The 72,089-nt window shown below is 39.3% G+C and overlaps 1 long non-coding RNA gene across 1 annotated transcript; it reads right to left on the bottom strand.

The window, feature by feature from the left end:
- Window positions 1-24,999: 24,999 nt before the first annotated feature.
- Window positions 25,000-41,555, bottom strand: LOC118927980 (uncharacterized). The gene is made up of 4 exons (XR_005031032.2): window positions 41,379-41,555; window positions 30,411-30,563; window positions 29,501-29,617; window positions 25,000-25,518 (listed from the first exon to the last, which is right to left on the bottom strand). It is a non-coding gene; the product is annotated as an uncharacterized LOC118927980 (long non-coding RNA).
- Between the last annotated feature and the right edge of the window lie 30,534 nt (window positions 41,556-72,089).

Raw genomic sequence — 72,089 nt, 5'->3', positions numbered from 1 at the left:
AAGAGAATGGCATGATATATTTAATGCAATGAAACAGAAGGGCCTTGAACCAAGAATACTGTATCCAGCACCATTATCATTTAAATATGAAAGAGGGACTTAAAAATTCCCAGACAAACAAAAGTTGAGGGAATTTACCTCCCACAAACCACCTCTACAGGGTATTCTAGAGGGACTGCTCTAGATGGAAGCACTCCTAAGGCCAAATAGATGTCACCAGAGAAAATAAAATCACAGCAAAGAAAGCAGACCAACCAAATACTAACTAAAGGCAAAAAATAAAATCAACTACCCACAAAAGCAGTCAAAGGAAACACAAAACAGTACAGAATAAAACACCTAACACATAAAGAATGGAGGAGGAGGAATAAGAAGGGAGAGAAATAAAGAATCATCAGACTGTGTTTACAATAGCTTAATAAGTGAGTTAAGTTAGATGGTTAGATAGTAAAGAAGCTACCCTTGAACCTTTGGTAACCACAAATCTAAAGGCTGCAATGGCAATAAGTACATATGTTTCAATAATCACCCTGAATGTAAATGGACTGAATGCACCAACCAAAAGACGCAGAGAAATAGAATGGATAAAAAAGCAAGACCCATATATATGCTGCTTACAAGAGTCTCATCTCAAACCCAAAGGCATGCACAGACTAAAAGTCAAGGGATGGAAAAAGATATTTCATGCAAACAATAGGGAGAAAAAAGCAGGTATAGCAGTACTTGTATCAGACAAAATAGACTTCAAAACGAAGAAAGGAACAAGAGATAAAGAAGGACATTACATAATGATAAAGGGGTCAGTCCAACAAGAGGATATAACCATTATAAATATATATGCACCCAGTACAGGAGCACCAACATATGTGAACCAATACTAACAGAATTATAGGAGGAAATAGAATGCAATGCATTCATTCTAGGTGACTTCAACACACCACTCACTCCAAAGGACAGATCCACCAGACAGAAAATAAGTAAGGACACAGAGGCACTGAACAACACTCTAGAACAGATGTACTTAACAGATATCTTCAGAACTCTACACCCAAAAGCAGCAGGATACACATTCTTCTCAAGTGCACATGGAACATTCTCCAGAATAGACCACATACTAGGCCACAAAAAGAGCCTCAGTAAATTCAAAAAGATTGAGATTCTACCAACCAACTTTTCAGACCACAAAACAAGAAATAAATTGTACAAAGAAAACAAAAAGGCTCACAAACACATGGAGGCTTAACAACATGCTTCTAAATAATCAATGGATCAATGACCAAATTAAAACAGAGATCAAGCAATACATGGAGACATACGACAATGACAGCATAAAGCCCCAACTTCTGTGGGATGCAGTGAAGGCAGTTCTAAGAGGAAAGTATATAGCAATCCAGGCATATTTAAAGAAGGAAGAACAATCCCAAATGAATAGTCTAAAGTCACAATTACTGAAATTGGAAAAAGAAGAACAAATGAGGCCCAAAGTCAGCAGAAGGAGGGACATAATAAAGATCAGAGAAAAAATAAATAAAATGGAGAATAATAAAACAGTAGAAAAAAATCAATGAAACCAAGAGCTGATTCTTTGAAAGAATAAACAAAATAGATAAGCCCCTAGCCAGAGTTATTAACAGAAAAAGAGAATCTACACACATCAACAGAATCAGAAATGAGAAAGGAAAAATCATGGAAGACCCCACAGAAATACAAAAAATTATTAGAGAATACTATGAAAATCTAAATGCTAACAAGCTGGAAAACCTAGAAGAAATGGACAACTTCCTAGAAAAATACAACCTTCCAAGACTGACCAATGAAGAAACAGAAAATCTAAACAGACCAATTACCAGCAAAGAAATTGAATCAGTTATCAAAAAGCTACCCAAGAACAAAACCCCCAGGCCAGATAGATTCACTGCTGAATTTTATCAGACATATAGAGAAGACATAATACCAATTCTCCTTAAAGTTTTCCAAAAAATAGAAGAGGAGGGAATATTCCCAAACTCATTCTATGAAGCCAGCATCACTCTAATATCAAAACCAGGCAAAGACCCCACCAAAAAAGAAAATTACAGACCAATATCCCTGATGAACATAGATGCAAAAATACTCAACAAAACATTAGCAAATCGAATTCAAAAATACATCAAGAGGATCATACACCATGATCAAGTAGGATTCATCTCAGGGATGCAAGGATGGTACAACATTTGAAAATTCATCAACATCATCCACCACATCAACAAAAGGAAGGACAGAAACCACATGATCAGTTGCATAGATGCTGAAAAAGCATTCAACAAAATTCAACATCCATTCATAATAAAAACTCTCAACAAAATGGGTATAGGGGGCAAGTGCCTCAACATAATAAAGGCCATATGTGACAAACCCACAGCCAACATCATACTGAACAGTGAGAAGCTGAAAGCTTTTCCTCTAAGATCGGGGACAAGACAGGGATGCCCACTCTCCCCACTGTTATTCAACATAGTACTGGAGGTCCTAGCCATGGCCCTCAGGCAAAACAAAGAAATACAAGGCATCCAGATTGGTAAAGAAGAAGTCAAACTGTCACTATTTGCAAATGACATGATATTGTACATAAAAAATCCTAAAGACTCCACTCCAGAACTTCTAGAACTAATATCAGAATTCAGCAAAGTTGCAGGATACAAAATTAATACACAGAAATCCTTTGCTTTCCTATACACTAATGATGAACTAATACAAAGAGAAATCAGGAAAACAATTCCATTCACAATTGCATCAAAAAGAATAAAATAACTAGGAATAAACCTAACCAAGGAAGTAAAAGACCTATACCCTGAAAACCACAAGACACTCTTAAGAGAAATTAAAGAGGACACTAACAAATGGAAACTCATCCCATGCTCCTGGCTAGGAAGAATTAATATTGTCAAAATGGCCATCCTGTCTAAAGCAATCTACAGATTCAAAGCAATGACTATCAAAATACCAACAACATTCTTCAACGAACTGGAACAAATAGTTTTAAAATTCATATGGAACCACCAATGACCCCGAATAGCCAAAGCAATCCTGAGAAGGAAGAATAAAGCAGGGGGCACCTGGCTTCCCAACTTCAGGTTCTACTACAAAGTCACAGTAATCAAGACAATTTGGTACTGGCACAAGAACAGACCTACAGACCAGTGGAACGGAATAGAGAGTCCAGATATTAACCCAAACATATACAGTCAATTAATATATGATAAAGGAGCCATGGATATACAGTGGGGAAATAACAGCCTCTTCAACAGCTGGTGTTAGTAAAACTGGACAGCTACATGTAAGAGAATGAAACTGGATCATTGTCTAACACCATACACAAAAGTAAATTCAAAATGGATCAGGGGGGTCATCAGGTGAGAAATTGAGGATCAACAGAGGTGAGGCTTAGAACCTCACCCCCGCTGTTCTGAGAGAAATCTTCTGCATACGTGGATGTTTTATTGCCCTTGTCTAGCTTGGATTAACACATAGTCTACAGGCACACACCTGATCATCTACATTTGCTCTCTTACAACACTAAACTATGTTTTCTACCTTTATGTTGTATCTACCTACCACTTCAGCATCTTATTAAAAATAATAAAGAGAGAAATGTGGTATCCACATATAAATCAAGTATAAAAATCAAATGTGTATTCATATTTGAACTGACTGTTTATAGTTCATAATGCATGAGCAAAACCAAAAGTTTCTGTTTTGACTGCCCTTGTACTGTTCACCATGTAATTTATTCACTATGTAAGAATTTGTTCTCCATGTAAGAACTTGTTCGTTATGCTTCAGAAGATTGGAGACTGACGAAAATTAGGCTTGGGGTGGATTAATGATTGTGCATTGAGCATTGACTCCCCTATACAGAATTTTATTGTTGTTAACAACCATTTGATCAATAAATATGAGAGATGCCCTAACAACAACAACCAAGAAAAAGTACACACTTCCAATTGTAAAATAAATAAGCAACCGGGATGTAATGTATAGCATAAGGAATATAGTCAAAATATTGTAACAACTTGGTATGGTGATAGCTGGTACTTAGAATTATCATGTATATAAATGTTGAATCACTGTGTTGTACACCTGAAACTAATGTAATGTAATACTGTGTGTCAACTACCCTTCAATAAAAAATAATTATCTAAAAAAAAAAAAAAAAAAAATGGATCAAAGACCTGAATGTAAGTCATGAAACCACAAAACTCTTAGAAAAAAACATAGGCAAAAATCTCTTGGACATAAACATGAGCAACTTCTTCATGCCCATCTCCCTGGGCATGGAAAACAAAAGCAAAAATGAACAAGTGGGACTATATCAAGATGAAAAGCTTCTGAACAACAAAGGACGCCACCAATAAAACAAAAAGACACCCTACAGTATGGGAGAATATATTCATAAATGACAGATCCGATAAAGGATTGACATCCAAAGAGCTCATGCACCTCAACAAACAAAAAGCAAATAATCCAATTAAAAAATGGGCAGAGGAGCTGAACAGACAGTTCTCCAAAGAAGAAATTCAGATGGCCAACAGACACATGAAAAGATGCTCCACATTGTTAGTCATCAGAGAAATGCAAATTAAAACCACAATGAGATATCACCTCACACCAGTAAAGATTGCCGCCATCCAAAAGACAAGCAACAACAAATGTTGGTGGGGTTGTGGGGAAAGGGGAACCCTCCTACACTGCTGGTGGGAATGTAAACTAGTTCAACCATTGTGGAAAGCAGTATGGAGGTTCCTCAGAATGCTTAAAATAGAAATACCATTTGACCCAGGAATTCCACTTCTAGGAATTTACCCTACGAATGCAGCAGCCCAGCTTGAAAAAGACAGATGCACCCCTATGTTTATCGCAGCACTATTTACAATAGTCAAGAAATGGAAGGAACCTAAGTGTCCATCAGTAGATGAATGGATAAAGAAGATGTGGTACATATACACAATGGAATATTATTCAGCCATAAGAAGAAAACAAATCCTACCATTTGCAACAACATGGATGGAGCTAGAGGGTATTATGCTCAGTGAAATAAGCCAGGCAGAGAAAGACAAGAACTAAATGTTTTAACTTATATGTGGAGTATAAGAACTAAGAAAAATACTGAAGGAACAAAACAGCATCAGAATCACAGAATCCAAGAATGGACTAACAGTTACCAAAGGGAAAGGGACTGAGGAGGATGGGTGGGAAGGGAGGGATAATGGGGGTGGGGGAGAGGGAAGAAAGGGGGCATTACGATTAGCATGTATAATGTGAGGGGGAGCATGGGGAGGGCTGTGCAACACAGAGAAGACAAGCAGTGATTCTACAGCATCTTACTACACTGATGGACAGTGACTGTAATGGGGTTTGTGGGGGGGACTTGGTGAAGGGGGGAGTCTAGTAAACATAATGTTCCTCATGTAATTGTAGGTTAATGATACCAAATTTAAAAAAAAGAGCTGCCTCACATTATTTGCCAAGTATCTTGTACCACGGGGATGCTTTCTCTATTACTTTATTCTGAATAGCAAATACCACTGGATGGAGATTTAATAGGCTGAAATGGCCTTGACCAGTGTTAGTTTTGGAAGCTTGTAGAAGTCATCTGATGAGCAGATTTTTAAAATGAAAAAAAATAACCACAGATTTAGTCATCATTCCTGGATATTTGACAGTTTGACATGTTGGATGTCATGTTATTGAGACTTTCAAGGCTCACTTCATTGGTTCTATTGTGGAGCCCACAAGGTGATTAAGAAAAAACTCTAATACTATGCAAATGTGTACATGTGGCTGGGATAAAATTTGCAGTGCAGTGTTACACACTCAGACTCAAAAAATGAAATAGCAGTGGTGGCAACAGGCTTAGGAAAACTGTATTAGGTCACTCGAAACACAGCTCTAGTGATCAGCTTCTCAGGTTCTAAGACTCAATGTGAAGGCTTCAAACAGAAATTACTATGTCAGATGTGAGCGCAAAAAAATTGGTTCTAAAAAATATATATGTATATATAAGATGTGATCATAAGTATATGTGAGATTAAATTAATAAATCAAGTACCATAAGTAAACATCTAATTTATCAATATCCATTACACTTATCACATTGAAGGAAGCCAAAAGGCTTGTTTGGGGATTTTATCATGAGAGAAATGGTGTCCCTCTATATGTTGAGGTTGGCCTTGCGTTTATGGGGTGCATGTGTGCATGTTATGTAGATGCTAGTGGACAGTTCGATGGACAGATAGCTGGCCAAGGGACTGGCACAGGAAAAAGAATAGTGGAAAATTTTCTTATTGTTTTACAGCAAGGTCGTGTGTCCTGTACTAAGAAAGATTGGGACTCTCTGGACCGAAGGACAAGAACGAATTCACTTTAGCTCATTTTGTTCTAGTCCCAGAACTGCAAGTGCTCACTGAAGATTATTCACTGACAGTTAGGATGTGCCATGAAGCTGTTCACTCCAGCATCTTTCTAATTTGTTATGTAACACAGAAGAATGGAATCTGAAAAAACACAAAAGGTGGAGAAATGCTCAGCATAATAAAATCACGTGTGATACATATTTAAACCCTGTCCATAAGTTCCTCCACCTATTTGTTTAAACCCTAGTGAAAAGGCCTTGTTTTGTTGAACAATTTCAATGTATAGTCACATTTTGAACTGTTGCCAGCCAAAATTCTTGCATTAGGCTCCACGGCCGTCTGTTCCACCAAGACAAATAAGAACTGGCCCAACCCCTCATTTGAGTGCATTGTTCATGGTGCTGAGCAGTGATTTTCCATATCTGCCTGTCTTTGCATTCACCCCAGGAGGAAGGGTGAGCCTGGTTTATTGAGTTCTCATTTCTCACAAAGCAGCAACATCTGGAGGGCTGAGCAGTTTGCTGGCAGGTCCAGCCCGAAGGAATTCGGCCATGGTTCTGATTGGCTCTTATCAGTAGGTGTCACTAAAGACAGCTTCAGAGACAGAAAAGCAAATAGGCCAATTAAGCAATGCCAAGAACAGACTATTTTATAGTCATCTCTGCTCTTTTTATTGTTGTTCCAACTGCAGAAGTTTCAAGATTCAAATTATTCTCTGGCTTTTTTTTTCCCTGCTGCAAATGAACATTTTTCCATTTTCTAAGTGCCTTCCTTTAGAGTTAGAGAGTGGGATGTTTAATTAATAAATTTATTTTGTGGTGCCTTATGTAGTGGGTTAGCAAGATGAAAACAGATGAAGGAGATTAACACTTTACTGCAGTGAAGCTACAGCTGGCTGTTCATATGCACACAGGCTAATGACACTTCACCAGCTCCTTTCTCTCTGCAATATGAGACACTGAACACATGTAGAGAGCAGGACACCTCATCCACCCCAGCCATGCCTCTGTGTCCCCAGAGGATGCAAGCATGGGAACTCCGGTGTGGGACCACACATTTCTAGGAGGTCAGCAGGAGAACAACAGGCCTCTTCCTGGCAAGGGGCCAGGCCTGTTCACAGTGGCCACCATGTTCCTGGGCTTCACCCCTGAGGCTTTCCTGCCTGCAAAGATATAAGCCCAGCAGGGAACTCTAAATTCGATCTCCTAATCCAAGCAACACCATATATATGTAGAATAGTTTACTGATATTCTGAGTTAGCAGATACCTTATATATATTCATCCATGGTCATCTGAGAAAAACAAATTGAGAACCATTCAAATGAACTAATTTTGGTTGCAAAATGGACTGTGAACAAACCAGGGCATGGGTCCCTGTACCAACACAATGTCTAGCACATGTTAGGCACCAGGCAATGCGGGTTAGGTGAATGAGCCTCCATTCAATGAGGCTGATATGTGGCCTCTGCCACCCACTATGTATGCTAAATTTGCATGCATCTGGGTGGGTGCGTTCATTCTTCTAGTTTCAGGAACTCTGCAACTACACCAGGTAGGTAGATCCTTAGGTTTGAAGGATCCAATCCAATGACTTTTAATTCCAAACTACTTACAATTACAAATATAAAGATAAGTAACAACTAAGAGTAATAATAACAGCAGCTGTCACTTATTGAGTCCTTACTCTATGCCAAGTTCTATGTATTATTTCATGTAATCCCCCACTACTATGAGAGCTACGTGATTATTTTCCCCACTTTACATCTGAGTAAACTAGGACCTAATCTCACTAGGTTATTTGCTTAAGGGATGCAGAACATTGTGGAGCCAAGTTTAAAACAGGTTTGCCTGACTCTCAACTGTTCTCTTAACTGTGTATTTTACAACCTTCTCTTCTAACATGGAAATAGTAGCAGTAAATCTTAATAAAGGGAAAGGAAGGTATATTTAGGGAAGGGAAAAAAATAGAGAACAAAAGAAAATGAGTGAAGGTTAAATCTACCCTGTAGAATTTATTACTGGGATGTTGGTGTTTAATGTATGCTGGCCAAAAAGGTATCATTTGTTGTTTCCACAGCTGGGAATTAGTTGTACTCATTACACTCTCATCTCCAGGCTCAACAATGAATGGCTGGCCACCCTGATTTTTCACCATGACGGTCTTCCTTGGCATCTTTCTGCAATTTTAGACTCCCAAGTCCAAGTTACATGATGTTGTTTATATTTTATTTATTGGGTATAATTACTATATTATAGAGATCCTAAATCCACCTTGTCTTCTCCAAGAAAAATAGTTCTGTGAGTTGAAAATTACACACCAGAACTCAGAGCACACCGGGCCTACGTGCTCCCATGTCTGCAGCTCCTCCCCGTAGAGCCCACAGAGACCGCTATAAGAATGTCATAAGCCAACCTTATACTCCTATTTCAGATGAAAAGTTCCCAAATCTAAAGGAACACATCTAGCTTTAAAAAAAAGTCAAAGGTAGTACTTAATTATTTTAACAGCTTTCATTATTATAAACAGCAGGAATATTTAGTTTTTTAATGGGATTTTTCTTTCAGAAATATTTCATCCTTTACCAAAGCAAGTATGCCCACAGTCGATATATATATTCCATCACATTTCAAAGAATATTGCCTGCCTGTTATCCCACTAAGGAACATCCTTGTGGAATTTTATTAGTAACTGGCTTATGCTAGGAAAACTAGCTTTGGTAGGGAAGCCTCCCCAACCTTTAAGATTCATCCTGATGGCAAGTGAGCGAAGAGCATTCAGTGGGTGCTTAACATCCTTTTTGTCAAATCAGTAACATGTTTTATGCAGAGGAATCAAGATATAGGGGAGGATTCAGTAAGAGTACACTTTGTCAGTCAGAACCCAACAGTTTAGACCCCTGGTGCTAGGGCCCCTGATCCTTGAAGATTTGTTTAAAAAACTCAGATCTGCAAATATTGAAGACCTATTAGGAATAGACATTATCTAGTACTGCAGAGTCAATGAAAATGAATAACATTATTTTTGCCTTCCTGACTGACCCACAATTAAAATAAAAGGCAAGCTGAATAGGAATTGTCTTTGAAGGAATGAAAGATGACCTCCATTAGGAGAATCAGAAAAAGCTTTTTTAAAGAGGCTCTATTTGAAATGGGCTTTAAAGGATATATAGGATTCATTGTTGAAAAGTAAATAATATAGAATAGCATTGAGAAGGGGTCAAGCAGAAACCACAGAGTATATGGAATGTGAATTGTTCAGTAAGAATGTAGCTGGAGATTGGACTGAAAAAATAAACAGACATCATTTTACGGTGAGGCTTGAAGGCAAACTGAGGATTTTGTACATAAATCAATAGGCAGAGGGGAGCTACTGAAGTCTGTAGTGTAGAAGCATAGTAAGATCACTTGCAAACATTAGGATACATCTGGTATCAATGTCTCAGATAAGATGCAAGGAGAGAAGATATAGCTGTGGACTTGGTAGGATGCTATAGCAGCAATATGAATGTTAGGCTCTGAAAAAATGATAAACTTCAGAGACTATTGAAAGAAGGAAAGATAGACACAGGAAGAGAGGAGAAAAAGCATTTGAACTGCTGACAGAAAAGATGGTGGCTCCATTATTAGGAGTAATAGGAGAGATTGCTTTTTCATGGGTGGAAGTCACAGTTTGATTTGGGACATAGTGAGTTCAGCTGCCATTGGTACTTGCACAGACATTTTGAATAGGTCTAGAGTTTGGCCCAGAAGTTATAAATTTGGGATCCCCCACTCCAGTAGTAGCATTGGAAGTTATGGAAGATAGTTAATCACCAAAAAACAGGATATGGGGGAGATAACCTTTTGCAAGCAAGTGGGCAAAATGCTGGAGATGGTACCAGAGGGTAGGAGGAAAAAAGTATGTATATTTGAGTGACACAGATCCAGGTTCAAACCCAGAGTTCATCTCTTAATAGCTGTGAGAACTTCAGGAGTCTTTTATGAGAATTAAATGAGTTATGTATGTAAGGAAACTAATATAATGACTGCTACAGAGTATCATAAATGTGAATTTATTCTTAAAAACATTTATGGTACCACCACTCATTTCCTTTTGAGTATCTTCTGATTATATTTGAAAGTTCATATTTCCAGCAATTCAATTCCAGAATGAAAGGTAGACAGACCTTAATATCTACAGGAAAGAAATAACTGGCTTTAAAGAAAAGAGAATCAATTTGTCAGGAAGGCCTTTAATTCACAATCAACTATCATCTGAAAAGGCATAGCCTCAAATAACTCATGACAAATGGTGGGGCTCAGGGTTTCATTTTCCAGTAGCTCACCCTCTGTTCTAATTCTTTCTATGAAGGAACTAAAGTAAAACGCATTCTTGAGCAGTTACCTAAAAAGTATGAATCTACATAAAGCCACAAACGTGTCCCAGTCCTCTGTCACCTCAGTTCTATAATCAGAACCACAGGTTACTAGTGCTTATTCACTACAAGTTTAACTCGTCTGAAGCAAGTAGGCGAGTAGCTCTTGTAGGCACTGAGACTGGGAACTTGCCTACTAGAGTAATTTGTTCCTATCAATAAACGCTAGTGGTTTGTAAGAGGGATCGTTACTGGGTCAGAAATAAAGACATTCTCAGACAAAAGAAAACTGTGAGAATCTGTCACCAGCACACCTAACCTAAACCAATGCCTGAAGAAAATTCTTTAAACAAAAAATAAATGATTAAAAAATAGGAAACTTGAAACCCTAAAGAACATAGTAAGCAAAAATATGGATAAATGTAATTGACTTTCCTTTTCCTCTTGAGCTTTCTGAATTGTTTGATGATGAAAGCAAAAATTGTAACAATGGCTTATGTGGCTATAACTTTGTAAGAGGAAATATTTAAGGTAATTACATTATAAATGGCATAAGATAAAGCAATGTAAAGTGTGCTGATGTTTCTACACTTTATTTGAACTTGCAAAATATCAACAGCTGTAAACTATGGTAAGTATGTAAGGTATGCATACAATGATAAAATATACATATAAATTATGTATATAACTTATAAGTTATATAAACTATAACTCCATAAATTTTTTAACTTTTAGAAAAAATGGGAAAAATCTTCAGAACATAGGGCTAGGCAGAGAGTTCTTACACTTGACGCTAAAAGCATAACCTCTGAAAGGAAAAATAGATAAACTGAACATCATCAAAAACAAAAACTCTTGCTCTGCTTGAAACCTTGTTAAAAGAAGAAAAAGACAAGCTGCAAACTGGGAGACTATTTGCGGATCACATAGCAACAAAGGATTAGCTTCTAGAAAATCTAAAGAACTCTCAAAATTCCTGAGTCAAAAAAATCCAATTACAAAATGGATATAAGATATTAATAGACATTTTATTGAAGAGAATATACAGATGGCAAATAAGCACATGAAAAGGTATTCAACTTCATTAGCCATTAAGGAAACACAAATGAAAACCATAATAAGATTACACATCTATCAGAATGGCTAAAATAAGAAGTAGTGACAACACCAAATGCAGACAATTGTTGCATTTGCTGATGGGAATGGACAATGGTACAACTACTCTGCAAAACAGCTTGGCAGTTTCTTAAAAAACTAAACATGCAACCACCATATGACTTGGTAATTGTACTCCTGGGCATTTACCCCAGAGAAATGAAAACATGTTAACACAAAAACCTATACACAAATGCTGATAGCAGCTTTACTCATAATGGCCAAAAACTGGAAATAGCCCAGGTAACTTTCATCAGGTGAATGGTTAGACAAACTATGGTACATCCATACCATGGAATATTACTCAGCAATAAAAAGGAACAGACTACTAATACATGAAATAACTTGGATCAATGTCCAGAGATTTATGCTAAGTGAAAAAAGCTAGTCCTCTAAATTTACACACTTTACAATTCCATTTATATAAATTGTCAAAAGGACAAAACTGTAAAAATCAATTTAAAGTTATCATTAGTTAAGGAGGCAATTGAGGTGAGAGATAGTGAGTCATAGCTCCAAAATGGCAAAATGAGAGATTCCTGTGGTGATAAAAATGTCCTGTGTCTCCCCATTGAAATAATGTCAAAATCCACGTTGTGATACTGTACAATAGTTTTGCTTCCAATGTAGAAACTGGGCAAATTGTACAGGGGATGTCTGTGTATTGGTTCTTACAACTGCATTTGAATCTACAATTCTTTCTAAATAAAAAGTCTAATTAAAAAAAACTAGCCTCAGTTATTCTCCCATACTTAGAAGAGATTCGATGGGGAATCACTAAATATTAACAGGCTATTTAGAAGAGGGGAGGGAGAGAGAGAGGAAAGAAAGGAGGAGAGAGGAAGGAGGAGAGGCAAGGAAGACAGAGAAAGGGACAGGAGGCAGAAAAGAGGAAACAGAAGTAGTTCTGCACAAGAGCAGCTGACCATTGTTTGGAATACTCTGGGGAAAATGGAGGCAAGGAAGAACCGCTAGGAGATTCCAATCGCAGGTGAAACATGTTATCTTTGATAACAGAGGGAAAGCTATTTCCTTTTCCATAAAGACCATAGACTTATTCAGTGTGAGTAAGAATTCCTCTTGGCATGAAGTCCCTGGAGTGTCTAAGAAAAATCGATGGCCTACAGGGCATAATTTTGCAAATTTAAAAGTTAAAATGAAATCTCTCTATCTGTTCCAGCACATATGTGTCCTTGGAACATGATATTTATGATGTGAATTGGACTGATTAAATCCATTTTAGGGTTCAGGGATTTGCACAACCTAAATATCCTGGTTCTCAGGGAATGAAGAGCCTCATATTTCCTTTGCATATTTAGTCTTGCTGACATCAGTAGGAAGCTGTTAGTGATAGGGAGAACTTGGTATTAGGGTCTTGGGAGTGGGGGATTTGGCCATGCACAGTTGATGGTCAACCTGAATGCGGGACTTCTCAGCCATGTTTTCATGAAACATCTTTACAAGCCCCCACCTGGGACTTTCATACACAGATGAAAGTATGACATGAGAGGCTCTCAAAGTTAGCAAACAGAAGTGCCAGATGCCAGACATAGGGTAAAACTCATCATGGCATCTGGAGGAAGGCAACATTTCTGCTAGAGATTGAAGAAGAAATGGTAAATGAACCAGTGAATTAGAATTGATGCCGAAACCTAAGATCATTACATATGCCTGAATTCACAGCCCAATTTTACAAACTTAAACACAAGAGGAAAATTATTATTTTCCTACAAATTCAGCTCTGGTCGACCCTATATCACATAACAGCAAGAACCTAGTATCCCCTAAAAAAACGCAAACTGATTTTAAAAGAAGACAAAGAAAGGTCCATGCACTATTAGTTTTTGCATACTATACAACCTAGCAAATCTTCAGGTGAGGAATCTCCAACAAAGCCAGACTTGTCAGACCACTTACTCTTTATTCATATCAGACTGGAATTACAGTATCAGGCCAAATAATGATGTAAAAACTCACAAGGAGGAATGCTGCTAATTGTCAAATTTGTTAAGGAATTATCACATTTTCTGTTTCAGTGCTGAGCTCTGGGAGACTCACCAAATGGAAGTTCCAACCAAATCATAGATCACAAATTTTGTGGTAGAAAAAATTTCAGAAAACAAGCCTGTAAACTTGGGCATTAGATCCTTCAAAATCGACATCTTTGAGGAGGATAATCAATATAAGCATACTTGCTGTTGAGCATAATAACGAGCTAATTTCTGCATAGAAACTTGAAGGCATAATGGATAGAGATGGCAAAATCTGTTTCTTCTCCAAAGATTTGGGTAAGTCTTTTACTAAGATTCATTTCCATCTTGACCTTCAACCTGTCACTGCCTCCTTTCTGCCTTTCATGTTCTCTCACCTTGATGCAAGTCAAAACACTGTCCTGCTATATTGCTGATGTTTTATTTTAGGTAACTGTATAGTTTAACTTTGCACACTGCCATTCTTAACATATGGAAGCAATTAATTCATTTTCTTTGCCATCATTAGGACAAGAATCCCAGATATTCTAAATGTAACTTCATCATAGATTTCCCTTAACTAATTACATACTATCTATTCCATTTTCTTAAAAGTAAAACTGGCTAGTTAAGAAATAAAGAACGGCATTGCTTATAATAAACTCTGCATGCTACACTGTAATTTAAACTGTACTGTTATGTATGGTGAAGGACTGAAAGTTTAGAGTTACTCCCCTTGGCAAACATTTTTTTTAAGGATTGCTTAAATAAGCAGTACAGAAACCAGATGTCATTTGGTAAGAGTATCTGAATGACCAAAAATTTGCTGTCTGGGTATTTTTTTCCTTTATAAAAACAAGAAAAATTCTTTGGATTTATATCATATTTAGCAGCTGTGAAACAGTGCAAACATCTGTTTGTACCTATGGGGAGCTGACCCGCGGGGTCCTCATCTCTTAATCACCAAGCATCAAGCCAGTCTCACATGCACAGTTTATTGTTTTCTTTGCTGTTGCCTCCCGCACTTCAAAGTTTTCATATGCTCATGTTCTATTGGCAGAATCAAGGAACTAATCCATTCATTATAAGGCCAGATGATTAGAATTTTTTGAGACATGATCACAGCATTCTCTCCACCCAGCCTGTGCCCAGAAACACACTCACATTTGCTTCTAAATTCATTTTAGAGTGTCTACACTTACTCCAAATAATGCAAGATTTATGAGCCTCAAGCAAGATTACAGTAACACACACACTAGGTTGCCCAAGACCTGCACTCACCATTTGCGGTCACAACCTTTAGAATGTCATTTTAGAATAATTTGCTCCTTTTTAAAATATGTATACAGATACTCCACTAACTCTTATTTGGAGTTTTTCTATTAGAATTTTGCTACAGTTATTTAAAAAAGCAATAATAACAACAAAAGCCTTACCACACTTGCACACCCAGGGAATATCAGTTTCTAAAGGCCAACATTTTTACTGCACTTTATAAATAGGGAAAGTACGCTGAATTGGAATCAAAGCTTGCCAGGTCAGATCAGCTGCTTTATTTATACATTCTTTTTTTTAGTATTAAGTCTGCCAAATAAAGCATTCCTGTTGCAAAAAAAAAAAAGTAAGCATAAGCTTCATTTTTTTATATTAAAGAATACTAATTAGAACAAAGTATCATTACAATGACTTACATTGATATATTCTATATAAGTTATTTATGAGGCTGACCCATCATACAAATGCTCTATTAATAGGGTGATAATAAATTCTCTGTAACAATTGACTCCTGATCAGTGGCCTTTGGGGGCCCCTATTCCTGTAACAGACATTCTCTGCACTGTGTGCTATTTGCATTCTACTTTGGAAACAAAGAGGAGGCCCATGTTATAGCTGCACTCCATCCATGTGGAAATTATACTTTGTTGATTTCTCTGTTACAAACATTCCAACTGCCCCCACAGGGTGGAGTGGGAGAAGATGTACCCAACAAATTAAAGCCATAGGAATATCCAGGAACTTGAAGAAAGACACTAAGGTAAAAACCACATGCACAACACCTCCCTTTATATCCTGCTGGGTTCAAAGCACTTCTTGTAACTTGATGACACACTGGAGAAAGACTAGACCTTGGATTTGTCTCATCTTTATAAGCAATATGGGCTAATGTACATATTCTGAATCTGGGATCTATAAAACAGACTAATTCCCAAGATACCAGTAGGTGTTCCTGGGAAAAGAAGCTTCCATGGTCAATTAAATTTGGGAAATACAGAATGCCCCCTTTTTTGGATAAAGACAAGGACTTTAAGCAAATTAAAGTATCTGAGAACTATTGCAGTAAAGCCATCTTCTTTTGTTATTTGTAAAAACATTAGAAAAAAATTAGACACCAAAAGGTGTAAAGAATAATAAAATAAACCCAAATACCACCTAGCAGCTTAAGAAATGTTACAAATGCAATTGAAGATGCTGTGCCCTTCCCCCATCTTACCCCTTCCGTCTCTCAGAAGCAACAGAATTCTGAATGCTGTTTGTTTCTATGCATTTATTAATATTTTTATTACATTTCCATATGTTCCTAAACGATAAGTAGCTCTGCTTTTTATATTTTTAGCTTTTCTAAAAGTGATATAATATTCTAGGTATAATTTTGATCATTCTTTTAGGGAAGACTCAATATTCTATTCATGAGAGCTTAACATATGTAGTTCTAGTTCATTTATTCTCCCTGCTGAATAATATTCAATTGTATGAATATATCCCAATTTATTCATCTGTTGAACATTTAGATTGCTTCCTTTTTTTTACAGACCGTATTGGTATTAGTATATGGCTAGAACACAATGGAGGGGCCAGAAACAGATTCACACACATGTGGAAATTTCACACATGATGGAGGTGGTCCTTGAAGATCAGCTATCAAATGGTGCTGTGAAAAAAACTAGATTAGATCCTTACCTCACACCATATCCCAAAATCAGTTTCAGATATGTTATATTATCAGTTTCAGGTATATTATAGACCTAAATGTAGGAAACAGCACCTTGAATTTCTAGTAGAAAATATATGAGAATAGGGAGTAATTGCAAAAAACCAAACCTCAAGAGCTTAAATAATGACAAAAAGATTAATAAACTATTCTACAGTTTAATTAAAAATGTCTATTAATCAAAATATACTGTAAAAGAGCAAAAAGACAAGGCCCAGAATGAGGAAAGATACTTACAAAACACATAACTAATAAAGAGTTAAGATCCAAAATATATGAAAACATGCTCTAAATTTTATTTAAATTGGCATTTGCCAAATCATTTGAACCTTATTTAGAGGAACATATACTGACATCCCATGAAAAAAGCATTTCATGGGCATAACTAAAGAAAAATTTATATTATGGCAAAAGCATCAACCTTGAAAAGACCAGACCTTAGCTTGGTTATCCACCAGCTCTTCATTCTTCAGCAGTGTGACACTAAGACAGATCACTGCTCTAGCCCTGGGTGTTTAATGTGGAAATTAGCCCTATCTTTAGTGCACAAAATTAAATAGCATGGAAATCTGGAAAGTAGACTAACAGTTGCAGCCTGAATGATCTGTAAAGGCCTTGTGGTGACCTCTCAGATAGCCTTTAACCTCAACCAGTGGCAAGAGATACCTTCAGGGGGTGGGTAGAAAAATCAATTCTGTCTGAAAGATTTTCTATTCTAATACAAATGTCTTTTCAGGGTACGTACTCTAATTCTCAATACCAAATACTTCCATTGTGGATAGCAAAATACAAATTACAAATCACCCCAGGGACTGGAACATAACAAAACTGGGTTTTTTTAAATATGGTTTTTTAACTATTTCCTGACATCTACATGTAGGCCACATACATATGACCACAACAAAAAGGTTATGAGAAATAAGCTGCATGAGAGTTTAAAACATACATAAAAGAAGTAAAAACAATTTTACCAATATTTGAAACTCCAAGGCACTCCCAATCAACTGAGGAAAACCATTTCAAATGAGAGACTAATCTAATACAGTTTTGTTCTTAAAGATTAGCTCTATCATCCATGGAGATGCCATTTTTAACTGGAATTTGAGTTTCTCTTCTGTTCTGTCATCAAGAAAGAGATTACAATGCTTATGTAGAAAACCACTTTTGTATACAACTCAAGGGCAGAATCTTTCTTTGCATGTTAAATTATTCTTTTTTTTTAAATGGAAAGCAGTAATTCATAATACTGATGTAGAAAACAAAATATAAAGGAAATGTTTGAAGTTCAGATATTGGAGACCAATTAAATAGTTATGGTAAGAAACAAGCTTAGGATAAATATTTAAGTCCTATAAATTTTAAGACCTAAAGATTATTTCTTAAGTCCTATAAATTAACTTTGCAACTTTAATTCACAGCAGTATCACAGACTAAAAATCTGAACACATGTGTTTGTTTTAAAAAATGATGAATAAATTATACTAAACATTTTATTAGCAAAAAATTAAGGATTTTGCAAATGGTAAAATAAACAGGAAAATTTGAGGTTAGCTAGCACTGATAAATTTTATTCTAAGGATAGCTGCTGAAACTTGACCTTTAAAACGGGAGATAGTTCTCCACACATTTTTCTTGTTTCTATATATCTTATGAGCAAGTCGCTACCTGCCCATTATTCTAAACTATCTTTTCAAGAGTGTTTGTTTACTGAGCAGCCTTGGGAGATAGAGATAGTGTCTCCCACCAGTGCAAAAAACAGGCATGCTTAAATGCCCATTATAAAAGATTGGGTTCCTTAAAATCAGTGTCCCTTTCTAGTAATACAATTCACTACACCTGTAGATGTCATCTGATACTTCTTCATGTCACCTTCTTGACTTATTGAATTAGCATCTGCATTTCAGTCAGATCCCCAGGTGAGCTCTAGGCATATTCAAGTTTGAGAAGCATTCTCTAGGAGATCCTGAGACCAGGTCAAATCACTTGGCATTATGCTACTAGTATTCCCAATCTTTCTCAATGGTGAGGAGCTTCTAGACCTGCACTATCCCTAACAAAAGCCATTTGCCCCTGTAGCTCTTAAACATTTGAAATTTCTTGTCAGTATAAAACACACAATTGACTTCAAAGACTTAATACACAAAAGCAAATGTAAAATACCTTGTTTTTCATATTAATTACATGTTGAAACAATATTTTAGAGATACTGGGTTAAGTAACATATATTATTAAAATTAACACCACCTGTTTCCTCTTACCTTTTTTATTGTGGCTACCAGAAATTTTAAAATCATACATATGGCTTGCGTTTGTGGCTCAAATTATACTTTTACTGGCCGGGACTGCTCTAGACCCTTGTCTCTGCCTTCATCACTTGAAATTGTATGACTCACATGCCCATCCCCGTGCTAATTAGTTCCCTGGCTGCAATCCCATTGATAGTCACTCTTTGATTGTAAAGAGTAAACCTGTAGTCCCACAAACCTTTTGGTCCTGGCCATCTCCATCAGGTTGCTAATGCTCTGGTGAAGTGTAAACTTTTTTTTTCTGAGAAGTTCAGCTTTTATGTGGTTTTGAAAGGGCCCATGAATAGGAGAAAAGGGATCAGGGCTCTGCCTATAACATTCTCTGTGATCTTGCCTTATCACTGTATAAATTCTTACAACACCTTTATCTGAAAAGTAAGAGGTTAGAACTAGATAATCTTTAAGATTCTTGAAATCCCTAACATAAACAACAATCTTTAATCTCAATGATCTATTATCCACAGTTACTGCCACTCCAATTAGATTGTAAACTCCTTGAAGGCAGGCATTTGTATCTTATTTTTATTTATTTATTTATTATTTTTTCAGCTTTACTGAGGTATAATTAACAAATAAACTTGTAAGATATTTAAAGCATACAATGTGGTGCTTTGAAATAAATATACCTGGTGATATAAATACACCCCATCAAATTAAGTAACACATCCACATCCATCACCTCACATATTTACTCTTTCATGTGTGTGTATGTTTGGTGAGAACATTTAAGTTCTGCTCTCTTAGCAAACTTCAATTATCAACTATAGTCACCATGTTATATACATTAGGCATTTTATCTTACGGTGCCACCTCTAAGTCCTGGTGTTCTGACGAACTTCAGAGATCTCAACAATTGTCTTTGATGTGGATTTCCATGCTAAAGGACAAAACATTTATTTGAGCAGATCCAAGTGTTAGAAAAAAATTGAGATCCTATTAAGAAATAGAAGTAGAGACATATCTATAGGCAATTGCATTTTGAGGTAAACCCTGCCTACATATTTGTGTGCACACATTTGTTTTCAAAAGTTTGACCATCTGACTGTAACCTGAGGAATCTTGGTTAAACATTTCTTTATGCAAAACAAGGAATGTTGAGTAGTTAAATATTTTACCTCTGAGGCTAACATTGGGTTTCTTTTTCTCCCTTCTGAATGTTTAACATGGAAAACAAAGTGTAAATGTTCAAAAGATTTCCAGTCATGAAAATCTCATTATCTATGAAAGCATAGTAGGAACCAACACCTTTGAACGGTTAATTAACTCAACAAACATGTATTACACATCTTCTATTATAACTGAATGAGTCACCAGTCTGCTGAGCATCTACGAAATATGGAGAGATCTTGGGTAATATAGAGACAATGGAAGAGCGTAGTCAGTCCCTCCTCTTAAGCAACTTACAACCTACTTGAGGAAAACTAAATATACAAATTGAGGAGGACTAAATGGAAATTTACACAATACAAAAGTAATCAATAAACATTTGTTGAGCTCCTGTTGTATGGATAGCGCACAGCAGGTACTCACATGAACAAAGCTAATACAGGCATTCTCAACATCTGTTCAAATGCTAATGGTTCACAGGGGGATGAGATTAGCTTGGTGTTCACAGGGTTAAGGAATTGTTTGAAAGAGCAGGAAGCCAGGAAAGGGCTACCCTGTGCCTGGCAGCAGGGCAGATGCCAGAATCTTCAGGTAGCACAACAGCCCCCTCCTTCCACCCAAGCAGCTAGGAGAGGTGAGAAACCACAGGAAGGGAATTCAGTCATCTGAAGTCCACCTGTAGGCCTGTGGTTTGTGGACCACATGTGGGAGAATCACCTGGAGATCTTACAAATGTATATTTCTTGGACCTACTCTAGAGCCCTCATCACATCAGAGCCTTTCAGGGTGAGCTTTAGAGATCCACACTGTGAACACACTGCCGGTGATTCTCCTGCACACTGAAGTTTCTGAACAACTCACTTGATGAGAACAACAGTGACAGACTGATTCTGACCTGAGTTCCAGGCCTGTCTCCACAGCTTTGGGATAAGTTGCCCCCTTCTGCAGAGCCTCTCTAAGGTTCTGTTTGTCCATTTGTCGAATGAAAACAGTAAATGCTATCTACCTCTAGTCTCATTGTGAGGATCAAATGATTAATAATCTAAGATGCTTATGTGTACACTGAGCATAAAAGCAATAGGAATCATAATAAGCTCATGAAGAATTTACCAACTATAGCCAATAATAATATAGTATACACTGAAAAATTTTTAGGAGGTTAAATCTCATGATAACTGTTCTTTCCACAAGAAAAGAAAAACATTCACCAAATGTGAATAGGTGAAGGCAGCACAAGGAGGAAATGAGACAGGAAAAATTTTGCAGGAGAGTCAGAAGTCCAAGCAGAAAGCTGGTGCCTTCAGGACATATTCCCAGTGACAGCCTCCACTTACTGACCACTGTCTGTGTGCCAGGCCACTTTCATATTAACTCAAAAGACCCTTAATCACTCTATGAAATTGGAATTTAGTACGGTTTTAGCTGAAGGTCGGTGAGGTTGTGTCCTGAGCAAAGCCACACAGCTTGTAAGTCACATGGCAGGCATTAGGCAACATAGTAGGAGGCACCCACCATGCCCTCCATGTGACAGAGATGAGCCAGGATTGTAGGAGGCGGGCCCCAGAGTGAATCCAAGCTCTGAGACCAAAGGGTACACATACATATCACAGCTCAGGAATGTGGGATCAGCAATAGACTCTTACCACCTATTCTGCCAAGAACTTTCCTTAGTGCCCCAAGCTATTATTAGTAACCATAGAGACACAAAAATAGCAGATATTTACTTTCTGTCACGTTTCTAAAAGTAGGGAAATCCAAAGCATAATTCTGTTCTGGTGTTCTGTCATTGTTCTGTTACACAAACCATTGTGTGGTCATGATTTGCTCCTGGTATTTACCAAAAACACTGTATTTACAGTATTCTTGATACAGGTGGGTAGGGCTCAAAATCTGAATACAGAAACCAGAACAGATCATAGTCTGCCTGGGAAGAAGATCGTACTGGATAGCTGCTGTGTTTGCCTGCCCTGCATCCATTCCCCATTCTGTACTAGCACCCTGATTTTCATTTGGCTACTGCTGCTTCTCACTTAAGTCCTTGGAGTTCTGACAGCGTTGATCCCCATTCCCAGACTCCAAGAATGGACACATGACCCAGACTTGTCCAATTAGCATATTCCATGCCTTTTGTGACAATCATTGGCTCAGGGATGGCAAGTGGTACAAATTAGTCCAATCAAGAGCTGATCTGAGAGTTTGCATTGGAATATCAAGAAAGGAAAGGGCTCCTATGGGATTAGATTTGTCAGGGATTAGCTGAATTTTCCAGGCCACACCTCACAGAGTAAACTGGCTGAGCTATTTGCACCTGTGTATCCTGTCATCCCAAAATTTCCTCTCCTAGTTTTTTTCAGATATGTAAGACAATGACTTTTTTTTTTTTGCCTAAGCCTGCTTAAATTAGAATTTTCATCACTTAGAAAAAAAGTCCTAAATAATTGAGAGCCACATGTAATTCAAAGGTCATTGATCTTGTCACGAACTTACACTTAATGTGAACTCACTCGTGATCATAGTTCATGAGTAGTAAGATAATTGGGATGAGGGAAGAAAGATTGGTCCTTAATCTATGAGCAGAGCTAATATTACTAGAAAGAGAGAGTTTAAAAAATAAGAAATCTACAGAAAGCTAAAAAGAATACAGGTGAGATTCATCAGGAGAAAATCAAACTGGAACATGCATGCCCACTCTCTGGAAAACAGAAAAAAATTAAATCTGAGAACAGACGCTTAGCAAAAAAAATGTGTCCCTAATCTAAACTGTAGGGGAGCAGGAGGTTGCAGAGGCTACATTTTTAAAAGAGGCAAGAAGTTTAGAATGGGAACAGAATAGGACAAAGCATTTCAAAATAGGCTTATTTGGGACAATTTTCAGTAGGAAAAGGCATTAAAGTCTAGGATTTTACCTCAAAATTTAAATTAGGCAGCTAATTCAATCTGTTGTTTAGTAGACAAAGTTAGAAAATCTATCTGAAATTGTCATTACTAGCAAACACCCTATTTTCGCATATATTTTAGAAGTGTTGGGAAAATAGCCAGCACAAAATTCATAATGCTCAAATTCATTCATAATCAAGACTCCATGCTGACAGACAAAAGTGAAAACAATTTAAGCATATAATTCCATTTTAATAAAAAAAAGAATTAACCCCTATATAATCTCAGGCAAAGAAATAGTCTCTCTCTCCATAAATGGATTTTATAATTCCATCTGATTCAATAGTATCTGCTTCTAGTTTTCTTCATGCACAGTAATTAATAGATTACATAACACCATGCATCTCTGCAAGTGCCACACAATCAAATAAAAATAGATCAAGTGTGAGAAGAGTGAGAGGAAAAAACCATTCATTTGCTTAATCCTTTCCATCCAAGAGTCTGATTCAAAACCTAACTATAACTGAATGACAGGAAATGTCTGATTTCAATCTAAAGGACAAAGACTTAACTACAACAGAACATACAAAGGAAAAGGTGTTAAAGAAGTCAGATAACTAGGGTGAAAAATGGAAAAACATCAGCATGGTGGCAAAATTTCACTATACCTCATCCAGATCTTCAAGCTCCAAGTATATTTGCTTTGTAAACTTAGGAGTGATTCTAAGATGTGGCAGAAGTTAACATATAATCATCCTAAATGACTGTACTAAATACTACAGTATTATTTTATGTAAATTAAGAATTGGGCATTAGTTTGGAGCTACCCAAATGCACATATTTTACTCTCTGGTCATTGATTCCAGCATGTTCCATCTGTGCCTCAAGGCCCTGTACATAGGTACTATGGTCAATAGTTTACACGGCTGAAGCTTCTGTGGACTGTGAACCTCTCAGAGCTAGAGCCACCTCTTGCTCATTATTATTCATCTGCTCTAGAACAAGGCTAAACCACAAGGAGCCTTGGCAAGAGCAAATTAATGTCTCCCTTTTAATTTTAATTGGTATTTTTAGCCAATGAGGTAAAAGAAAAATTTTAAACCCAAACTGCCACAGCATTTTGGTGCACTAACATCAGGAACATATCTGGGAATCATTTTTATATATGATACTAAAATTCAAGATAATCTGAAAGGGAGAGTCTCTTCAAAACTTAATGAAACCAGGGTTACATAAAGAAATTTTCATATTACATTACACTGGATATTTTAGATAATTATATTGTATCATTCCTAAAGATATAATATATATGCATTTGGTTTATTTTATATGTGCTTTTAAAGCCATCATGATTAATAATAGCAGGATTTTAATACCATTTTATTATTGCTATGGTAAGTAGTACTATTCAAATAGTAGGATTTTTTAATTAAAAACTGTTTTTCAATAGAACAAATGAGTGAAAGGATGCTGTGATTTCAGTGAAGCTGGTCGCAGGGAGATGCATGGAAGTCCGAAAGCCCTTAAAGCCAAGGGCTGCAACATAGAGTTTATGTGAATTGGTTGCATAAACAGAAGGCAACGGTATCATCCTTAAATCTGCTGATGTAAAACAGGCCAAATAAAGCAGGGAAGGTAACATCTTCCTATGTTGACAGGTAGTAACTGCACTAGTTGGGGTGAGGATTTAATAATGTAGGTAACTGTGTTGAACTATTGTGTTGTACACTTGAAATCAACTTAAAATTGTGTATCACCTATACTTCAACTAAAAACAAACCAAAAAAGCAGTGCAAGGCCATCAATTGCAGCCTACACGACTGAGAAATCTGTATCTTCAATCCCAGCCCCAACCCTATACTTCAGGTTTTATATCCAACTGTTCCAGACATTGCCTGGATGCTCTGTCGCAAATGGACCCCGTCGCCCTTCCAGAGGGTAGCGGACTCGGGAGCCCGCGGCCTGAGCTCCAGTCAGCCAGCTGCTTCACCTCCCTATGCCCCAGCTTCGCCAGTTGAAAAAGGGGATTAATTTAAAAACTCCACTCCACAGAACTGACATGAAGATTAAAATAGTGTCTGGCACATATGGAACTCTACATACCTGTTTAGTAAACAGATAAAACTTTTTGTGCAGCCGTCAGTAACTTGCTCCTACCTACCTTCTAGTGGGTCACCGCCCTCCTGCTTTTTTTCATTTCCTTCCAAAGGCCGAGCTCTTTCTTGCTTCAGACCTTTCACTTCCTTCTTGGCTTTCCTCTCATTTCCTTCTGTTTTTATCCCCAGGGGCCACCAGAGACTTCCTGAAGTGATAACATATTATACAACATCCAAGTTCTTTCCACGGTGGCTCCCATCTTAGCAGAATCTAAGGGGACAAGAAGGGGGCTGTCAACAAGGCAGGAACTGTCCTTGAATACTGTTACTATAATGCCATGGAAATCCGAGAGTCACACAGTCACACAGTCCTGGGTCGGAGTTCTGGCCTCTCCACTCCCTGGCCAGTACCTCCTGCCAGTCACCGAATCCCCCCCACAGCACTGATCTCTCTAAAATTAAGACCGAGGTTCCGCCTACTCTCCAAAATTCTTACAAGGATTTCATGAGGTGATGAATGTGGAAGGGCCCTATATGCCAAAAAGGCTTTATAATTTAGCATTATTATTAGTTGCTATTACTCTGTCCACAGAATAAGGACTAGAGTTCAAGTATATCACCTTTCAGGAAAGCATAAGTCTTCATCTTGATAAATATTTTTCGTTCTAGTTTGTCATAGGTTATTAGTTTAGTTGAGGTCCTGTGTTTCTGCCAGGTGTGAAGACAGTTCCTAGATGCTGTGTTGTCACAGACCTGACCTGTGTCACTCTAGACAGTTTGATGTGTTTAGATATGTTTTCTTTTCATAAAAGTCCTTATAATTGACAGAACCAAAAAAAGAAAAGTGTGCCCCCAGAAAAAGAAGAAAGGAAGGAGGAACACAAAAACTAATATTTAAGGGACTACTCTGTGCCAGACACTAAGGAAAAGAGTCAAGCCTGGCACAGCTTTCATGGCCCAAGGACAAGGCCAGAGGTGTGGCAGAACCTTCCCAAGGTCAAGGCAGGGTAACAGAAACTGTGGCCTATTTTAAACGTTGTACATTTAATAAATCAATGTCTTTAACAAGGGGAAAAAAATCCCAATGCACTATCATTGTAACCAGCTATAGGATAATTACCTTTTTTTAAAATATCAATTCAAAGTGCACCCCAGGTCATGGGGTTCCGATAATAGGTCACATGCATAAAGGTGAGCAATGAATTACTTCTACTTAAAGTTCTGTGTGTTCTGGTCACTGTAAGTATAACCTCACTTAGAGATAATGTCAAGGCCTAATTTGTGAGTGTGACGGTTGAGCCAGCTTTGCTCCAGCCTCCGCCCTGGGATGGGCCTGATTCAAAGCAGGGTGTTTTGACCTAGCACTTTGATGCAGCCACATGGTGTCAAACCACCTTGTCAATATGTAAAATCTCTGTCTTTTCAAAAAGATAAAAAAGATATTCCCTACCGGGGCTGGATTCAGGTCGTCTGGGGCTGAAGTCTTATATTTAAAGGTTAAAGAAAAAATACGGTACGAAGGTAACAATCTTTTTAGAAAGAGGAAAAGACACATAGCAAATAGCAAAGTTTAAAAAGTTCCAACAACACAAATATCAGAAAACCCAGAAAAAGAACAACTTTTTATTCACTGCCTCAGCAGATCTTCTAAAGAACATTTTCCTATATTTTTTGACCTATGTTTCTTGACCATCTTTTTATATGCCAATGATTTTGTAATATCAGTCCTTAGAGGAATGGGAAGATAATTCTTTCTTGTAGCATCATGGATCAGAATTTGTTTTAAATTATTGGTAGTTTAGAGAGGTTGCTGAAAGTTGCTACTCAGCATCACAATTTGTTACTGGTAAATACACATCCATTCTAAGGATTGCTGTCAAATTTTGGAAAACTTCCATGCGGTTTCTTTTATATATGAGCTTAAGGTTTCAGGGCATCTCAAGCTTTCCTATACAGTAATCAACCTAAAATACTCCTTGAATGAACTTAATAACTAGTCAGTGAACTTCTTACAATTCTACATTGTTATTGTTGTTGATACATTTCATTTTAAATCAGTCAGAAATATGAATATATTTCCCATATATATCCATGAACTTCAGGAAAATGCTGGGATGCATAAAACACATGTCTTCACAAAGATGTGTGTGTCCTAAAACAGTAATTCTGGTAAATTCCCTTTGGAGAGATTTCCAGAATATTTCTAAGTGTATCAGACACATTATCAAATATAGTCCTGGCAGCAAAGAGCTTCTTTTTAACAAGGCATTGATGAGAACTGAATGACTTTCTAATGATTTTGTGTGCCTGATAGTTAGAAGAATTTTCCACAGACTGGCTTCTGGTTCCATATATTTCAAGCCATATTTCTTCTCCACTACCCACATGCTTTGCAAGGTAGGAGCTACAGTTCACTCACATTTTACCATGAAAGCTCTTCTGGCCTTATACTTTTGTGTCATAACATTGGTGAGTTGAAGCCACGGACAGTATGAGTGGGCCTGGAAGTGACTTCTACACCATGACTGTAAACAATGTAAACAGACCCCTCTGACCTAAACGTAAATGAACACCAAACTCACTTTCCTGTAGCCTGTTTCCTAAAGGGCCTGAGGCCACCCCAGTGCCACTCAACAGGAGAAAAAGTGACAAGCAAAAGTGAGAGTGGAAAGAGAAAGCAGCCTTCATTAATTTAAGCTAAAACAATTTTCTTTAATGCATTTTATAAAAGCAAATGACTATACCTACATATTATTCGGGCCCTCCCAGGGCTTTGAAAGGTGCCCATGCAAGGGAGAGGCCTTGAAGTTTATGTGTCAACATTTTGCCATGAATCTGCCTCAGTCCCTGAGTTTTACTCTATCCCTAACCTCAAACTTGATCATGAAGTATGGTCCTCTTTTAAAATGTTATTTCTGTATTTGAATACAAAATATGTTCTTCTGTGTGAATAAACTTTACTTTTAAAAATCAGGAAAACAGCACAAATTTTTCAAGTCTATTGGAACTAATCAAGTTAGACTCTAAAACTAATCACCTGTTCCCCCAGTATCCATTTTGAAGGACCATAGTAATTAGTAAAATGCCAATATATAATGGATTACTGAGAAAACTATTAGAAATTTAACTGAGTGTTTTCTGGTGAATGAGATCTTATTGTGCTACAAAAATCCTCTTCTTGTTCCCATCTCTACGTTGCCCAGGGGATAATATATACCCACTCAAATAGGGTTAGAGAATCAAGCCAAACTAATGGTGATCATCCTATAGATTTTCAAATGAAAAGACAAAAATGAGTACTTCAATTAAATGAACACATCTGTTTTCTTGATTAAAAGCAAATGAGAATGACTGTCTTTTCAGAGGTGAATCTGAGATACTGAGATATAGATGATGCAAGTTGAATTCTTGGAAAATAGGCAGCCTCCTGGCTTAGAATGTTGGGTAGCCCTTTCTGAGATTAGCAAGTGTGGTAAGACTTTATCCTTTTTCCATGTAGTTTACCAGCCATTTGGGACCACATTTCCATACCATCTCTCTCCCAAGCTTGACACTAATCCATCCCTGATTTCATCTCATCCCTAATACCTACCCAGGAAGCACAGGCTGGAGATGGAGTAAAGTTCAAAGATGGGGTAAATATGATCCATGTATTATTAATAATTAAAACAGATATACTTTTAGGGTTTATTTTTTAAAGTATGGTAAAATATTTTCACTTCATATCACTGAATCAAATGGCTATATCCAAATATCAAGAACCCCAGTGAGTTATATTATGAAGCAAAAATCATAAAGGATTATATACATTTTGGTTGAATTCTTAAGCAATAAACTTATCCCTGTATTGCACAATATTTCTAGGTAGAACAGCATAACATATTTCTATAACTCTATCATCTCCCTAAACATTCCTTAGCAACTTATTTTATAGATGTGTCTCAATAGCTATTTTCAACAGAACTACATTTTAAGGAGCATAAAAAGCATATGCTCCTTTTCCATTCTGATGTTGGGTTATAAAATAAAGCAGCCCACAGTGACTGTCCCATTGTGCAGTACTTTGGGACAGAAATCTTACCTTACTCGGGAGAAGGAGCCGACAAATGCTAGGGGAGTATCTCCTGGCCAAAAAAAGCTAAAGAAGTTCCTGATTACAGCAGGGTAGGTGGCTAGGCATTCACACACACCTCCACTTTAGGACTGCTTTACTGAGTCAGCACAGTGAAATGTGGTAAAATGGATCCACAAACCTTCCAGTGGCTTTTGTTTCCTTGATCTGATCCTTATTTCAGTGGATGTCTCCAAGACCAGGCATGTATTCCTTCCTTCAGTCATTCATCCACCAAGAAAGGATGACTTTCTATATGCTGGGAAATGAAGATACTGCATTGAATCAAACAGGCATGGCTCTTGCCCTTGAAGAGCTAACAGTTGAGCAGGAAAGATAGACAGTAAACAAAACATTACTCAGATAATTATTTGATTTCCCCCTTGTTTCCAGAAGTACTGGACTTGACTCTGTGAGTTGGGGAGAAGGAAAGATGTCAGCCAAGAATTCCAAATCCATATCTCTTCACCATGAACCCAAGCAAGTCTGCTTCTACTCTAGCCCCAGAATTGTAAGGAGGGAGGACCATGGGTGACCAGGTGGGCTTGGATTACTGAGACCGCCTCCTGATCATAAGCCCACCCTGTGTGGTGGTGATCAGGAAGACGTGTTATCAGAAGAGTGGAGATGGGTAGGTTTGCTTCTCAGACCAAAACAGAAAGACTGTAGCCTTATATCTACATCTTTATAAGGATCTGGGGGCTTATTCTAAGAGCAAGCTGAAATTGCAATATTTTAGGCAAGATAGTGATGTGATCAGGTTTTTAAAAATCACCCTGGCTGCATTGTGAATGGTGTGAATGAGAACAAGAATAGAGGTAAAGAGACAAGTTAGAAAGTTATTTGAGGCAAGAGATGGTGGTGTCTCAGTTTAGGGTGGTGGCTTTGATGATGGAAAACAGTAGATAAAGTCAAGAGCTATTTAGTAGATAAAATATCAGCAGGTGGCTGACTATGAAAGGATAATGAAAAGGGAGAGGTCAAGATAAATAAGACTTCCAACTTAAGCAACTAGCTCAGCAATTCTTAACCTGGCTGCTCATTAAACTTACCTGAAGACCCTCATCCCAAGATTCTGATGTAATCGGGTAAGCAGGGGGCTCAGACACACCTATGTTTTCAAAGCTTCTCAGATGTTTCAAAGGTGAGGTCAGGTTACAGAATACCTGAATTAGGTGGACAAGAATTCCCAGGGTAGAAAACACCTGACAGGGAGGGAGGTTGAGGGAAATTTGCATGAGTTTCCAGCCTAGAAGATGATGAGTCAGCAAAGAAGACTATGAAATGCTAGTAAGTTAGAAAGGAACCAGGAAAATGGGGTGTTGCCAAAATCAATGCAAGAGAATATTTCAGGAGGACAGTGAGTGTGTAAGTGGGTTAAAAGCTGTGTTTAACTTTGGCAGCACCTGGAACTCCACCCTCCGTCCAACCATCAGTCCTCTGGGTCCTCCAGGTGGTAAGTCTACTTTGGTGAGACAGTGTTTAGCAATAAATTGTTATTTAAAGGTCGAATTGTAGGAGACTGCCAACCCTAGTTTTTCAGGATTTGAAAAATAATTAAAATCTCAATTCAGATACTAAACATGAAAGATAACATTCCCTCTGCCATGAACTCATGACTCCTAGCACTTAGACATGTATTATGTTTGCCTATTTGTGGCTTTAAACTTGGCAAGTTTTGTAACTCTTTTAGGGTTCGGTAGCATTCTTTCTGTTGCCAGGCCTACCCAGGGTAAAACAAACAGAGGGATCTTTCAGGACTTGCCTCCTCTTTGGATCCCTACTGAACTGGGTACAGACTTTGGTCACTATCAGGGTGTCTATACCATTTTATTTCATTTCTTTACATGTGTTTCTCCTTCTGACTTCCCTGAGGGCAGGTAATATAGTCTTACATGAACTTGAATCTTAAGCACCTATCATGGTACCTAGCACGTGGTACGTACTGAATAAATGTTTGAGGAATGAATGGAAAGTTGAAAATTTTTTCTGTGAGTTCATGAACAGCCAATCTGGAAATTTCATCTCTAAGTATTCTTTCATCATAGACTGTAAAATATTGTTTAAATAAAGGATGTGGTTTATCCATGTTTAAGTTTTAGGTCAATTTTCTTTGGAGTTAGTAGAATCTCATTCCAGTACAAATTATTTAATCCCTTGGTGCCCTGGGAGTTCTGCCTATAAAATAAGAATGGCAATGCTGATTTCCCTTGGAACTGCAGTGAGGACTGTCGAACTCAGAACTCTATTTGCCCCTAAGAAGTACTCCCTGGGTTTGAGGACCAATAGATAATCATTTCTGACTTGTTCTTTTTACAGTATATGCTGGTTCAGATGTGAGGAAGGACAACAGGTAAATTCCCTGGGTCTAGTGACAATTGCTCCTAGAGCAAGTGTTAAAGGCTGAATCTTGTGACCAATAAAGGGTTCCCCATGCTAGGAGCTGGGTTAATCATGTCCGCTTTGCCAAAGTAGTGACTCTTCTGGAAGGATCCAGCCCCTTCTTGGCTGGACACTGAGCAAATGAAGCATTCATGGCCTCAAGGCAGACCCAGGCCAGCTGCAGCAAATGTAATCAAAACTAACTTTAAGGTCATATCAGACCTGGATTAGTTTGTTTAGAGCTAATCTCTCCTTTAGTTCAAGTCTGCTGTTCAGTTGGTTTAAAGGACTCATGGTGGAAAATCTGTTAGAGAAGTAAGAGATCACCTTAACCAAGGGCAATCTTTCTAATTGCAATTTAAATAATAAAATGCATTTCCATTTGTTATATGTCCACTTGACACATAGTAGTGATTATATGCCAAGCTTTGGAAGTGCCTGACAGCATTATAAGTTCACATGGTTTGTAAAGATCTCCATTTTACACATGCAGAGAGTGAGGCTCAGAGACACTGAGAAATCTGCCTAGCATTACACAGCTGGCAATAGGCAGAGACCAGATGAAACTCTCATCTCCCTGACTACCCACTCGGCCTCTTTCCTACCATACAGTATTTCCTGATAGACCCCCATCTTTTCTCCATAGGCCTCTAATATTCTTTTATTTTAAAGCTAAATGTCATCCTCAATCAGCTATTTATAATCCTACCTCAAAGGACAGACACATAGGTTTTCTTTTCATTTGGGATTAATTTAAGGCAAAAACAAAAAATAAAGTGAAAACAAGTATAATATTTAGCTGTCTGACCTTGGTGAATAATCTTGTTAGATTTTAAGTGAAACCTAGATTTTCATTTCCTTCAGTAGTTTTTTTATTATTTTGTTTGTTTCAGTACACAAATAACACCAGATCTGTGATCATCTGTGTTCCTTTACTTCTAAAAAGTCTAAATATGTTATTTGTATAACATTTCAAATTCTTTTTCCTGCTTTTTACACAGCATGCACGTTATTTTACTAGATTTATCAGGACAAGCCTTTGAGTTGAATGTGACAAGCTTCAGGAGGTAGACATTAGAGCCAGTTTACTGGGCAGAGAAAAGGACAGGCAGAACTCAGAAGTACTGAACTCAGGGGCAAATGACAGAGCCTGTTCCTGGGGAATGCAAGTAAGTCTGGGTTTCATGTGCTTTTAACACTATAACATGGGGGATTTTTCAGGTTCTTAAACTTCATCCACAAGGACCTAATAGAGCTTCATATAGTATGACAGAAATCATAAAGATCATGTTGTGGTCCCTGGGAAAAGAGAGTTCCGCTTCCTCCAACAAGTTCTAGGCAGACCATACAGCATGAGAACCCAGGTCAAATTGACCCTGTGGATTGAAGACAGTAGTAGATTTCCTCTCAGGCTTCAACTCCAAATGATTAGGAGGAACGATCTGAAATGCCGGGTAAGCAAGATTCTGAGGCTGTGTCCAGGCTTGGTGACAAGGATGTGGTAATCTATCTGTCATACCTACCACGGGCAGGGGGCTGTGACGAGGCCGCACACATGCCGGGATTGCCATATGCAGAGAGAGGGCAATGGCCCATGTAACAGCTCGAAGAGAAACTGAGCTTCTAATGTGGCTTACGTCATTTTTACAATGGCAAGAGCCCCATTTCACAAATTACCCCAAAGAAAACTTATGTGACATACGTGTAGTTATTTTTAAAAACAAACCAAAAAAAAAAATGAAGCACAAAGAAATGGAGAGAAGGGCATATTATTCAGGAAGGGCGCAAACAGACCATGTTCCTGTGATGCCTCTGTGTCCAGGGACAAGGGACCATTGCCCAGTTAGTACGGAAGGACACCAGATCTGGCAGAGCTGTCCCTGCTGCCAGCCTGAAGGGCAGCACAGTGGAAAGGGTGAGTGGAAAGCCCACACTAGCACGTGCCAGCACAGAAATTCAAAGGGGCTGTGCCAGAACATACACAGACCACACCAGCAAAATAGGCACCCAAGGGTCATGGATCCCCATGCAGAAAGCTGCTCCACTGGTGACTCCAGGCAGGACTCCTGGGAGGACCTCAGTGACTGCCACAGGCTTGTTATTCGTGCTCTTCTTGGTGTGAACGGCTCCTAAACATGGTGTCTGTCTCATAGGTTACATTTCTCTGCCTTGAAACATTCACTGCATAGTGGGGGGAAACAGGCAGGTATTAAATTGCAGCTCAGAGAGACGACCATCATCACAGGGACATGGATGAGGTACAGGGGGAGGCAGGGACCTGCCTTGTCTGGGAGGGTCAGGGAAGGCTTCTCTGAGGGGACATTTACTGGGCAGAGGAGGTCCTCTGGTCACAGAGAGAAGGACAGGCAGAGGCCTGGAAGCAACAGCACAGCGAGCCGACCGCACTGAGTTCAAGGCCCCGGAGCACAGGGGGAGAGAAGGAGTCAGCGGAGGGTATGGATCACAATGGTCAGTCAGAAAATCACAGCAGGTTTTTAAGCAGAGATGTCACATAAAAACCTTTGGTGTTCAGTGCTGCTAGCAGCGTTGTAAAGACTGGATAGGAAGAGAGAGAGAAATGCTTGTTAGGAAATTGCTACAATTGCTCATTTTAAAAATGATGACTACAAGCAAATTCAAGCAATAATAGGAATTAAAATCATCTGGATTTAAAGACTAATGGGCTAGAGGTAAGGGCAAGAGAAAAAGAAAAGAGGTCAAGCTGACTCCCTAGTTTCAGGTTTGGGGAGACAACAGGGCCATTAATGGGCTGGAACAGACAGAAGGAGCAGTGGGTTTCGGTTTCTCTACACGCCTTCTGCGACACCAGGAGCTAAATCAATAGTCACTGGTAGAAACGCATGAGTTTTGAAGTCAGAGATTAGGATTCAAGTCCACTGCTTCACCCCCATTCAATAGCCACATGATGTTGAACAAGCTACTTAGCCCCTCTGAGCCTCAATTTTCTAATGGTAGAATTGAGATAAAAGCACACAGCTCCTAAGGCTGATGTTGAAGTGAGATGGGAGTATGTCCATGGGATACTTGGTACAGCCCTGCTATGTTTTAAGAACTCAATAATGCTAGCTCTTTATGAATGAGTAAATAGATTACTGTTTCTTTTTACAAAGTAAGCAATAGGATAAAAAAATGCTTTCTGTCCTCCTGGTCTCATAAAATTCACATTCTATTTTTATTTCACTATATTGAACTCAATTTCTGCTTAAGGCACTTATGCTTTAACACATAAGAACTGCTGTTGCATTTTGTTATGCTGATGGACAGTAACTGTTATGGGGTTTGTGGGGGGGACTTGGTGTAGGGGAGAGCCTAGTAAACATAATATTCTTCATGTAATTGTAGATTAATGATGACAAAAGAGAAAAAATAAGGGGGATTACTCCCTGATAGGATAAAATTAACTGCAAATCAACAATGCATGCTTTACATATCCTTAATTTTGATCTTTTAAAGGGTGTCGGATGATCAGCTATAGAAGTACATTTTTCTGATAATATTTCTTTCTCTTAAAAAAAAAAGCAGTTCTTCACAATGGTATAAAGGTCATATCAAAGTGTGGGCAAAGGGTTTGTTTGTGTTTATACAGAGGATCAAAGCCTAATTTGGCTACCCAGAAAACGAATTAAGATACGATATGAAGAAGAACTTCCAACATCAATATCCTCTGGAAGAGTCATTCCAGAAGATGATCATCAAAAAACTTCAACAAAGATCCTGGTGCTGTTGCAGTTGTAGCTGCATTCATCCCACCGGTTCCTGGACTTGCCATTGGAATGAAGAAGGAGATATCTAAGCTGGCCTGTGCATACAGTAAAACAACAAATTTGACTGGATCTATACTGTCGGAACTCAACTAAGAATTAGGAGAAGTGCAAATTGTAGCGCTCCAAAATCTTATGACTACAGACTATCTACTGTTAAAAGAACATATGGGATGTGAACAGTCCCCAGGAATGGGTTGTTTTAATTTGTCTGATTTCTCTCAGACTGTTCAAGTTCAGCTGGACAATATCCACCATATCATAGATAAGTTTTCACAAATGCCTAGGGTGCCTAACTGGTTTTCTTGGCTTCACTGGATATGGCTGGTAATTGTAGGTCTGCTTTTGTTATGTATCTGTATTCCTATTCTGTTAATGTGTGTACGCAATTTAATTAGTAGTTTGTTAAAACCTATACATGTTATGTTACTCTACAAGAAGATATGTCAAAGAAATAATCAATCTTCCCATGTTTTCTTCCGTCTGCTACTTCTATAGCTTTTCTTCTTCCTAATTACAATCCTTTAGTACAATTCATGCCTCATATTGAAAATTACCGAGTATCATAATTCTTCAAAGTGGTAAAGATACCTCAAGACAAATGCTGGGCATAGAAGCCACAGGGCATAAATCTGCAAAGAAGTAAAAAGCTAACCTTTTCAAACAATAAGGCTTCCCTCTCACTTACCAACTTTACATTTCCCTGTATGGCCCCAGAAGACGACTGGTTAGCCAGAGACGGGTAAGATTCCTCAAGGGAGGAACAACCTAAGACAGGCACAGTCGCAGGGGGGCCATCAGGTGAGAAATTGGGGATCAACAGAGGTGAGGCTTAGAACCTCACGCCCCCCTGTTTTGAGAGAAATCTTCTGCATCCATGGATGTTTTGTTGCTCTTGTCTAGCTCGGATTAATACTTAGTCTATAGGCACACACCTGATCATCTACATTTGCCGTCTTACAGCACTAAATTATGTTTTCTACCTTTATCTTGCATCTACCTACCACTTCAGCATTTTATTTAAAAAATAATAATAATAAGGGAGAAATGTGGGATTCACATATAAATCAAGTATAAAAATCAAACGAATAATCATATCTGACTTGATTGTTTATAGTTTATGATGCGTGATCAAAACCGAAAGTTTCTGTGATATGACTGCCCTTGCACTGTTCACCATGTAAGAACTTATTCACTATATAAGAACTTGTTCACCATGTAAGAACTTGTTCGCTATGCTTCAGAAGACTGGAGACTGTTGAGAATTAGGCTTGGGGTTGATTAATGATTGTGCATTGAGTCCCCTATACAGAATTTTATTGTTGTTAACAACTATTTGATCAATAAATATGAGAGATGCCCTCTTAAAAAAAAAAACTGGAATTAGGCTGGACCCTGGGACTGTGCTGGGACCATGACTTGACTGCATACTTCTCTTGTATGTCATTTACATACAACTCTTATAAAGTTACCCTTAAAGACAGAGAGCAATAGACAAAACTGTGAAGTCCATGAGGTGGATGGTGGTATCCATAGTGTCCAACAGAGCACTTGGCCCACAGCAGGTGCTCAGTAAGTTTTGTGTGAATGAATGCATGCAGACCCTCAGAAGGCAACATTGCACCATGCTGACCCCTGAACACTACCTTCTACCCAAGCCATGTGCCCTAAGCAGGAATACTCTTAGCATGAACGGTTCTTTATAGACCTTTCAAAGCACGTAATGAAGTGTTTAATCTGCCAATCATCAAGTCGAAACTATATAATGAACATGGATTAAGAGACCCATGTGATATGTGTGAATTCCTTCAAATATATATTGATTACTAAAATGTTTCTTCCATGTTGTGATTCAGTAGATTGACTGGGTTTCTCTGTCTGAATGTGAGTGTGTCTACCCAGACAACTCAAGACAGGTTGAATTAGTGGAACTCATGGGTGTTTATGTTTTTCAAACTCATTGAAAAGAACCTAATCTAAGGATCTATGATTTAATGAGCCTTTCAAAGCTGAAAACATACCCCACTGAGATTTGAAACAGAAAATAGACTTAAAATAGAAAAAGAAAACAAAGCACGTTTTGTGTTTCATGGACACAGAAAGGTGCTAGAATTATTTACTGCTTTCTGGACTTTGCATTATGACCAAATTGATATTTTCCAGGTTTTTCATTAACTTAAAATGTTCTGAGGTAAACACATCATTTGCCATGATTTAATCCAAGGTGTTTCCACAGCTTCCTTGTAAGCAGCTAAAAATTAGACTGAGAGGTAGGAGTTCTGGTCAAACCCCTTTGTGAAAGTAGCACTAGAGAAAATGCACAAATTTTACCCAGCCACTGCCCTAAAATTCTAGCTGCAACAGCAAGCAGAGGCTCTAAAAGAAGAATCACAAGGTATAATCTTCTAGCCCAGAACTTTCTCACTTCCAAAGCCAGAATTCATTTCGTCTTGCCTTAAAAATTTCCACAGATTCCCCAAATTGTAAAAGAACATAAGACTGACCTGACCACCCTCACACCCACTGCATCGGCCCTCCATAAAAGGCCCTACAAGAGCGGAAGCTTCCACCACCTTTCTGGATGGTTCTAGGCAAGTCTGACTTCATAGATATGTAACTCTCAGAATTCACTAGGATTTCAAATTTCCCTCCCAACCTAAATCAGACTGATTAAATCAGTTTCTTCAATCAGCTAGTCTTTTAAACAAGTTGGGAAATTAAAGATGAATAGAAAAGTCAATTCAAGAGAGCTAATATCAAGATAGATAGATACGTTCTAACTCTCAGTCTTAGAGACAAGTAGTCTCTAGGATGGGATTTTACTGGGTTCATAAAGTCTATCTGATGGACAAACAGAGAATGGCAAAAAACTGGCTCTCACTTGCCACCAGTGTTAGATGCCCCAAAGGTCAACCAGCAGAGCTCTCAGTAAATTGTCTGGGGGAGGTATTGAAGAACACTCAACAGGAGTAAGCAGAACAATTTTTTTAAAAAACTTTTCGTGGATGCTGGCTATATGATTTGACATGCAGCTAAATACTGAATGCTCACTTGACCCTCCTAAGACTGAGTCACAAGCAGAGGTAGAGCACAATCCCCCACACCTCACATTCACCAAAGACAAGGTCAGATCCTCACAAGGCTTGTCCAGAATGGGACATTGCTCTGACGTTGCTAGTATATAGTGACTGGTTAAAGTACACTAACATTATCTGGCTCATACATGTAGATAAAACCTCTTATGATTTCAATCAATAAAAAATAACACCCATACAGGATATAGCATAAGTAAGGAGACATTACAGGGAAAGTGAGTGTTTTTATGATCATTTTGCCTTCCAGTATACCTCACAAAAATAGCCACTATACAAATGGAGAAGTCTAATTGTTAAATACTTCTTCAAATTGAGCTGAAATTACTTTACCTAGGATTTTTAACTTCTGTCCCAATTCTATTCTCTGGAACACACCACAGTATAACTTTCATACACGGAAATATTTTTCCAAGAAACATTTAAGTCCTTGCTTGGCAACTGTGGCTGCTCCTTTCAAAGTAAAACTTGAAATTTTAAACTAAAGCATTCAGTGAACAACCAGCCAATCAAAGACTTTGCGTGTTCACCAAATGCCCAGGTATGTTCTCAGCAATGGGAATAATAGGAAATGATTAACTTATTTCTAAGGGATTATTTTCCACTGGTTCCATTGTTTTGTGCTGCCTCCCCCAAGAAGAAAGTCAATTAAAACTAAATAATTTGAGGGGAACATGAAAAGTCATCAGAATAATGCAGTAGGTGCTAGTTGCAAATGTAACCTAGAGGAGAAGTGGGCGTAGGGATAAGGCAGGAAGGAGTAATAGTCATTTGGCTCGTAGCAGCTCCAGGTGCTTTATACTTACTATTTCACTTTATTCTTATCACAGCTCTGTAAAGTAGGTTGTCATAAAGTGGTGCGTAAAAAGAAACTGAAGTTTTAAGAGGTTATTTAAATTGCCCAAAAGTGATACACTTGCTATGGGAGAGCCAGGATCCACACCCAAATTTAATTCTAAAGGGTATGCTCCTTTCACTGTGTAATAAACATTGCTTGTAAAGAAATCAATACAAGACATTATCACTTGCCATGAGATTTGATACTGAATGTGGATGGCTAACACTATGCCCCCATCTGCTATTTGTTTAATATACAGATCACCCAAAGAATATAATTGTTTTTTTTAGCTTTCAAATATCTGTAAGTCATTGAATTGCAATATAACTGCATGTGATTTGCATGCCATAGTCTTTTCGTTTGATGTTTCCAAATGGGAATGTCACCAAACTCTTATAGAATAATAATTAATAATCAAAAATTTAAAAGAGAACATGCCACAGCAGAGGATGCTGGGGAGATAAAAATCATTTGGCCATCTGTTTTTCAGGATATTTTAAAGCTATTAAAATCAATGGGTGTAGGGGAGAAGTAAAAGTAAATTTGGAGTAAGCAAGTTCCCCGTGCATAGCCCAGTAGAGATGGTGCAACTCTCTGAGTAACATTGCAGCTGAGGGAATTCTGGTGGGTCTCATCTGGGTTATTCAGCTGAACTCTGACCAGGATTCTGCTTGACCTCCCTGTTCCTTCACCAAGGACAATCTCTCAGCAGAAAATGGCTGAAGTCATATTACTTTGTCACCCATTTTTCCATCATATGCATTCCTGCCACATTCTAAAATCAACCACAGTGATGGTGTTCAAGACCTTCCTTGCATTTTCCAGTGATGGGACCCAGATCCAGCTCAGCTGGTAGGCAAGGCACTTGAGTTTTAGCATAAGAATAAACGACAGAGAAATGTGGTTTTCCTCAATGTGCCATGCCATCTATGACATTTGACATGCAGAGCCTCACATTCCTGTTGGAGGACACGGTTGCTCACCATTGTTCTGACTCCAAAATTATTTCCGATATGAGTGCCTGTAATTAACCTAATTTATTGACTTTACACGTGGGAGGTGTGGAGAAAGGCTCGGTGGTGCTCTTAACTGCCTCCTCTACAGCTAGCAAACAGCCAAGATGTTTGCATATGACTGTTTTCAACTTCCCTACAAAGGTAGAAAACTTGAATGGGTCCTTTGTGTTAGAATCTATTTAAAAGTTCAATCTGAAATTAAAGGGAAAGAGTTAAGCTTAGAGACCCCTGCACCCAGCCATGCAGCATGTCTGTCTTCCTTCATCTTGGCTCTTAGAGCCACATTATAAAGCCAAAGCCAAACGGACCACATGCGAGTGTTTGCCATGAGGCACAGTCCTGCACCCCTGTCACCTCTGGCCTGGAGTGATTCTGAAAGCATGCTATGAAATAGCACCACTCGTCTTCACTGGTCCCTAGCCCACCAGTGCTAGCACCCCCTCCCCCACCCCGATCCCCACCAAAAATTGTTCTGCAAGGCTTTTGTCAGAACTGCCATTAGCAGGGTCTGTGCATTCTTACTTTGCTGATTCAATCTTAGCTTGCTGCCATGAAAGTCTCAATTCCTTTCCTGCCCACGAAACAGCAGTTCAGCTTGATACAGTGCAAAGGAAATGACATTTGGTGATTGGTGGTAACAAAGGATGCCTCTGGGGATGGATGCAGAGGTTAAGGTGCTGATACACTTTGAAATCTTAACACATACCTGCTGCCATCCAGGAATCAAACATAAGAAGAGAACACAGAACACAGTGAAAAAGAAGTTACTCAGTAATAATATCATATCTGATTTACAAATCATTTTTACATATAATGTGTTAGCTGGCATGCTTTTAGATGTAACAGAAATCATCTCAAGCTAAATAAAGCAAATAATAATTGATTATGTGGATACCAGGGTATCACTGACCTCAGTGCAGGAATGCAGCAGGGCCTCAAGAATGAGAAAATGGAATGCTCTCATCCAGGAAACACCCTCAAATCCTCTCTTTCTTTTGTTTCTATTTTATTCTGTTAAACTACTGAGCTGGTCTCTCTCTGATTCAATCACATGGTGGAAAAATGTTACCAACCCAAACCTTCTGTGTTTGCCCCCTCTCTGTTGAAAAGGACAGCCAGTTGAAACTGGAATATCTTGGTCTTAATTCTGAGTGTCCAAAGGGCTTCCTTGGTCAGGTGCCCAGGCACCCTTTGCCAGCCACCTGGGGTAAGGAGGCTGGGTCACGTTGCTCAACTATGGCTTGCAGGAGCCCAGCCATTGTAACCATGCAGATGGGAGATGGCTGGGCCCTGGAAGGGAGAAGTTACCCCAAAAGTGAGGGTCCAGGACAGGCAACCCAACTGATACGAGTACATATATTTTTTTACTTGATTATCTGCCCCACCCACTGACTTTTTGTTATTATTGTTATTCCTCTCATTTTACAGATGAGTGTTATTATTTCCCTCTGCCTTCTGGGGAGATATGAGACAGACTCTCATGAAAAGAGTTTAATAACATTTTGAAAGCAACATATACCATACAAAGCAATATATAAATATTTCAAACTCATGAAAATAGTTGAACTTTGGTTTCTTATTTGGAAGAAACTTAGGAAAGTGGGGGGGGGGGGGACATTTCAGACATAAGAAATAGAAGAAGTCATACATTACCAGCAGCAATTCACATGTTGACAATCTGACTCACTCATCACACTATATGCAGGAAGGCAAGATTAATATTTTCAAAGAATAGAGGAGGATGAAAGTAGAACCACAGAGAGCCCTGGATTTCCAGATTTCCAAGCATTCACAGAGCCCTGCCTCCAGCCTACCATTCTCACCCCCAACATAGCCAGTATCTTAGACCTATTCTGATTCCTTGGACAATCACCATAAAAAGTGCTATTTTAAATCTCTAGTTCTATAGGATTAGAGCAGCTATCCTTTTCAGATCATTCTCTGAATAGGATTCCATTTGTTTTTACATCACTGCTCTTAAGACCAAGAATTACTTCTACTAAGAATTAGTTCTTCATGAATTTTTCTGATCCATGTCCAATGTGATTTTTAGTTCCCAGATTTCAGAAATGTCATCCAGATCTGAACAAGATAAAGTGCCCAGTTATCACAGAGCTCAGCTGAACAATTAGTAGTTCATCTGTATCTCACTGCACATTGCGGCCCTACAGTCCCAACCAAAGCCCCTTGAAATGGCAGTCAAGGACTCCAGCTTCAGATTCAGACTTTCCATGAGCTCATCTAGTGATTGAAAGAAGCTCTTTAACCTTCTGAGGCTTCTTGCTTCTTCTCTCAGTTATCAACAAATATCTTTTGAGTTCCATCTATGTGCTAGGCTCTGTTCTAGACTCAGAAGGTCCAGCAGAAACCAAGCAAAAAAAAAAATTCCCTGTCCACATGGAGCTTACAGTCTATTGGCTGGAGAAAGAAAATAAACATAATTGAATTATATAAAATATTATAGATATAGCATGAGATAAATTAAAGCAAAGAAAGGAGAATGGGGAGTAGAAGAGGGTGGTCATAATTTAAAATTCCATGGGAAGGTTTGGCCTCAATGACTAGGTGACAACTGAAGGAATTAAGGATATAGCAAATACAAATGTCCTGAGGTGAGAGTGTGGCTGGCATGACTGAAAAACAGCAAGGAGGCTCCTGGAGAGCCGACTGGAGAGGGAGAGTCATAGGAAGCGTTGCTGGAGGGCAACAGGGTAGTGGACCTGGTAAGGATTGGGGCCTTTACTCTGAGTGTGATGAAGTACACTGACTGGGTTAAAACAGTGTGATATGACCTAAAGCTAGAGTTGAACAGGGGCACTCTGGCTGATGTATTGGGATTAGATTTCAAGGTAGCAAGGGTACAGAGAGGAAAATAAATTAAAAGTAAGGTGACCATACCTCTTGTTTGCCCAGAGCAATCCTGAACAATGTGTCTCAGTACAATTATTACTGCTTCTCCCCTTTAAGTCTTCAAAGTATCCCAGTTCAGATGATAAATTATGTTCTCATCCTAGTTAAGAGGACATACTATTGCAAAATCCAGATGAGAGAAGATGATATGAGACAGGTTAATAGCAACAAAGAAGTGATCTAATTTGAAATACACTTTGAAAGTAGAGAACACAGGGTCTTCTGATGGATTAGATGTGGACCATGAGACAAAGAGAAGAGTCAAGGATCACTCTTAAGATTTTCAGGACGGAGCAACTGAAAGGACAGAATTGCCACTAAATAAGATAGAGCAGGCTTTCCAGGAGAAGGCCAGTTGTCCCCTGTGGGGCATGCTAATTTTGAGCTATTAGATAGCCAAGAAAGATGTCAGTAAGGCAGTTGGGAATATGTCTGGAGTTTAGGAGAGAGGTCCCGGCTGGAAATACAAGTTTGGGATCAATAACATAAAGATGGAATTGAAAGCCATAAAACTGTAAAGAATCATCAAACACGTGACTGTAGGAAGAACAGCAGTCCACAGGCAGAGCCCTGAGGATCTCCCCTGGGAGAAAGAGAGGATCCAGCAAAGGAGTGAGAAGCAGTAGCCAGTGAATTAGGAGGAAAACCAGCTGTTTCTTCATCTTTACGGTGAGTTTGTTACAATACACTAGTGTTTGTTTGGGTCTTTTAACTATGACCCCAAGATACATCAGAGAAAGCTGTATTATAAGGTGGGCTGCAAGGAAGAGACATGGTAAATTCCTGTCTCTTCCTCCCCAATTCAATCAGAGCTAATCTACATTTTCTTGCTCCAAATAATGGGCCACTGGGTAGATTCATTTGTTAAAAAGATGGTGGCAGGTGGCAGGGCTGCAGGTGAGAGAAGGTAGATTCCTGTTGCTTAAAAAAATGAAAACCATTGCTCTGGATAATCTTTAATGTCTGTGCTCCCTTCTGGCTCTAAAATTTATTTGATTCTACCCAATTCTACCAAAGAAAGGATCTTCTAATGTCCAAAGCTACTTACCAAAGCCACCTGATAGAGTCAAGGTAAAGATGGGATATCTGAATCATTTCTCTTGCCTGAGATTACCCGTTTGTTACAGGAATTCAGTCACAGGAAAATAGCAAGAGAAAATAAACAACTGGCTTTGAGTGGGAAGTCAGTTGAGTTTTAAATATGGATCCAGGAAATGTTTTATTAAACAGCTAAGGCACTTACCGGCTTAGACTAGAGAATAAGCCTGCTGCAAATCCCACTAGCCTCATGAGTATTCCATTCATCTGAGAAAGCCACAGAAGCACTTTCTGAGAAAGCTTCTTGCTGTACTGCACTGATGGAGCAAAAGAAACACAAGCTTTTGCCCACAAGTATTATTAATAATAGTAAATAGTAGTTCACTGTTTATCAAGCATTGAACAGATGCCAAATGCTGTGTCAAGCTCTCTATGAGTTTTCATGCCTAACCCTCGCAACAATCTCAAGGTACTCTCAGGTGCTCAGTGGATGTTTGTTGAAAGAATATCATGACTGAGATTAACAACAGTAAATGTGCCCAAGGTTGCCTCGCTGGATAAGTGGTGATTCCATCCCCAGGCTTGCTGACTCCAGCACCAGTACTCCTGATCACCAGACTTTATTTTACTGTATTGCAGTCGTAGATATTGTGGTGTGCCCCACTCAGCTCCTGCACCATTTTCCCAGCTGCCAGGAGTGTAGGCACTGATGGCTCACAGCTGAGTCTCTCCTTCGACAGTGGCCTCTGCCAAAGAGGTCTGCCCTACAAAGATTACTTCCCCTCCCTGGGGAAGCCTATAAGCAGTAACTGATGGATGCAAGGACACAAAGGCCCAGCCCCTTGCTTCAGTTCAGGACCCCTCTGAAGAGCCATCCTGCTCCAGAGCTCCCGAATCAGCTTCTCAGTCTGCCCAGCCCTGCCTTCCTAACACCCTTGAGACCACTTTCCATTTAACTTTCCACACACAGATCTCTGTCTCAAGGTCTGTGTCCCGGGAACCCAGTGAAGACATTGACATCTGCAGATATCTGCTCTAGACACTCATTTTATTCATGTAATAACCAGCAAATGTTTACTGAACCAGGAATGTGTGAGATTCTTCTTTTGAGTATCACCTGTTCATAACATCCATGTATATTCTACTGGGTTGTCATGCTTCAAAATTTACAGATGTTCTTTGACATATTCTATATGAATCTCATATGAGTTATGTGCATTGCATAGCAATTATTCCTGTCTGTGTCTTGTCTTTTAATTCTATGGTATCTTTTGTTATGTAGAGTCTTTATTTTGGGGCTGTCAAATGTATGGATATATTATGGATCTTTCACGCTTATATTTCATGTGTCTAGCAAAAGCCTTCTCTACTGAAAATGAGAGAAATGCAAAGTAGAGTAATGATGAGATCCAATTTCACACCAACCATATTCACCAAATTTTTAAAGTCTGATGATCACAAGTGCGAGTGAGAGTGCGGAGAAGCAGGAACCATCCTACCCTACCAGTAGGAACATGAATGGGCGTAATTTGTAGGGTACTTTAACAGCTGACGGTGGTCACACTGGTAAACCATTAAATTCTGCATTAGGTATAAACCCTAGAGAAACTCTCACAGTTAGGTGTGAGGAGGCTTACACAGCGAGGCACATACTTGTTTGTAAGAGCACAGGATTAGAAAGCACGTAAGTGTCCATCAAAGGGAAATGGAAAAATAAATTGTGGAATATTCATACAGAATAACTTAGAGTCATTAAATGAAATAAACATGGATAAGGCTGCAAAACAATAGGGAGGGCAAAACAATTGCTAAGTTACAACTTTTATACTAAGTTTATAAACCCAAAAAGGAATAAAATGTATTTTTGGAAATGTAAATATGTAGTATAAACAGGTTTGGTAATAAACACTGGATTCACAATAATGGTCTCTAGGAGAAAGAGAGAAAGAAACTGGAATTGGGGTACCCGGGAGCCTTTTAGTATCAGTGACGCTTCATTTCTTAAATTAAAGATGCTCTGAAACAAATACAGCACAATGTTGGTGTCTGATGAAGATGAGTGGTAGGCACCTGCTGGCCATCATATTATTCCCAATTCTCTCTTCTGAAATATTATTATGCAGTAAAAATACATTAAAAGAAGAAAAGAAAAAATATTCACTAGAGCTGAGAATTAAAGATACGTTTCTTGGTATTATTTTAGATAGATAATAGATCACAGTGGACTGAAAGGAGATACAGAACATATATGTCATGGGAACATCAAAGAATGAAATAACTGGCTTAAGAGTTTTCAGTAAATGTCCCCAGTAAACGACACCCTGTGGATAAAATGAGAGTTCCTGTGGCCAGGATTCTCACCTGGCCCTGGTTGACTAGCTCACTGCACACCTGTGGGCGCTGCATGGCTGTTGACTCTACATAAAGAACTCCCCCCAGTGCTCTGGGCGTGACACGGTGGCAGGGCTGCAAGGCTGCAGGAGAGCAGAGCAGAGGCTGGAGTGGTGGCAGCGCCGAGGACAGAGGCCCAGGGGACGGCTGTGTGGGACAACTGTGTGGAGCGACTGTGCGGACAGAGGGGCCCAGAGGCAGAGACTGCCTTGCTGCCTGCAGACTCTCTGAGTGAACAGGATTTTAGTGACTGACCTGCCACCTGGAAATAAAGTTGGGTATAACCCTTTCACCCCAAGAACGTTTTGCTGTCAGTTTCTTTGGTCACATTGAATCCATAGCGAACTTGCCCGGGGCTGAAACCCATTGGCAAGACAGACCCCTTTAAGGCTCTTGAGAGGGGAGCGGGATGGGGGCTTCTGTCCTTTGGGAAGACGAGTCTGGCCAGATGGTGTCAGGTGGGTAGAACAGAGAGCAAGAGGAGGTAAGGAGTTGGAAAGGTCCTTCTGGTGGGCAGTCATGAAACCTCCAGGAGGCAGCAGCAATAGGGAAACAAACTAGAGGCTTTTCACAGTAATATTCTACCTCCTGTGCAGAGTTAGTTAATTAATTCAGAGTCAATTGAATGAGGCAGTAGAGGAGAGTCAAGGGTTGTACCTGGTTCTCAATAAAGTTGCCTGTACAATTATGGAAGTGGTGTGATTGGCCAAAGTAGAGCTCTCAAAAATAAGAGCTGGCTAAGGGAGATTCTGATTTTGATTCTGGTTTTAAACATGTTGCATTCAAGGTCTGAAGAGACCTACAGAGAGTGTAAACAACAAGGCAGTTGGAGGTGGGAGTCTGGGGTTTGGTGAAGAAAGGTTAGAAGGAAGATTTGGGAAGTCACCTGCAAACAGGAGAAGACACGAGAATGCTGTCAAGAGCATAAAAGGTGGAAGAGGAGAGGAACGAAACCTGGGGGGCACTTGCAGGCTTTTAAGCCCCACGTTCTCTTTGGGCACTGCACAGCAGACCTGCCCCTAACATCTGGCCAGAGCAAGAGAATAAATGGAGGCCTCAAATAGTGCCTGCTCCCATTCCCACCACCATCTCCATCCTGCCTTACGAGGACCTGGGGTGCACATGTGTGTATACCCCACTTCTCGTGTCCAAACTCCATCCTCCCAAAACACACATGCACCAGCCACCCCTCTGGAGGACAGATGAGGAGCCAGAGCTTTCCAGGCCCTGAAAGCAGCATTGGGTCTGGAATTTGGGCAGGAATTCTCTAGTTCTGGGTACCCAGATTATGGAGAGGTTGGGCACATGAGCTCTGGGTGGATAAAATTTAATCCCTCAAAACATCTTGCCCCATTGGTTAGAGGCAAAGCAGAGAAGGGTCTGAGCAGCACCTCTAAAGTAGTGGGTCTGGAACAGGGCCCAGTTGCCTGAGAGTAAGGGTAGAACCGCTCCATGGCCAAATTCTGAGACTGTTCCTGAGGAACATCTCATCATTTTCAAACTTCCCACTCCCACTTGGGCCTCCAGGAACACGTGGTGACACTCTAGTGGGAGAGCTGTAAGAGGGTAGGGATTCCAGGACACCGGTAACTCATTAACTCTCTATACTTTTCTACCAGTAAAGGAGAATGAATACCTGTTGATCATTCACTCAGTAAGAGTCTAGACTTGCACAGCAAAGGGAGTCACCTCCTCCTGGGGCCAGTGCTAGACCCAGGGCCAGTCCTCCCCAGGCACCTAGTCCTCCACGGGGAGCCCCAACTTATCCTAAGTCAGCAACTTCCTGGACTTTGACCCCAACTCAGCCTCCACAACACAACTGCAAGTCTCAGTGCCAGCCAGGTTTCCATGAGCAATGAAAGCAGCGAGAGCACCTTGAAAATTACAAACCTGAGATGAATAAATAAAAACATGAGAAGAGATTAAATAAGGGAACCTTATTATTGGCTGAATATGCTGTTTAGACTTTAGCAAGAAAAATGACACCTCAAAGGAAAACAGAAAAATGTTTTCTATCCCATCACATGTCTTCCTAGAAGAGTAAAACTACTGAACTCAAAAATAAATGTAAAGGAGTAAAAATACACTAACTTCTTTCCAAGAGTTATTTGGGCTCAAGATGCTCAAATTCCAATTTTTCTGGGCTGATGAAATGGAATACTTTCTCCTATCATCCTTCAAGTTTGTACTAAAATAGTGAGATACAGTATCTTACATTTTGAAGCTATGAGAAATGTGTTGGCAAAGACTCTTTGATGCAGATTATTTCACAGCATAAATCAGAGCTAGTTAAACACACAAGAAACAGAGATGGCAATACAAGTAATTTTACAATTTGCTATACACAGTAGTAAGAAAAACAGGAAATAGGTGTTTATTAGCAGTTCCAAATATACCAGCCAAAATACAAATCCCCATGGAGTCTGAGTTATTCAAAATATAGCAGAGAACAGAATTCCTAAGATTATAAAAGGGTAATTAATCACAAGCCGTGTTCACAGACCAGTGATTTGGAAACCACCTTCTTATTGAAGATCTGGATCACAAACAAACTTCAAAGCAAAATTAATTGATCTCAGATTCACTGCATCTGGTCAGTCAATAAACCCTCCCCCAAAAATGTCACTTTAAGCCCACTCAAAAGTCTATCCTTTTTATTTAACAATTCTATATACAGTGCATTAAATAGTCATTTTTTACTTCACTTGGTTAAAATCTCATTGCCTCCTCACATATGCTGTCTGCACCATCTCTCATGATCCTCTCTGTAAATTGCACTCAAAGGTCAGGCATGTTGTTCAGTCTTATTTCATAGGAACACAGGCTCACCATGAAGCCCAAGAGGACACATTTGCTTGGACATCTAACATGACCCTGTGCTTTCAAAATCTTGTCTTTGAATGAACTTTTAAAATGCATGTCCCAATCATTTCTGAATTAGGAAAAAGGACTTTCAGTAATTTTAGTGGCAGTGATTCAAAAATGCATGTTTAAAATACATGAGATTAAATATGCTTTCATTTTTTGCAGGAGTAATGTAAGGGGTTAAAATGCAAAATCTGATCTAATTTAGAAAATTAGATGATAAAGAGTCTTAGAACTTCTGGCAATAATGGTTTCATGTGAGAGTGACTGTAAGCCAAGTCCCTTAACTCTCCTGTGACTCAGTTTCTCTTCTACAAACTAAAAAAGCTAGATGTTTGACTCAGCTACCTTAAAAACTCATTTGGATGAATGTTAATGACTTAATATTTGTGAAGCACCATTAGATCCTCTGATGGAAGCCACCTTGAAAGTGCAATGAATCACTGAATTAAACAATTTGTCTCAGTTGTAGAAATGGAAGAGATTAAATAAGAGAATGTATGTGTACATTTAATTGAAATAGTCTACATACATCTTAGATAATGTGCTTTCATAAGTTTAGACTTACTAAGGAAGAGAAGGAAGCAGAGTTCTTTGAAAACAGCTCTATCAAGTGAGAGATTAGTAAGCTAATTAGAGATAAATTAACTCTTGCGCTCCAGTCTGAAGGAGACCACCATGCTTCTCTCCTGATTTTAAAGTCCAACCTCATGGAAAGTCAGGCTACCAGCCTGCTGTCAGTTGGGCTTCACTGCTCTTCTAGTTGGCCAGTCTTAGCGTGAAAGACAGAAAAAAGATAAGGGAAAGAGAGGGGAAAAAAGGAGGGAAGGAGAGAGGATATGCTGGCATAACATTCGCTCCTCTGCTCAGATGGTCAGCAGGCAGTGTGTCGGGGTGAATGTACGCTCACATGTGTTGTTTCCTCCGCCAGGGTAAACAGGGGGGTAAACTGTTTGCCCATGTGACTAAGTTCTGGGCAACAAAATGTGACAGAAGCAAAGAGTGTCACTCATAAGCCTGGCTCTAAAACAGGCAATCAACAAATCCTCTTTGCTCATCCCACCAGAGGACCTTAAGACAACCCTTGGGGACAGCAGAGGCACTAAAGGACACAGCTGGATCCCAGAATCTATGCCTGGAGGAGAGCCCCACCACAGCCACCCTCTAAGTGCCCAACGGACTTTGCCCACACACACGATAAAAACTTTTGTGTTAAGCCACTTAAGTTTGGGGACTTATTTTTTATAGCATCAGGTAGCCTCCCATATCTAATACAGACTAGTAACTCATTAAAACCAGTTCTCTTTGGCCAATCAGCTCTAAGCTCTACAGCATCTGGATAAATTGGGGGATGAAAGCTTTCTTACTCGCTCCCTTGTTTTTTTGGCAAGCCAAGGTCCTTCTGACTAGCTCAACTGGTGGTGGCAGTCAGGGCCATAGTCTTCTTCTGGAACTTCTGAAATAAAGAAGCTCACAGATGTTCTCTACAGGTCACACCCTGAAAATTTTCTTTGTAATGATTGGGGTAAAAAAGTCCATTTTCTCTTATTCCCAGAGGGATAGCAGGCTCAGTTCTTCACCCCTCCTCACAACTTATACTTAAATATATTTGGGTTGGGTATTGCTGCTTGTGAAAATTCTTAAAGTGTGGCAGAGTTGGTACCTTTTCTGATCACAGGTACAAAGACCCACACGAAAGTTTTTGAAACTCATTCCATTAATCCAGATGAATTAAGCACAGGAGTAGCCCTGAGTTTTGGCATCGGGAGCTAATGAAAGGGCCCCAGGCATCTGCTCTGAGAAGGCAGCAGAAAGCCAAAGAGGGTCCCAACAGTGGCAGCCTAGAAAGTGGCTAACAAGTTTGCCCAGAACCTCTCAGTCTCTAGCATATTCTCTAAGAGATATAAACCCAAATAGTGAATATGGACTAAGAACAACTTTTGTAATTGTTTTCTTCACTGAATTGTTTCCACCAGTGGGTGCCCTTTATTTCCACCTACACTAGAGCTACACATGTGCAGACTTGGGTGGCATTTGGATCACAGATATGTTTGTCTGGTCCTCACAGTGTTTTAAAAAATGTGATAGCAACATTTGTTAAATTAGATTTTTTTTAATGAGATTTCACACAGAAGTCTAGATTTCTGTAACCCATCTAGAATCTGGTTCCTCTGAGAAATCAAAAAATTGAGCAATACTGAACCCATGCTGCCCCCACGGCAACAGCCCATCAGAACTAAGTGGCTGCAACCTACAAAGTGGGGTCCATGCTGTCTACTTGGCCCCAGGCTTGAGCACCGCTCACCACACTGGTTACTCTGCTCTTTGTGTTTCCCACCTGCCCTGTAAGGCATTTGGCTTACTCATTGGTCAACATTTTTATTAATTTATGCAACATACTTTTTTCATGGCTTTCTCTGTCCCAAGCCCTGCTTGCAGGTACATCTGTAAAAACAGGGGCATGGGCAGGAAAGGACATTCTATCCTCATGTGTGACTCCCTCCCTCCATTCTGCTGAGCACAGACCAAGGGAAGGGAGGAAAGCAGGTTTATCACCCCTGGCACTGGGTGACCAACGTCAGTAGGCTCAGCATCGCCTGAAGGAATCTTATCAAGGGGTGGAGTACTGGGCATGGGGCCTAAACGTGCCTTTTCACAGTGAATGGGCATCCCCTTCCGTGCTTTCTCTGTGGCTGCCACATATCCCAGTTACCTGGGCAGATGTTTGTGTCAGGAAGAAACTCCCTGAATAGCAAATATCTGCAGCTTGACCCAAACCTTGATTCTCCTGCTCTTTCCCCCTCTTTAGTGCCCATTAAACTAATATGTGATAGGCTGATAAAGATGGTGCAGTGGATTCATGGATCTGGGTGGATCTTTCTGCTATGGCTTACTGGATTTCTTTTTGATTTGTTGTTGGTATTTACATTATGCTTATTTCTTGGAATTTTCTTCTTTTCTCTTCTGCCTTCTCTTCATCTCCTCCTTATTGTTATTGTTTAGTGGACTTCAGCTTCTCAATATAGTATTTCATTCACAGCATGAATGAAATATTTGCTCAATGATAACAGTTCCAATGCTAAACATAGGAACTCCAAGAAGGCACGAATCATGTCAGTCTAGCCTCAGCCTGACCCATAATTGGTGATAATTAAATGGCTGCTGTATAGATAAATGGAAAACATGAGGACCTAGTGGCATATTATCAGGAGAACAGAACATTTCTCCTCAATATTTGGGGATGTGTAAGAGCACTTCCTTTTCTCACTGTAAATTCTAAAATACAAGCACCTGGAGATTTTAGCAATCCTCAGATACTTCATGAGGCTCAGAATATATGGTCTCCATCTGCCCCCACCATTGCCAAAATGTCAGTATAAATCCACCTAGAATCTGTTGCTGTGCCTGAGCTTCAGCATTTCCACGTGCATGTGAGGACAGACCCTCCCTCCCCCTGACAGTCCCAAATCCTTGTTCTGTTAACTTTGTCCAAAAAAAGAAAAAAAAAAAAGGAATTTGCAGGAGACTGGGTCTGTGTTTGAGCATAACTTACTCCTTTGGAGAAAATTGAACAATGTACTTTCTCGGCCCTCTCCCCTCAAATTATGTTTTTATTAAGTGTGTACCTCCAAAGAAATATTAGCAAAGAAGCAAGACTTCTTTGCTTGCATTTCAGCGGTTTACATAATGCCAGACTAGTGGCAGAGAGGTGAACTGACTTGACCTCAGGCATCATGTGACAGATATTGCTTTGGTTCAATTGTTGTCTGGAAAGGATTGGGGGTTGGGTGTGACATAATAATATTAGCGAAAACAATGGCCATTTGGTTTATATAGAGCCTTTCTTCCTGTGATTTCAGAGCAAATTTCAGGCCTACTATAAATGACATCAAAAAGAACAAGCCAAGGGCTTGGCAACTGCAGCCTTCAGGACCTCATTCATCCACTCAGCAAGCTTGCAAGACCCACCACCCTGGGGAGCGGGTGGCAGGCAGAACAGTCACAATCCCGGCCGTCTCAGAGCTTACCACTCTGAGTTCTTTCTGGTGATATTAACCACCCCTGCACTGAGGTTTTTCCCCAGTCAAATAGTTTGAGTTGGGTATACACATGAAATAGCCATCTGCATTCTTCAGTTGAGCATTTCCCGTTCCTATTCAACAGGGCTGGCCTGAGAACTCTGGGTCTCAGCTCAATGAAGGCATGTTTTTGGTCTTTAAAAAAAGGTGGTGGTTTGTTTGTTTGTTTTTCTTAAAAAAAAATAGTTGATTAGTCAATAAAACTTACCGGGGATGAGAGAGGCCCACCCGGAAGGGGTTTGATTAAATATTTATAACACACTTTCTATTCCAAGGCTCTAAGCCAGGTAGTGGGCGATTCAGTCTCTGAAACACTGAAGCCCCCTCTGAGTGGGACCTTCTGGAACCACCTTGTGCCTAATATGATTACCTCACTTCCCTAGAATGTCTGTTCATTTTCTTTTCCCGGCATCTTTTCTATGTGAGGGCCTTCCAGCCAAGTCAATTAAAAAAACAACAACAACTCATTTCCCATCTTTGAATGAATCCTGAGAACCATGCAATGCTAATGTCAAACACAGCAGAGCAGCAAATGTTTCAGGGGATAGACTGGGAAACAAGGAAATGAGGGTTCTCCATTAAGAGCAGATTCAGAAGTGCGAGGGACATGGCTACTTTAAGATGAAGCTCATTTACACAAACCAAAACAAAATTCTGCTAAATGCATCTGGGAAGAAAATAAGATGTGAAAGGCAGAGAAGGACACAGAGAACAATAAAGGAGGTGGGGGTGGGGGTGCAGGATGCCTTTTTTGTCAGTTAAAGAGGATATAAGGGAGTGCAAATGTATAACTCAAAGACCCCAAGAATTTGTTACCTTTAAATTCGAGGGATCCTTCAACAAATTTTGCAGAGATTATCTAAGGATTTATGCTTGTGCTCCACAGGCAACAAAAATGTTAATCCTACTATATGAACAAATGAAATATTTGTTCTGCATTTTCCTCTACGGATAATGTGTGAATACCTCTCCCACTCCCACCTCTAGCCCACCCCCATCACCCTCCATGATTCTGTTTCTTTGGAATTCTGCAGCCAGTTATCAAGAGCCTCATCTCAAATCTCAGAAAGGAACCTCCCCTCCAAGTGGTCAGTTAGAACCATCATTTGGGAGACAGTAATCTCTTTTCAGAATTTCTCCAAGTTTTAAACCTATTTTATTTGGAAAATAGGCAAAAAGAAAACCATTTTCAATAGCTCATGAGATCCAAATGCTTTTCCTTCATCATGCCTAAAGATTTTTCTTAACCTGAGTAAAACCTGTTTTACTCAAAAATGAGTACTAAGAATCACAAAAACCCATCAGCTTCTTAAACACCAAAAATTCTTTTTCAATCCTCAACCTTCCTTATGACATAATCTATATAAAAGGCAGCCAAGTCAAAGACATTCCAGAGGAAAAGTTAGCCCTGCACTTTTAATTATCTTCCAGTAGTTCCTTTTTTCCTTAAAAGGCTTAAATAAACTCACGGGTGTTTAATATGCCGAGGCTTTCCCAAAATCATTGCTACAGCTTTTTACATTGGGTAGCACAATTTCTGTTCCCAGTTAACTAACGTTCTTCTCTGTGTTATCCAAATTCAACAAGGAATGAATAGCATTGCTCTGAAAAAAACCTTTTACAATGGATTGAATTTCATCTAAAAGCGCATAATCCTGCACAGGTAAAAACAGTTTCTAATCTTTATATAGAGGAATTTACAAGGCAAAGAATTCAAAGCCATCGGATTTAGGTGGAAAATGTGAATGAAACAGCACAAGGCCACACTCAGCTGACACAAGAAAAGCGCGAACATTTTCTAAGTTAATCATTGCTCTGGGTGGGAAAAGTTGTGGAATATGCCCATAAGTCTTGTAGGTCATTATTTACTGAAATGCTACACTGAATGGTTATTTCTTTTTAAGTACTAATAACTTAGGAAGTCTGGCCTCATTCAGCAAGAGGGTCAGCACAGAGGCATCTGATCAGCGTCAAAAATGACTGCCTCTCTTTAGTAAAGGAATTTCCTAAAGGAAACATAATTCACAGTGACAAATGCTAGCATTTTTAGAATTACAAACATTACCTACAACTTGAATTCAGGTTATGAACTCACTGGACAAAGTTCAGTGCTTGTTTAGCAGCTAGAGGGTAAGTCCCAGTTTAAAAAAATATAAGTACGTATTTAAGTATGTAAATAAGGGGCAACGTTACCAAAGGCTCCAGTTTTCGAAAAGAAACTAATAAAATAGTTATGATAATAAACCTGCTTCCTTACTACCACCTGTTGTTTGGTATTGTCTACCAATGTATTTCTGAACAGGCTCTTTCACCTGAAATTTCCCGAATTTAATGAAAGCTGTTAGTAGAAATGACTCTTAAGGAAATGTCTGATGTCAGCCACTAAAATTTTCACGTCCTAACTACTTATTTATCAAGCATGTGAAATCAATTTCATGACTGCTTTTATTCTGAGGGCATAAAATTGTCAGTATCCATCTCAAAATGACAGATTTACCATTACTACAGTCATATGGCTGGATCTGGATTGCCACTTAAAATTTTTTGTTTAAGCAAAGATAGGAAAAACAAGAAAATTGTCTTAAAAATAACACTTATATGTTTATAATTAACTTACTAGTAGATCTTCTTGAAGGAGGAAACCCTTTGAAGTTCTCCTCAAGCTTTTTTAGAAGTGTCTGAGTGTCAAAGCACTCTATTTATGACACCCCAAATTTAAATGTATCTTGTACATAGGGTATCTGTTAGTCTAATATGTTCCTAATAATATAGCCTAATATAGCCTAATAATACATGATTATTGAGTACATTCTCTGAAACTGGGTACAATGAACTACATGGTTCAGAATTTTATATGCTCCTTTTTTTCCTTAAAGTAAAATTTTTAATATGAAATATGAAATGTTATTTGCAAACAAAATACTTATAAGTTCTATTTTATTATGCATTTGGCATTTCTAGTGAATATTTATACTGAAAAAATACATATGATACATTTCGAGCTGAGGATGTTAATCATTTTTCACTTACTGTACAGCTTTAAAACTATTTTAGTATAATTTTTTAACCAGAAAGGAATCTGGAATCTGAAAGATGGCTCTAAATTTTCATGTTTGCAGCAATAAAAAGATGAAATTTTAATTCTTAAAGCTCAAGAAACTATTGTAAATGAGATGAGAAGCAGATATATATTGTACATCAAACCTGTTCTCACAGGTGTGCTTCCTTAATGTTAAAATACCCGTGTGAATTTTTAGTTTCCCATAATGTAATGGGAGACAATAAATTCTGAAGTTACTCCATTTGCCTTCAGCCCTAACCACAGAAGAAGTAACCTCTTGTCTGTTTAGATTTCCTGAGTATACCCATGTCCTTCTGTGTGTCATACCAAAGCAAAGGTTTGTGTTGCAAGCCAGAGCTTATTGCAAGATCAAAGCTCTGGGCCACTCACAATAAAATAAGAGGGTAAAGCCCAAAGAATCAAAGAAACAAAGGAAACGTTTAGGAGATAAGGATCAGTCTCAGATATGACATTTCATCCAGATCAGATCCTGTGCAGAAGTTCAATTCAAAGTTCATAAGACAAAAATACAAAGCAATAAGCTTTAAGACAAGGTTAGTTCTCTTTAGCTGCATGTCACTGGTTTTTCTTTCTATTTTTAGGAATCAGAGAATATGCATTGCTGGATAATTGAACTCATCTCCTCTTTAAAAATCCTATGTTCATATAAGATTATGAATGGGTAGGCAAGATTACCTTTTTGCTGAAGTACCTCTAGCCTAAAACTTATAAATAGGTATGATATAGTATTCCTATAAAAGCTAAAAAAAACAAGAGTTTAATTACAATACCATTCTCTGAAATTAATCTATTGGGTTAATATTATTCTTTTAGATAAATACTAATGGAAGTCTTTTCAAAATGTTTAATACAGTTTTTCAAGATAAATACAAAAATGACATATAAGTACTTAAATAAAATTCAAATATTCATGGGAAATAAAATAAAGATAAATACATTTTGGAAAGGTGTTTCAAATACATTATTATGTAAGCTGATTAAATGGTTTATTGAATGTGCTACTCAAACATGATTCCAAAGCATATGTCAATTATGTTATAGAGGCTCAGTATGTTTTAATAATATTTCATTTTGATTATTTTATTGTATACACAAACCTTAAAATAGTCTAAGCTACATGTAAACAATAAAAAGTCATTTCATAAAATTTAGAAAGATTTTTCTGTTATAGTTTTTCAAGCTTCAGTACAGCTTTATGAAACAGACCTCAGCTGGCATCTTAAACAATTTGCAAAGTTCAGAATGTTCAAAAGATGCATTTAGATTATTTTTGAATAATTTTAATAATGCTAAATAATGTTTATATATGTTTAAATAATGTATTTCAATACTGTTAAGTTTCATACCTTAGTGTATTATATAAAAAATCTTGGGCTGATAATAGAATAATGACCATAATTATTCAAATAGAATTTTCTTGTGGAATTTACATTGTCTCACAATTACAAGTGGGTAAATTTTTGTAATGTCTGGCATTGGTATAGGATTTCCATACCCAATGATGCTAAGAACAGCAACAACAAAAATCTAAGAATTCTCTAAAATCAACATATACTGTCTCCAAACTACAGGCATAAAATTGTATTTCAGTACAGAATCTGAACATTTGGGCTTAGAAACTCCAATAAGCATTTTACAAATTCCTCTTTGGTGGCTCTGACATTTTCTTAGTTGCAAGGAGAAAACTTTTATGTAAAAAGCTGGTGCCCCCTGAATCACCAACTGCAGTCATGATCTCAGGTATTGTTTCCTAAGCATCAGGCATTTGGCCTGCACTGTGCTGAGGGCTTGGCACTGGTAAACGCTAGTCCATTGTGCAAACCTGAAGGAGAAGAACATTGGGCCCAGTCTATAAATGAGGTAACTAAGCGCTAAAGGCGTTAGGTGATTTCTGAGCATTACATGCAGTCATTGGCAGAGCCTCAGCCTTTCCAATTCAAAAGTTAGGTTGTTAGCCGTAACTTCACTCTTGTCTCCATAACTTGATGGGTAAAACAGCCTACGTCACAATGAGCATAAAGAATAAGGAGTTTCTCTTAATGTTTTTTGTTTCCTCTTAGACTAAGGATAATTTTTAAAATAAAAGAAGCAATAAAAAACAGCTATGATGGAGACTGGAGGTAAAGATAAGGACCCACATCCAAATTTATGACCAAAACATTTAGTGTAACTATTTGCAAGGCTGTTTTATATGTAATTAGAAGGTTAACCAAACTCTCAGGAAGCCGGTAACTGTATTACGATAACCTCTTACAAAGTCTCACCAAGTAAAACAGGCACATACAGAAAGTTGCCAAAAAAAAAACAAAAACCAAATAGAGTTCAAACACTTCATTTGATTAAAAGTTTTCTTAACTAACTGGAATGTTTCCTTCGATTTTCTCTTTGGATTCTAAAGCTGTATTATGAAATTGCTTTTCAATTCCCCATACGGTGATTAGTTAATCATGCCTTTACCAGCTGTGAACATAGCTTCTCTCCTGATAACAGTTTATTTTTAAAGGAAATTGTCTTGGAAGAAAATATTTTGATATTATGCAGCAAAATAAGAGTTCACTGGAAGAAACCAAGGAAAAAAAAAAGCCAAAACAAAGATCACAAGAAGAATGAATTCTAGTCTGCCTGTAGGAAATGAAGAGGTAGTGGCCACATACAGATAAAACAAAACCAGTCCCTCACTCGGGAGGAAACAATTGGCTTGTTCCACAGAAACAAATTGATGGGCAGCCCCTTTTTGCCATGTTCCACCAGGTGTTTTGATACCCTTTAATACAGTCAAACATCCAGACTCTCCTGTCCTCTCTGTCTTTGACTTACTCTCTCTGGGACACCAAACGTTGCCTACTGTCAGGTTGTGCAAGTAAACTTCAGATCTTCCACACTGTTCAAAAACCTTCACTTTTAGGCTTGGAAATGAGGGGTGGCCCTCTACCTTGGAGGGACATCAGCAGAGGTAAGGTACCAAGGGGCCCCTCAGGCAGCCAACGAAAGGAAAGGTAGAAAGAAACAAAAAAGAAATTATTATCTGTTTTCTATTCCTGGGTGCAGACTCACTAGAACCATGGAATGGAGGAAAGCAGGAAGAAAAAGGCATTAACCAAGGAGAGGATGAGCCCCCGATGTCTGGGAGTACAGAGGACGGAAGTGTGCGCCATAGGGCAGGACCTGCACGTCCGCATTGCTGACAGTTCGGAAGATGAGCCCCTGCCTGCGGCGTCTGCCCTGTGCATTCCCAGCAGTGCGCTTTGCAACCTACTAGATGTCATCAGTGCACCACCATCACCACTAAAACTGTCTCAAGACATTGTCACATGTCTCCTGGGAGCCAAATCACCCCAGATAAGAACCTGCTATAAGAAAAACCAGTAAGGGAGGTTGTGAGCCGCCCAGAACTCAGTTAACACAGTCTCTACAATGTCCTGCCCTTGTCCCCAGGAGACAGGCTCATTCTCATCCAACACTTACTAAGCACCTACTTTGTTGCACTCTCTGGGCTGCATGCTGGACAGTGAGCTGGGAAAGGCTGCTCTCCTGGCCTTCAGAGAAGCTACAGATTAGAAAGAGAGATAGAAGAGGTGGTAAATGCAACAGGCAATACCATGAAGGGTGGACAATAATGTCCTTGGGGGGGAAACTGAAAATAGTAACTGGATGCAAATGGGTAGTGCCAGAAGTGCTGAGCAGGGTTCCGGAGGCTCCCTGCTAGTGTAGACAGTAACCCTTCAGTTGCTGGACCATTAGGAGGTCCTGTGGATTGCCAGGTCCTGTGGAAATATTTAATTATTTAACAACCAGCCTAGCTGTGCTGGAGCACACAGCGTTAAGACAGAGGCAAAAACAAATGAAAGTGGAAAGAATGCCTTGGTGACTAGAGGTAATGTTTGGGCTAGATTTCAAAAAGTAAGTGTTCACCTGGTGGACAAAAAGATGTAGGGAAGAGAGACAGTCCATACAGAAACATGGAGGTAAGAATTACCAGAGAACGCAGAGAGAGTGGGAAGAGATCTGATTTGGCAGGAACAGAGATTGTAGGGTATGCAGACGGCAGAGATGGGGCTGGAGAGCTAGCTAGACGCAGTGTGAATGCCTTGAAATGGGCTTTATCCTGTAAGTGCTGGAAAACTGAACTGTTTTACACACAGGAATAACAAGATTATTATGGCAGGAGTTTGGCAAACAGATTAAAGAGACAGGTGTGGTTTGAAATAAAACAGAGAAGGGAGATCAATATGAAGCTCTGCACCAAGCACAAGAAGGATATTAGAAGGTAAGATCAGCAGGAATGGGAGTTCAGTTTGGTGTAGGAAGTAGGAGGAGTCATTACAGAAAGGGAACAAACCTCATTAGTACATAATTCTTCACAGGACCTCACGATGCTACTTCAGAAAGCTATGAATTTAAGACTGCAAAATTGTGACACCTAGAAAAAAAATCATATCTACATCAAATGTGTTGTAATTTTAAATGGATTTAAAAAATCATATCTACATAGCAGCTCAAAATAGTGACTGTCATTCAAAAAGTTTTTTTTGAAGATGAAAACTTTTGGAACACATTCTAATTTACACTAAGGAGCCTAAGCTAAGCACCTGGAAGACACAGGGACTATTCCAATCTGAGTTCTCCTTGAGCAGCCATGGCCAGGTTTTATTTCATCCCTCAGGCTTTAATTAACATCTCTAATAGCAACAATCTTTAAAGCAAGAGAGACCTTCTAAAGCCTTTGTTTTAGTCCAATTTATCTAAAAGGCAGAACTTTCCATCAGGGGAACTGAAGACAAGCAAGACTTCTTCCATACACTTGAACTAAAAATTTTCCCTTTTCTTTGCAAGTATCAATAACTTAAGACAGACACAGCATATGGGAAACCTAGAAAATCATTTACACTCAGCGGGTATGTCAGGCTGAATTACTGGAGTCCACTTCAGCAGAGGTTAAACATTAACAGGTGCAAGGAGAGACTTGTTAAAACACTGTGTCATACGACTTCATCTCACAAAGAGTTAAGGTTCATGTACATTCTATATCCCCTACAGTGCAACAATTTCCCCCCACCCATTCATTTCAGCAGCCCTGTCTTCTCCACCCTCTCTTTCCCATTCCATTCACCAAACTCACCCCAAGAAAAGAACACTCATCTCTGCCTCTTCCAGCATACCACGCTATTCTTCAGAGCAGTCTTAGCTTATTTGCTTCTCCCATGTCATCATTGCATATCTTAATCTAGAACTGGCATAGTGCATCCATGCCCACCACGCTGCCTTGCCCAGGGCTGACAATGATAAAAAAGTGCAGTGTTGCCTTGACTCTTTCTCAACACAACATTGCAGGCAGACATTACAGATTGGCAGGGGTAGGTATGTGAGGCAAAATTTAATTACCATCATTGTATGGAATCATGGTCATGTGCTCCCCAATTCATCTGCAGACGTAGCTCCAAGCACTGGAAGTTCAGGATATGTAAAGCAGGGTTTAACAATAACAACAAAAATTTTAAAAACTTCCCTAAAACTCAACTACAAAAAGTAACTCCAAAATACTCCAGGCACGTACCTGTAGAAACTTTAATTTTGTTCTTCCTTTCCCCTTTTACCCTGCCATTTCTCCCTCTCCACCTCCCCATCTTTCCCTCAGAAATGGTGGTGGGTGGTCATAGGTCCAAATGGTCGACCGTTCTAAGAACCTAATGAATCTATAAGAGGCAGTGGATGTTTTACGAAAGTTCTTGAATCGAGGTGAGGTCTTTGCTTCATCCCAGAACTACTTTCTAAGAGAATAAATGTGCTTGTATCCATTAAAAAAGACCTGAGAACAAAGTGCTTCTCAACTCTTCCACACAGCTCCATGCCCTTGGGCTCCTCTTGTGTTATACCAGCTGGCGCTTTAGACACAGGCCCTCTGGGCTTGCCTCCAGATCAGGATGGGATGTACAAAAAGTGGAAGGCAGAACAGCAACTCAAATATTCCTACCCAGTTTATCTGGCTGCTGACCCCTTTGGGGTTCTACTTTACCCATGCTATGCAATGGAGTATGTAAGAGGAAAGTAGGGGGAAGAGGAGGTGGTAGGCAGAGTAGGAGAGAAAACTAGACAGGTAAGGATGAAGGAGAGGAGAGAAAAAGAGGAGGAGGGGAGAGAGGATGGGGAAAGAGAAAGAAAGAGCCTGAGGTGCTGTACGCAGACTTTCTCACTTAATCCTGATAACATACCTAGGAAATAGGCATAATAATAAGTATTATTGTTTCTTTTTCTCCTCTGATTACGAAACTGAGGCTCAGAAAGTTTTAAGGACCTGTAGGGTCTCATAGCCAGCAAGTTATGAAGCAAGGAATTGAACCCAGATAGTCTAAATGCAGAACCTGATATTCCCACAGAGAGTAAAAAAAGAAAGCCAGCTAGAGAAGGTAAAATGACCATTCTAGGGATATTCAAGCATCTTTGGAAGTAGGGAAACACAGTTAATACTATACAAAAAACCCCCACAAAAAACAAAAAAACCAAGGTACAAGGACTTTGGAGACCTGCTATCAGACTATTCCCAAATGATGAAACCAAGGCCCACAGGCTGAGGGATTCCTCTTTGGTGAAGTAAAGCCGGAGCCTTCAGAAACAGACCTCGAGATAGTTGGGAAGGGTGGGGAGAGTGGACAGCACAGGGGAGAGGCACTGGGATTAGCTATCAGAGTCGTGCCCTCAAAGAGTCCATTCTAAGTGTGATGGTACCAGGCGTTTTCTCCCCTCTGCCTCTTGGGTGAGGGTCAGGGGAGGCCCTGGAGTGAATGCGTGGGATTCATTCAGTGACCGTGGACCAGACAACACTCCCAGCCTGGCTAGCACGGACTGCATTCCGTACAAGCAGTCACAGCATTCTGCATTCTTGGACAGGGCCATCACTTAACAGGAACGTGGATGGCTTTGTTCTGTCTTATCTCCTAATCTGCAGTTGGAGGCTTTCCTTCCTTTTGCAGGTGCTCTCATTTCCTTCATTATTTGTTTATTAGAAAATCTTGTGGCCTTCCAAAGTCATTCTTATGTTAAGGAAGGTCGAATGTGATAACATATTTGTGTTGGCCAAGAGTGAGGACATAGCAAATATCGAAAGTCACATAATCATGTGTATAACCGAAAGTGGTGCTTCACGTGTAAACAAAAGCTCCCTGCCCCCCACGGTGGGGGTCATGAACATTTCAAAAGCACAGAGAGAGGGCTGACGCTACAAATCTGGTTGCTTGAGCACTGTGGAAATCGTGGCTGGAACTATTTTTAAGGTTTAACTCGGCGATGCTATGGGTCACACAGCATTTCTCAAGCCAAAAGAATGCCGGAGAAGGTCTAAGCTGGACCAAGGTTTCAGCGTGGGAAATAAGTTGTCCATTCATTGACATCCCTGAAGTCTAGAGGAAAAAACAAAGCAGAATTGGGGAGTGAGCCAGAGAAGAACCTACCTTAGCCATGTTTCCAAAACCTAAAGGAATACAAAAGCAGATCAAGAGAGAAACCAAGCAATCTTTCTGGCCACTTTTCAGATGACTTTCTTACTTATCATACAATCTCTAAACACTATATAGACAGCATAAGCCCACATTTCCATGCAATTATAGAATCTGACATTGCTAGAACCCAAGAATCTTAGTGTAAACATTAATTGTTATCATTGCTTTGCCATAGAATAAAATAAAAATTTGAAATAAATGACTGTCATATGAAAATTTCCCTTTCTTGAAATTCTAACCTTTTATCTCTTGCCCCCAGTACATTAAGGGCCATTCTTAGGAGTACTATTTTTTATAACCTGCCTTGATGCCAAATATACTTAAGACAATAGCAAAGGTCACATAAAATATGCATTATAATAAACAAAAGGATGGTAAAGAAAAATAAGGAGAAGGGGAAAAAAAGGAACAGAACATAAATTATAATCAGGAAGGTCACCAGTGCACAAAGTACACATACTGTGAAGTCCTACCCATCTGCTAAGGGTCAACCACAACTTATTTCAAAGCTTTCCAGCTGCCAACAAGAACAGGAGGATATGAATAGTACACAGCAAAGACTGTCTGTGGGAAGAACAAACCAACTGTTAAGAAGAAGCAATGTTGTTAGCAATAGTAAGACCACAAGGAAACTTCTCCTGGGGAACCTCAAAAAAAGTACACCTTTTGTAGTGTAACAAGCATTGTCCTGGGCTCATTCATTCAGCCATCAAATCTCTCCTGAGCTCCTACTAAGTGCCTGGCACTGTGTGAGGAGCTGGGGATACAGAAATGAGTGAGCAGACTGGGCTTGCCCTCCTGGCACTTAACTCCACTTACCAAAATGTCTTATACAATGCGCAATGTATAAATACAACAATGTATAATGTACAAATACAGCTGTGGCCAGGACCCCAGAGAAAGGGGGGCAGTGCTAGGAGAGCATCTGAGGAAAAGAATCTGACTTCACAACAGCCTTAGAGTAAACTTTTGCATTATGGGACTGTTGGCGTCACCAATGTCTCACTTCCCATATTACTTTGAAAGAAAAACACTGAACATTTATATTATGCAAGCCTCAAATTAAGTAGTGTCTGTGACAGGCTTTGAAGTTTACAAAGCACTATGTAAATATAAGGTATATGAATTAGGGGGGAAACAAGCTGTTCTCTCTACCTAATGACAAAGTAAAGAATCTGAGTAAGTAGAATATGTTATATAACTCTGATTTATAATTAATTATAGTAATTTCATAATTTGGTGACTCTAAATAAGTAGACTAATTGCATAAATATTACCTACAGAGTGCAAAGCAACCATAATGCAGCTTTTTAATCACCCTGACCATGGATTTAAAAATATACCAATAATACTTGCTACAAAATGGTTATAAAATAAATCAACTTCTAATTTTTTCAATTGTTAACTGATACATTAGCTCAATATATTTCTATTTTTTCACATTAATGAGTCCTGTATAATCAAAAATGGTTCATACAATAGGAAAGAGCTCCAGTTTATAAGATTTTACCATAAACATTATTTGAACAAAATGAAAAATACTTTTTCTCTAGTCTTATCAACAATGACCTGCCTTTTCTAAAATTATCAAGAAAATTTAAATGCCCTAAATTTGTATAGTGCTTTATAGTTTTTAGAGTCTTTTCACAGACACACTACTGAATTTATGCTTACAGCTATTCTGTGAAGTAGGCAAAGCAGAGAACTGAGGTTCAGAAAGGTTAACTGGCAAAGTCAAGGGTGTGGCTGGCTGCCCAGTCTTTAGGATGAGGGACTTTTCCACTGTATGACCCTGTAAATTACCTATGAAACTAACAGGAAATAATACTACATACAAGAAAGTGGGCTCACTAATGACAGGAATAAAAAATGGAAGCTGAGAAAATTTCTCCCACATGCAGGCTTCACTGATGTCCAGTATAAAGGAACTGGCTGAGAATTTTCACAGAGAAGGAAGATGGGTGGTTTCATTTCGGGGGGAATGTGCTTTCTAAAGTGCTTCTGTGCATCATGTCTTTGGCTCAGGAGCTTCACCAACATCTCACCCAGATCTTTCCGTCACACAATTCCAGGCTCACCTTCCATAGAGAGTGTGTGATGTTACATCCACACCAGATGAGACAGCCCCTTGCCTCCTGGCATCGGGTCTTTTCCTTTCCAGTAAAGCTCCTTGAGGACACCTCCTCAAAGATCCCAATGTATGTAGAGTAAATCAAAGAAGGAAAAAAAAAGAAAAGAAAGTCTTAGCACAAAGAAACTACTAGACATGTATATATCAGCATTTGTTAGGTAAGTGATCTCTCTATCCATGTTGTTGAAGCTTTCATGTTTGTATAATGTATTTGTAAACATAACTAGAGATGAGCAAGACAAAATCACAGAGCACCCAAAGTCTTAAATGCAAAGCCAAATAGCCCCAGTTCCCTCCCGGCTGCATCTGTTCCTTCCTCCAGATATGCAACAGCTTCAGTAGACATTTCAAATCAGAAGGTCAATGGGAGTGAAACTTCCCCACTAACAAGGCTGGGCAGCTGGGGCCTCACCTGGCAGCAGAGCCTTGCGGAGCTGGCTTTTGGAGCTCAGCTACAGAGATTCTCAGAGGCATGAACTTCAGAGCTGGTTTTTTTAAAAGTAGTGAAAAGACAGGGTCTACAGGGAGGATTTGGGGTTTTGGTTTTTTTTTCATTTCTATGATTCTACTGGTCACCGAGTACTTCATTTTTAGTGGCATACGAGGCGCTGAGGTAAATGCTGAAGGGAATCCTTAGAAACCAGTAACAGAGTGTCTGTTCTCAGACAGGACAGAGTCCTACACCTTAACATCTGTCCTGAAAGCCCAAAAGGGTGAGTCCAGAGGTCCTATTAGGGAAGGACATTCTCAGAGGTGCCTCTGCTTCTGGGCAGTCATAAGCAACAATAATTGCAGCCACGTGACATAAATCTCTTCTTCCTTTTTTATTTTTATTTATCTAGGGGATCCTAAGGAATTCTGGGGTTACTCTCGACAGAGTTTATAGAGGAAATGATACTGGGACCTTCAGGGAGAGGAAAAAAAAAGCCTTGCTATATTTCTTTCCTAAAGAGTATTTAAGGATGTAGGCTCAAAAGTGAGTCAGACCTAAGTTTGAATCCCCATCCTGCTACTTTCGAGCCATGTAAATTTGGACAAGTTTCCTCACCTCTCCAAGAATTCTCCTCTACCACATGCAGATAACAACTGGAGTGGAGGCAGTGGTTGTGGAGAAGAAAGGAGGTGTGCTAAGCAAGCATCTAACTGGGGCTGGCCAGAGCGCACATTCAGGGGATGCCACTGGCACCAGGGGCCTCGGCCACCCAGGGCAGTCTCCACGCTCTCCCTTCCTGCTGCTGTGACTCGCCACAACGATTTCACTATGTGCAGACCTAGCCCATGGCCCTGACGAACTACCACACTTGACTCCACCCTGCAAGGTGATCTCTCCAGCACCTGTCACACACTTTGGGAACAGGTCTGGGAAGTCAGTATTTTCTATCAAGGAATCCTGACACTCTACACATCTTCTACCCTCTCTGCTACCATGTTCTAGATGAAAACATGCTTTCTTGCTGTCTGTGTTAAGAAGGATTTTCTAGAATGCTATGTTATATTGGCTTACAGATGATAACGCACTTTGACATCTGTGGTTTCATGGGGTTCTTACAGCAGTCCTCTGCAGCAGAGAATTCTCCATCAGATGTGCAAAGAGATTTCATGACTTGCCCAAAGTCATACTGCTGGCAAATAGCAGGACAGGAATTGAACCCAGGTGACCCCAGACATAACTTTTCCATAACAGCCTGTGGGGTCAGAGATGGGCTTTTCCAGTTGTTCATCTGCAGGACTGGCCACTGCATACAAATGCTCAAAAACCCGTAGGTCCCTAATGGACTAGTTAGAATCCAGGTGTTGCCAGCCCTGTTTATAAAACAGACTTACTTCTCTCCAGTAAGGCGTCTCAGCAGCAGTAGATTCACTGTCCCCTCCAGCCCAGGCCCCATCCACATGGAATGCCTGGAAGAGCCAAATAAACAGATTTAACTGACTTACATGTTTTCCTTGCCAAACATTATAAAATGAAGTAATGGGTAACCTGCATTAATTCTGCTGGATTCTCAGACTTTCCTCTCTCCCCCTGAGGAATGGAAAATTATTTGAACGAGATGGGAAACCAGCTTTTCCTCTCTCTCTTTCAAAACTTCTCAAAACACATTACTATGCAACTGGAAGCAATTCAATTCAACTAAGTCATTAAGTTAAATCATCTGCACACATTTTCTCAGTAAGATGAGTTTGCATGGTGGACTCATTTCATAGAACAGTTGCATGTAAACATCTCCAGGGAAAACCAGATGTTGGTGGGACATCAGTACCTAGTTAGTCCTACAAAGAGCATGGCACTGGTTCTGGACATCATCTTTCCAGGAATCCGGTAACCCAGGGTGGAACTCACCCCAGAGCCCAGCTGGTGGGCAGTTTTTTCCCCTTCTCCAGAAATGCTCTTTGCTCACGGCTCTATAGCGCTTACACCAAAGAAGGCAGGCCAGGCCACCCAGTGTTGCCCAGCTAAGATCTCTGGAAATCTGAGGCCTGAAATTCAACAGAGACCACAGACCCCTAAGGGGGTGGGAGAATAAAGCCCCTGGATGCACTGGTTGTTCCAATTCATCACTCAGGGAGGTGGGCCCAGAGGACAGAGGGCTCACTGGAAACAAAGGCCTATTAGTGACAGGTCTCCTGAAGGCACAGGCCTGGGGAGCCTTCAGAACAAAAGGAAGAAGGGAAGGAAGATGTGGCTAAAGTGACCCTGGTCAAGAAAAACTCAGTGATGAAGTTACTTAATGACTTACTACATTTTACTATAGTAAAGACTTTATGTATTTTTGTGCATTATATAGATCACAATAAACATAAAACAGAAAGGAGAGACAAACTGTAAGGGATTAGTCTAATTAGTGAAAAACATTAAACAGCTGACCCTGTCAATATTTGCTTGAGAATTTAAAACTTAAAAACCATGTTACAAATGTCTTCCAGGGCCTGCCAGTCCAGAACAATAGGCCACCAATAGTGCCTTCCTTTACCGCTGTTTGCAATTGAGGCGGGTAGTACAGCATTTCCAATAAAGACAGGATGGCCTCCGTATCTGGAAGCAATAAGCAATGTGTTAAGGTTTAAAGGTACGCTAAAAACTCAGATGCCCTGGGAACCAAAACAGGGTCCCAGAAAATCTGAGTGGTTTCAGGGGTGGCAATTTTCACCCTCACACCAAAGCACGAACACCATGCTTTAAAGCTTGAATATCCGTTATGATGCATAAAGAAGAAACCAATCAAGTTAACATCTCTCTAGGCCTAGTGCTGTGGGTGAAAGAGAAGTAGAAACTGTCAGCTCTTCCCGGAGGAGTTTCCAGTAATATGAAAGCAAACTGGGGAAAATAATGTCCTACCCCTGGTAACATTACCTCTGCATCCCCAATTCTCCCATTCTTATTTACCAGCTTGTGTATGAAGAGCCCCAAAAGTAAACTGGTGTTGTTTCTGCCTTCCTCTCTACAATTGTAGATTAATAATAATAATAATAACAACTTCTACTTGGTGAGGGAATATGCTTTTTTGCCCATTCTTTTCATTTCTAGTAGAGATTCCAATAAATGAGGCAAAGCCCACATATGTTAAAATAAGTTGCAACACAGATAAACAAGATGCCTATGAAATAAAACAAACAAATCCTGATTGAGCAAAGAAGCAGAGGATCTGTGGGTAAAATTGCACTATTTCCAGAATCTCTCTTCTGGCCTTCATGCATCTCCATATCAATAGGTCTTTCCAAGGGATGGAGAGAAGTAGTTCATCTCCATATCAAAGGTGATTACTAGGGGGAGCAAGGGCATATCTGGACCAAAGAGAGTGGGTGGAGTCCCTTTTTGCAGTTGGTCAGCCAGCAGAAGTAGGTAACTGCTTGTAAGCAATAAACAAGTTTCCCCCACTTTATTTCTCCCTTTGACTGATTTCGGTTTCAAAGGTAATTTGCCCTGGGCTGGGAACATATTTCCCCCCAGAGTTACAGGATCAGAAGCAGCAATGTAAGCTATCTTGTTCTTCCTTGTAAGAAACCCAGATTTACAGATGTTGCTCAGCAGAAGGCTCACCCCAATACAGTAACATTGCTTGGCAGTACATAGCATAGTTTTAGATCCATGTAATTTGCCTAGGTTCTGAGATTCAAATGAATTAAGCTGCACAAAAAAAAAAAAAAGAAAAGGCATTCATATCTGCAAAATTTAAAGAGGGAAGTGTGCGCCCAAAGAAAGTTATGATTTTAACTCAAGGTCAATGTCTCTGACAACTAAAATAATCATAGTAATTGCTTAACTTTATGTGCAAAATCCACAGTCTGTAACAAGATTTAAAAATAAGAGAAAAAGAGGGAGAAGAGGAAAAGAAAGCAGAAATCGTTTTTGAGCTTTGACGTTGTGCCAAGCCCTGTTTTATATGTTCAACTACTATGGAGGCAAATGAACTTCATAACTATTCTTATCTTTTTTTTCATTCAAGTGTAGTTGATATACAATATTATGTTAGTTTTAGTTGTACAACATAGTGATTTGACAATTACATACATTACAAAATGCTCACCACAAAAAGTAGTTACCATTTGTCACTACATAAAGTTATTACAATATTATTGACTATATCCTCCATACTGTACCACTCATCCCAGTGCCTTCTTTATTTTATAATTGGAAGGTTGTACCTCTTTATCCTCTTCACTCTTACACCTATCCCACCACCCCTCTGGCAACCACCTGTTTGTTCTCCATATTTGTGAGTCTATTTCTGGGTTTGTTTGTTGTTTTGTTCATATGTTGTTGTTTTTTCAGATTCCACATATAAGTGAAATCGTACAGTATTTGTCTTTGACTTATTTCACTTAGCATAATGCTTTCTAGGTACACCCATGTTTTCACAAATGGCAAGATATAATTTTTTTAAATGGCTGACTAATATTCCATTACACACACACACACACACACACACATATACACAGCTTTATTCATTCACCTATCAACTGATACTTAACATTGCTTCCATATCTTGGCTATTATAAATAGTGCTGCAATAAATATAGGGGAGCATATCTTTTCAAATCAGTGCTTTTGTTTTCTTCAGGTAGATTCCCAGAAGTGCAATTGCTGGATCATATGGCATTTCTGTTTTTAATTTTTTGAGGAACCTCCATATTGCTTCCATAGTGGCTGCACCAGTTAACATTCCCACCAACAGTACATAAGGGTTCCCTTGTCTCCTTATCTTCTCCCACACTTGTTATGTCTATCTTTTTAATACTAGCCATTCTAACAGGTATGAGGTTATAGCTCATTGTGGTTTTGATTTGCATTTCCCTGATGATTAGTGATGTCTTGAGCAACTTTTCATGTGTCTGTTGGCCATCTGTACATCTTTTTTGGAAAAATATCTGTTCAGGTACTCTGCCTATTTTCTAATTGGATTATTTGTGGGTTTTTTGGTGTTGAGTTGTATGAGTTCTTTATATATTTTGGGTAACTATTCTTGTCTTTGTTTAGAAAATGGAGATAATTGCCTGTAGTGGTTGTTTTAGGAAACAATTTACTTTCCCCTTAAGTGGGGCTCTCTCACATTCTCCTTTACCCTGTCTCTGGCTGCTTCTTCTACTACCCCTGGCACATGTTAAATTGCGCTAATTGCCCTTCCTCATAGCAGAT

The sequence above is a fragment of the Manis pentadactyla genome, chromosome 11 (genome assembly GCF_030020395.1).
Source record: "Manis pentadactyla isolate mManPen7 chromosome 11, mManPen7.hap1, whole genome shotgun sequence".
Classification (NCBI taxonomy): Eukaryota; Metazoa; Chordata; class Mammalia; order Pholidota; family Manidae; genus Manis; species Manis pentadactyla.
Note: the sequence above shows the minus strand (reverse complement) of the source record. Positions and strands in the feature narration are given on the sequence as shown.